The sequence below is a fragment of the Thalassophryne amazonica genome, chromosome 2, assembly GCF_902500255.1.
Source record: "Thalassophryne amazonica chromosome 2, fThaAma1.1, whole genome shotgun sequence".
Classification (NCBI taxonomy): Eukaryota; Metazoa; Chordata; class Actinopteri; order Batrachoidiformes; family Batrachoididae; genus Thalassophryne; species Thalassophryne amazonica.
This window is the reverse complement of record NC_047104.1, coordinates 61,930,349-62,002,437: the sequence shown is the minus strand read 5'-3', so window position 1 is coordinate 62,002,437 and position 72,089 is coordinate 61,930,349. Positions and strand designations below refer to the sequence as shown.

At 41.3% G+C, this 72,089-nt stretch overlaps 1 protein-coding gene across 1 annotated transcript; it reads right to left on the bottom strand.

Moving 5' to 3' along the window:
• Positions 1-19,427: 19,427 nt before the first annotated feature.
• Positions 19,428-47,265, bottom strand: loxl1 (lysyl oxidase-like 1). The gene is made up of 3 exons (XM_034162914.1): positions 45,786-47,265; positions 23,069-23,177; positions 19,428-19,569 (listed from the first exon to the last, which is right to left on the bottom strand). Exons 1-3 carry the CDS (start codon positions 46,870-46,872, stop codon positions 19,428-19,430), a joined length of 1,338 nt encoding a protein of 445 aa, XP_034018805.1. The 5' UTR covers positions 46,873-47,265.
• Between the last annotated feature and the right edge of the window lie 24,824 nt (positions 47,266-72,089).

Genomic DNA, 72,089 nt, shown 5'->3' with positions numbered 1-72,089 from the left:
GCCCAACACCCATGTCCTTAGACGATAGTCTAATTTCTCTTTTTTGAAAACATACGTTTATCTCCTTGTTGATTTTAAGTATTTCATGCTCCTGTTATAAGACAGTGATTGTAGCGCAATGGTAAAGTTTCCGTCTGTTAATCAGAGCTTTTGTAAATTGCAGGTTTGAATCCCGCGAGTGACATTTATTTTTTATTTAACCAGGGTTATTTAACTGCAGGGTTCAGTGTTGTGTCCCCTTAATTTTTTTATATCAACCCAGTGATTTTCACTAATTATACACCAATACTCATCTATCAGTGTCCGGTGATTGTATTAATTATTTATATACCTGGCAGGACATAGTAAGACATAATGAGAGCGCACTGCTTCATTCATGTCATTTCATGACTGTACGTCTGTGACCATGGGTCATATACAGAGGCACAGACGGTTCATACTTGTATTGTATGCTCGATAAGAGGGATTCATAAAATGCGGTGTTTTTTATGGTGTGTGGTTTTTATTTTTTTCCCCACAGCAGAGTTATGGTATGGTATGTTGCAACACGTTCCAGCTGGTTTTAATTTTTTTTCCACAAGAGAGGCGCGATGTGGTGCAACACATTCAAGATATTTTCCCCACAACATAGCGCGATATGATGCAACATGTTCCATCTGCTTGCACTGTTAGATGTGGGAACATCATGGTGTGGGGCTGTTTTTCAGCAGACAACACTGACAAACCACATTTAATTGAAAGAAGGAAGAATGGAAAAAATGTACAGAGACATTCTTGATAAAAATCTGCTGCCATCTACCAGGATAGTGAAAATGAAACAAGGGTGGTCATTTCAGCAATGATGATCCCAACAACTTTTTAGAGAATGAAAACAAAGCTGCTAGAATGACCCAGCCAATCACGTGACTTAAATCAAACAGAAAATCTATGAAAAGAACTAAAGATCAGAGTTTATAGAAGAGGTCCACGGAACCTTCAATATTTGAAGACTGTTTGTGTGGAAAAAATGGGCCAAAATCACACCTAAGCAATGCATGTGACTAGGAGGCATCTTGAAGATGTCATTATCAACAAAGGCTTTTGTACAAAGTATTAAATAAATTCAGTAAGTGTGTTCAATATTTTTCCCTGTGTCATTCCATTTAATTACACAACTTAATTTCTGTACTTGTTTTGATTTCTTTGTACGTGTGGATCATTTGAGTTGTTACTGACATCTGGTGAAAATTTCATGTCAATAGCACCTTTAGAAATATTTTCTGAAAGAGTGTGCAAAGAAAATTTTGAAATGTTCAAAATCTCTGTCACGCATTAATTATGTGAACTTCATGTGAACATTGCACAAACAATTAAAAAACACTGCATGTGAGTGTGAGTGATTGCTTCAGCACACCGCATCACAGCGCAGCGCATCTGATCGATTATAACGAGATGTTAAATCTATCATAAATATACTTTTACAGCTGCTTATGATGAGGAATGAACATGCAACTGTTTTACCAAGCTATTACAATATAAATATTACACTAATGACCTTTTTAGATGGTTCCAAATGTGTTCTCCACCTCATGAAGTGCACAAGAGAGAGAGAAAAAAGCTGCAGCTGTAACAGTCCTCTGTGATTCCGGACGCGATTAGAGGTGTTTTCAACTGCCAAACCCTGAGAGAAAATGATTAATCTGCTATGAAATAATTGCATTATATACGCAGCATATAGTGCACAAAGCACAGCATCCAGCTGGGAATATAGCGGGTGGCATTTTCATGACGAAGTGCGCGAGAGTACGGAGCCAAATTGCATGCAAGTGTCAAGGCAACTTTATCCTTCTAAACACAGTAGTGTGCTAAAACTAGACCAGCACTGCAAGAGGAAAGTCCCTGATTTAAAGCCACCCAGCCACCTGTTTTACATTTTGTGCTGTGGAGCACTTTCTTTTCTATAATACTTGTTGCTCAGTTGTTGTTGTTGTTCATTCGGCTACTCACGGTTTTTGTTCGGGGTCGCCACAGCGGATACAACCAGACCCATTGGTAATTGGCACAAGTTTTACACCGGATGCCCTTCCTGGCGCAACTCCAGTTGTACCTGGAGAAACACACAGCTGCTGGTGTTCCAGAGAGGTCTCCCATCCAAGTACTAACCAGATCCTGCTCTGCTTAGCTTCTGAGATCTGACGGGATCAGGCTGACACAGAGTAGAGCGGCTGCCCATAATACTTGTTGCTCAGTATGAATCCTTAAGTCAGTCGGTTGTGACATGACATGTAATGATATGTTATGATAATGATACTGTGTTGGCTGACTTGTTATAAAAGATTCTGCAACTTGTCTCCTCACGTTCAGGTCAAGTACTGGAAACACAGACTACCCAAAGCCCATGCTAGATGATGGCAGCCAGGCAGATAACCAGTCTGTTACAAGTCTTGAACTCACCAGTCTACTGCAGCCAAGAGAAGGCCAAAGCATTGAGGGTGTTCAACACAGAGACCTACATGTGGATAGCAAGCCAACTGCAGAGGGTATAAAAGATTTAAGTACACTTTTTTTTGTTGTTTGTTTTTGTCTTTTTGGACAAAGAAAATTTATGTGCTGAAGGTTAAAATGTTCACTTGTTTTACAAATAGCTTGCCGGTTACCAGTGGCGGTTCTAGACTGAATTATTTCCCCAGGCAAGACCCTCTCCGTGCTCCCCCATTTTATTTATTTATTTATTTTGCCAAAAACGGCCATTTTTAAAAATGATTTTATTATTATTTTTTCTAATAATTTACAAGTTGCCCTGAAATTTGCAATTGAAATTGACATTAAAGACTGCAGGCCTAAATATAAGTCTATATACAAAACATCCATGAATTACAAATTTGAGTACACATGTCCTTAGATGTGAATGTCTGTCATTGGACGATTTATTAATCTGTCTTTCAGGGAGGAACACTTAGCTCTTTGATTAAGGTGCATATTTGTCTCGTTTAGCTAAATATTTAGCTTGGTGCTTGTAAATATTAGGCTAAATGGTGGAAATATTTAGCATTAATTAATCTGCAAATGTTTTATGATTGACAGAATTTGATCATGTATTATTTTCCTTTTTTCTCCCTAATTTTTCATTTGTGAATCAAAAGAAAATCTAAACTGAAGTGTACTAGCTCATTTTAAATTTTGTCATTATTATTATTATTATTATTGTGTTGTTGTTATTATTTTGTCAATGTTATATCATAATAAAAGAGATTTTCCAGCTGCTGGAAAATGGATAATATACACTTTTGCAGGCACACACAAAAAGGTCAGAATTCAAGTCACTTCAGCTAGAAATGTGGACGGAGCTGAGATTCAAACCTGTTGTTCCATCCTGTCTGTCGCTTCAAATGCCTTTATTTCATAAAGTAGCTGTCTGCCTCATTCGCTGGAGTTCTGGTTCTGCTCTGCTGCATCGTAAGTGGACTTCTTCCAAAGCGGAGGTGCCATGGAGGTGGAAGCAGTGAGGAGCAGTGAGCACGATGCTCCGTCTGGAGTCGCGCAGCAGAGTGCACCGGCCGAGGAGGAGTGCGCCTGTTTCCCCGGTTATGCACAAGACAACTGCTGAACTTCTGTCACTAATTCTGTTTCTGTGCATGTCAGCATGCAGGGGCACCTGCTTTTTTGCTGATGGATATAAATTTGCCACTTCCTCACACAGTGATATGATAACTGCTTTGCGATGCAGAATTATAATTTTTTTTTCAAGTGCTTGTGCCGCCCCTATATGTGTCACGAAAAAATGTGCCCTGGCGACTGTCTGCCTCGCCTGTACCAAAACCGCATCTGCTGGCTACAAAGAGAAGGGACATTCATTTTGATTCATCTAGGTTTCCCATATGGAATTCTGTCCTTTATTTGTGTGTGCCAAAAAGATGAAAATTCCACAGTCCATGATACTCAAAAAAGTTCTTATTCTGTTCCAGTTTTCTCCAACCAAAAAGAGTATTCAACAGAAATGTAAGACGTGAAAGGCTTTTTTCTCTGTGAGAATCTGGGTTTGAGATGTTTCCTATCTTCATCGTCAAACATGCTGTCCCACTAACCCAACAGCATTCTTCCTCCTGGGGAGCGTTACCTAAATGCACAAAAAACCCACCGCAAATCTCAGTAGGAGAGGCCTTCCTCTAAGATTAGGGCGGTAAAGCAGAGCTTTGGCACCAGCAGCAGTGGGCAGCCTGGAAGAATGTCGGCTAAAAGGAGTCTTCATGGAAAATAATTCATAAAATCATGATAATATTCAGAAATCAGCTCATCTGTACTCCAAGTCAGCTTCTCAGGCAGCTGAATGCTGACTGCTAAAAACAAACAATCAAGGATGTCCTGATCAAGTTTTTTCCCAATCTGAGTCATTTAAATAATGCGGATCTGCCCGAAACTGAGTCCTGATTTGATACTTGCATTTTCCAAGATACTACAGTGCACAATGTATATGAACAGCTTTGCAGTGCATAAAGAAAAAATGACTAATGGTCTGTATGGTGCCTGAAAACACTGATTAATCAGGATGATGAGAAAAACTACCTGATTGGCCAGTCAGATGTCTACTACACAGTGCATCAGTCAAAAATTGACTTGGTGAGTATTTGAAGCAAACCAGAGCATAGACATGCTTTTGAATGCATGCTGTGATTCTGCTGGTAAGCTAGCAGCAAGAATGGAAGTGAATAGAATGGTGGCTACAGTTACAGTGGCACAGCGATTATGAAACAGATCGATGCTGGAATGTTGACTGATCGGTGTGAGACTTGTGTCTGATTTTGATTAATCAAAAATTGCCTTGATCGGGCCGGATTATTATTATTATTATTTGCAGTTGGCTCAGTACAGCTATAAAAACAAACAAACAATGGGCATCATGCTTCAACCATTCATACGAACAGATTCGTTTATAAGTGGTGTACAGAAGTGATTAAATAGAACTTATTTATTTATAAATGTTCTCATATTTTAAGGAGTTTTTTGTGGGTACAAACAAAATTTATGAATCGTCCAGACATGTAGTAGGAGACATACAGTTAGTGTAAGAAGAAAATGTAACTCCTATATAGGTTCTGAGGTCCACTGGTGCCAGTGGATTTGATAAGATAAAGCAGATAAGAGTCTAGGTGTTGGGGTTTGATTTGGCTGATGTCGTTCATGTGATCGTTTGGTTCATGGGTTATGTCTGTATTGTCTGTTTCAGGGGTGTGATGTTTGTTACCGGTTAGGTCCTGGTCCACAGCTGCGCTCGGTTGTCAGGGTTATTCCTGACAGCTGAGTGCGGTGTTTTGACAGCTTGTCACTGTGAGGGCCCCATCCCTCATGCACTTATTGTGTTTCTCTTTTATGCTTTGTGTCTTTTATTTCCTCATTGCATTTATTGTATTGCTGTTGTTCACCATGGTGTCGGTTGGGGTTAATGCCATTGTTCTGGTTTTATTTTCCACTTGGGTTGTCCGTTTATTTTTAAACTCAGGGCATTCTTTGATTTTCCCCCACGTGTCACTGCTGGTCCATTCGCCCTTGTCACACCTGTTGGTAATTAGTACAGTTTGTATTTAAGCATCTCCTTCCTCACAGTTAGTTGCCGGTCGATTACTTTGAATCCCTTTGAATCCATATGTACAAGGTCTGTTAGAAAAGTATCCGACCTTTTTATTTTTTGCAAAACCATATGGATTTGAATCACGTATGATTGCATCAGCCAAGCTTGAACCTTCGTGCGCATGCGTGAGTTTTTTCACGCCTGTCGGTTGCGTCATTCACCTGTGAGCACGCTTTGTGGGAGAGTGGTCCAGCCCCTCGGCGGATTTTTATTGTCAGGAAAATGGCCGAGCGACTGCCGCTTTGCTGCATCAAAGTTTTTCAGAAACTGTGAGAGACAACCAGGTGAAACCATTCGGAAAATTCAGATGGCTTTCGGTGAAGATCTTATGGGCATCACACAGATTAAGGAGCATTACAACCGGATTAAAGACGGCGCACAGCAGCTGAGGGCACGCCGCACTTCGAGTGGCCATCGACAGGCTGAAACGACCAGATCATTTCCAAAGTGAAGGCTGTGTTGATCCGGGACATCGTCTGACTACCAGAGAAATGGCAAGAGAGGTGGACATAGTAAGGACACAGTCAGGTAACATGAGTGGGAATCAAACCAACGTCTACTTAGTGGTAGCCCAGATCATTATCTACAGAACTACCTGTTACAGTAATACAGGAACAGACAATATTTCATTACTTTGAAGTAGTTGTAGTTTGAAAATCCCTGCACATCAAACTGCACATCATTATAAATTTGAAGTTATCTTATTATAAGTTATATTATTAGTTGTTTAACTCTATAATTTCAATTGAAATATAACACTAAAGTATTTTGCATAGCCTAATAGCATGAATTTAAGATAGGATATTAATTTATTAGTATGACAATGAGGAAATACAGTCACCTGTTTTTCAAATCCATTTACATGTCAAACAAATTTACTTCTTCCTTTCAGCGACTGAATCTGACCCTCTCAAGTGAAAACAAATAGTATTTAAGAACTCATTATTTTTGCAAGTAACAGGCTTTAGAAGGTCCCTTAATTCCACTTTTTACACTTCCAGCAATGACAGATTTTCTTCTGCAGGACGTATCCTTCCTGTCTGGTGTAGATGATCTCAGTGTCCTGACTGGACATTTCTGACATATATATCGGTGTGGCATGCTGCCTTATTTGGTCATTTCAGGGTGTGCTTTATGGCAATTCACGCTTCTCCAGAATGTGCTGATTTATATGGGGGCAGGATTCATAAGGTTTCATGCAATTTTAACAATTCTCTGGATTTCCGAGTGTTTGCTGAACACGCTTATATGATCAGATTGTACACAAAAGGGACAAGAACTTTAAGAGAAGTTTGTTCTTGCCTGAGGCCCAATGAGAGCGCTGGGCACATTGATCAAACCGAGGACGAGTCGAACTGTAATGTTGCGTGTAAAGTGATATTTACAGCTTATGGTCCTGTTGTTCCGGTGTACCCTCTGTGGGACTGATCCTTCTGTTCTCTAGAGCACAACAAAATAAAACGTACTTAGGATCATCTTTATTGTATGTGTCACATCATCCTAATGGACATTCAAAGCTCTGTGTCCTCAGCATGTGTTTGAGGGTTCGTCTTATGGAGGTAGAGCATCATTGGTGTGATAATACCAAATTCAAAATTGAATTTTACCTGTTTTCAGTAATTCATCAAACTTCCAATTACAAATCCACGTGTTTTCCTCAGAGGCAGTTACAGTTTAGTCAATAAAGGAGCCTGCAGTCTGCTGTTTTGGAGCACTTTGACTTTGAGACAATCAGTTACAAAAAGAAATATGTTGAATTAGAGCACCGTGCACGTAGAGCGCAAACCTCTGCCAACACTAGTTTCCATTTCCACAAAATTTTACCTTATTTCAAGGTCAAAGTCCTGTTAGAGGGCAGCACGGTGGCTTAGTGGTTAGCACTATTGCCTCACAGCGAGAAGGTAATGGGTTCAGTTCCCACCTGTGGCCTTTCTGTGTGGAGTTTGCATGTTCTCCCCGTGTTTGCGTGGGTTTCCTCCGGGTGCTCCGGTTTCCTCCCACATCCAAAGACATGCGGGTTAGGTGGATTGGAATCTTTAAATTGTCCATGGATGTGCGAGTGGGTGTGAATGTGTTTGTTTGTCTGTTTGTGGCCCTGCGGCAGACTGGCGTCCTGTCCTAAGTGCACTCCGCCTCGCACTCTATGACTGCCGGGACAGGGTCCAGCCCCCAGCGACCCTTGATTGGACTAAGCGGATGAAGATGAGTGTGTGTGTGTGAGTCCTGTTAGAAGTGGCTTTTCACAAGATATATTAAGATAATTAAGATATATTAGGTAATCAAATGTCAGGAGTATGTATTTAGTTCATGCACTTGAATCAAAGTTTTTTTTTTGTGGTGTCAACTAAATAGCTATGTCACATCCCACAACTGAAATGAGTGCAATATTTATTTATGTGGAATATCCAATGCCACGGAAATATCCACAGTTTTGTACATACTTTTCTCTTTTTTTGCTACTACGTTCTTGTAAGTTTTTTTTCTTTTTTTTCTTTTGCTCAGGATACACCTCTTTCATTTGGTTAAATTTATATCTATTTTTCTTTTCTTCTCCAGACCTTTCAAGTCTGCATGTGGTTTATACAGTGAAGAAAATAAGTATTTGAACACCTTGCGGTTTTGCAAGTTCTCCCACTTAGAAATCATGGAGGGGTCTGAAATTTTCATCTTAGGTGCATGTCCACTGTGAGAGACATAATCTAAAAAAAAAAATAATCCGGAAATCACATGTATGATTTTTTAAATAATTTATTTGTATGTTACTGCTGCAAATAAGTATTTGAACAACCTGTGAAAATCAATGTAATATTTGTACCGTAGCCTTGTTTGCAATTTTCCTATAGTTTTTTTCACCAGGTTTGCACTCACTGCAGCAGGGAATTTTGGTCCACTCCTCCATACAGATCTTATCTAGATCTTCAGGTTTGGAGTTTCAGCTCCCTCCAAAGATTTTCTATTGAGTTCAGGTCTGAGAGACTAGCCTTGCCACTCCAGGACCTTGAAAATGCTTCTTACGGAGCCCCCCTTAGTTGCCCTGGTTGTGTGTTTGGGGTCATTGTCATGCTGGAAGACCCAGCCATGACCCATCTTCAATGCTCTTACTGAGGGAAGGAGGTTGTTTGCCAAATCTCGCAATACATGACCCCATCCATCCTCCCTTCAATACGGTGCAGTCGTCGGTCCCCTTTGCAGAAGAGCACCCCAGAGTATGATGTTTCCACCCCCATGCTTTCATGGTTGGGATGGTTTTCTGGGGTTGTTCTCATCCTCTACACATGGTAAGTGGAGCTCTGTTCTGGTCTCAATCTGACCACATGACCTTCTCCATGCTTCCTCTGGATCATCCAGATGGTCAATGGTGAACTTCAAACGGGCCTGGACATGTGATGGCTTGAGCAGGGGGACCTTGCTGCCCTGCAGGATTTTAAACCATGACAGCATCATGTGTTACTAATGTAATCTTTGTGACTGTGGTCCCAGCTCTCTTCAGGGCATTGACCAGGTGGTCCTGTGTAGTTCTGAGCTTTCTCAGAATTATCCTTACCCCACAAAGTGAGATATTGCATGGAATCCCAGACCGAGGGAGATTGACAGTCATCTTGTGTTTCTTCTACTTTCTAATAAATAATCATAACAGTTGTTGTCTTCTACCAAGCTGCTTGATTGTTGCCTGTATTCCATCACCAGCCTTGTGCAGGTCTACAGTTTGTCCCTGGTGTCCTAAGACAGCTCTTTGGTCTTGGCTATGGTGGACAGGTTTGGAGTGTGATTGATTGATGTGTGTGAACAGGTGTCTTTTTACAGGGTAACAAGTTCAAACAGGTGCAGTTAATACAGGTAAAGAGTGCAGAATAAGAGGGCTTCTTAAAGAAAAATTAACAGGTCTGTGAGAGCCAGAATTCTTGCTGGTTGGTAGGTGTTCAAATACTTATTTGCAGTAGTAACATACAAATAAATTATTTAAAAAATCATACATTGTGATTTCCAGATTTTTTTTTTTTTTTAGATTATGTCTCTCACAGTGGACATGCACCTCAGATGAAAATTTCAGACCCCTCCATGATTTCTAAGTGGGAGAAAATTTGCAAAACCGCAGCGGTTCAAATACTTATTTCCTCACTGTATTTGCACTGAAAGGCTTACAACTTACCTTTCTCTGGACTGGTTACAATGACAATAAAGTATCTGTATCTGTTTTTGTTTTTTTCCCCCCAACTTTTTCAGTTTCTAAATTCTTTTTCAGATAATTTTCAAAGATCATTGGTTTATCACTGCTATGCACAATTTGTCATTGTTTTTTTGGCACTTGGTTTTTGACTGATAACTGGAAACAAACAGGCATAAATTTAGAACCTGCATTCAGTTTTTGTGGTGTAGGTAAATCCATAACAGGAAAATGAAAGTGATTGAGGTACTTTTGATTGAGATACAGTATACAGTAAGACTCGCATATAATCTACGAGACCTCCCGAGCACCAAAGGGCTACGTGTTTCCCTGATTAAACGCCTGATCTTGAATAGGGGCCTGCCTCATTTTATGGCGGGTCAAACTTCACCTGACAAAATAAACGCCTGCCTTAAATAAGCGCCGGGCATTATGTGCAGTGGTGGGCACAGCTAACCAAAAAGTTAGCTTCGATAACAGCTAATCAGCTAACTGAAAAGTTATCTTTTATGAAGCTAAATTGATAAACCACCCCAAAAAATTATCAGAAGGTACAGCTAACCGATAACTTCAGTATTGTCTCCGGTACACTTGCAACTACTAACAAGCTGATTTGAGTTTTAACACCACGAGCGCTTCTGGTAGCATCAAAGGCTAACACAAAGCCAAACAATGCATTGGCATTTGTGACTTTGTGCACCCTGCTTACTGCTAGAAACTCCTGTTTACGACATATCTTGTAACAGTAAAGCAGTTGAGAAGCGCTAAGCTCCAATCAACACCCAAAAAAAACACCATCATTGTTCTTTAAGAGCATATCGCAGAGTCACAGTGAGGCAGAGGTCTTGGAAAATAAAGCAGTTTTGACTTATGGTTTTGATTTATAAATTAAATTAATCAGGATAGAATAACTCCATTAATGTCAATTTAGTCATTTGTACAAAGTTAAAATATAACACATACGAGGGCTGTCCGTAAAAGTATAGGTCCTTTTTATTTTTTTCAAAAACTATATGGATTTCATTCATATGTTTTACGTCAGACATGCTTGCACCCTCGTGCGCATGCGTGAGTTTTTCCATGCCTGTCGGTGACGTCATTCGCCTGTGAGCACTCCTTGTGGGAGGAGTCGTCCAGCCCCTCGTCGGAATTCCTTTGTCTGAGAAGTTGCTGAGAGACTGGTGCTTTGTTTGATCAAAATTTTTTCTAAACCTGTGAGACACATCGAAGTGGACATGGTTCGAAAAATTAAGCTGGTTTTCAGTGAAAATTTTAACAGCTGATGAGAGATTTTGAGGTGATTCTGTCGCTTTAAGGACTTTTCACGGTGCGAGACGTCGCTCAGCGCTCTCAGGCAGCGTCATCAGCCTGTTTCAAGCTTAAAACCTCCACATTTCAGGCTCTATTGATCCAGGACGTCGTGAGGAGAGAACAGAGAAGTTTCAGAAGAAGTCGGTTTCAGCATTTTATCCGGATATTCCACTGTCCGCGCGTCGGGACGCAGCCGACGCGGTGCGGCGGCACAGGAAAACACCTCCGTGTTGATAACCATTTGTAAAATCCAGGCGGCTTTTGATGGCTTTTAGTGGAGTGAGTATATGAGAAATTGTTTATCAGCTGGAGATGTTCCAACTTGTCCTCAAGGCTTCCAACAGAGGTGTTTTTTCCTGTGGCAGAGCGTCGCGGCGGCTGCGAGCCGACGCTGCAATCCGCCCGCATGTCGTTATACAGATGGAGGACCTGAGATTTTCCAGAATGGATTCTTCCACATTCGCCGCCATCTGGGACCCTTTCCTCTCCCACCTGGGTTCGACATGATTACTCAGTGACTTTATGTGGGACACTGTGTTAATGGCACCGTATGTTATATGCAGCGATCTTGATGATACATCCTGTTCTCCTTCCTTTTGTTTTATTTAGGGCATTGACGTACATATATATATATATATATATATATATATATATATATATATATATATATTTTTTTTTTTTTTTTTTTTTTTTTTTTTTTTTTTTCTCTTTCAATTATTATTTTTGTTTCTCTGTGTGTTTCTTTCTTTTTTCTCTCTGCTGTTCAATTTAATAACTGAATAAAAATAATTTAACAAAAAACCCACACGCTAACGTGAGGTGTGTGTTGGTGTTTATATATAAATCTGCTTTTGTGAAATATGCCATTTTTTTATTTGTAAAAAATAAAACAAAAAAAAAAAAAGCCATTTGCAGAACCCAAAAGTCAAGTTGTGATTAAACAACTGTCTGATATAACCAGGGTCAAAATAAATAGAATACTGCCATCTACTGGCGCCCAGACGCTCAGACCCTAACTCATAATCCTTTGCGTGCCAGAGAGTTGCTGCGGTTTAAACAGCACAGAGAGAAAACACGACGACAATTGTAAATGAACATTATACAACCAAAATGTACATTTTTATTTCTTTTGATCAGCTGCAGCAAGAGGCTGCAACAACTCTCTGGCGTGCAAAGGATTATGAGATATCTCAATACTTAGGGCGACTATTGCCATGAACACTACTGGCCAGGAGATGGCAGTACAGACCCGGAAAACTTGCTCAAACAAATATTCCAAATAAATAATCCATGTCTGCTACGTTTAAGATGTGTGGAATTTAGTAAACGCAAACCGAATTTCAGACATGTTATATATATATATTACTCTGGAACAAAGAGGACAGACAGTGTTTGACATAAGCAAGACGTTAAAGAGCAAACAGCTCACAGTGATTCCGATTGAAAATAATGGAGAAGCAACCTGGGCTGCTTCTGGCATTTTTACATAATACAAACACAATAACAATGTCTATAAACCCAGAGAATATATTCACGAGGGTTTTAGGCACAATATACAAAGGGTTTAATGCTGTTGTCCGTGTGGAGCCTGATCAGAGTGTCTCAAATGCATTTCTGCTGTTGTGAATGTACTGAAATTACTCATAATGCACTGGACACAGCATGTCCACACTAAAACCTTCAAAATGAATGCATTACTTTAAAACTAAAACATATATATGATATTTTTCACTTTATAAAACTTCAGAAGTGACATTAATTTAAATAACACTTGTCCGAAATTAGTTTGGTTAAAATATTATCCATAAGTTAAAACTGTATGCCTCTGGATGACTTGGGTGATATTGCCAGTGAGCCAGTACGGGGTCAAAAGAAATCAACTTTTCTTTTTCTGTGACCAGTTCTTCTTTGCTTGCAGAGGATAGAACTAGCTCTCCTCTGTTTACATTCACTGGCCTTGAATGACGTCCTGCCTCATTTAGGCGCTGGGTCTGTGCATGGTTTGAAAAAGTAAATGCCCAAGCTTATAATCAGGGAGATACAGTACCCACTTTCTTTGAAATGACTAGTGTCAGTGCTGAACTTATCACTCTTCTGTTCAGTGGTGGCACACTTCTGATGTTTTCATTATCGGATTATCTTTTTAGATAACTTTAAAAACCATTATCGGACCAATTATCTTCCGATTAATTTTTGTCCGATAACTTTTAAACTGATAAAGTAAACAAAGCTGAACAGCGACAAGCATTTTTAACATCAGTTCAGCACCCACCTGCTAAACGTTTTCTAACAGACACACAGTTATAACCTCTGAAAACAGAATAGAACTGCTTGTATAAAATGCGTCTCAATTCTCTACAGACAAAGAAGAAACAGCCAAAAAATAAACCAACAACAACAACAAAAAAACATTTCCTTTAACACCATACGGATATGCTGGCAATATCACCTAAGTCATCCAGAGGCATACATTTTTAACTTATGGTTCAAATTTTAACCAAACTAATTTTGGACAAGTTATTTAAAATTACTGTCATGTCTGAAGTTTTATAAAGTGAAAATATCAGATATATGTTTTAGTTTTAAAGTAATGTGCTAATTTTTAAGGTTTTGTGAGCACATGCTGTGCCCCGCAGTGCATTATGGGTACGATGATGTAATCTCAGTACGTCACGACAGGAGAAATGCATTTCAGACACTCTGTTCAGGCTCCACGGACAACAGCATTAAACTCTAGTGCCTAAAACTCTCTTGAATATAGTCTGGACGTTTATAGACGTTGGTTTTGTATTTGCGTTTGTTAAATTCCACGCATTTTAAATGTAGTAGACAGGGATTATCTGGAATTTTGTTTTCAAGGCCTCTACTGCCATCTACCGGCCAGTAATGTTCATGGCAGTATTCGCCCTAAGTACTAAGCATCTGGGAACCAGTAGATGGTAGTGTTCTATTTATTTTGACCACGGTTATATCAGATGATTGTCAAATCAACTTTTTAGCTTTGCAAATGGCAAATGCAATTTTTTTTTTTTTTTTGCAAATGAAGTTTAAAAACAAAACAACAGCAAAAATAATAATAATAATAATAATAATAATAATAACATTAACAAGCCAGCTCTGCAGTGTTTGCCAGGCACAGTGCAAGCATTTGGACGCCTGTAGCTTTTCAGCAGCAGGAAACCTTCCGACCACAATAATATATCAAACAGGTTTGATTCTCATTCGACCATACGATCGGCGATCAGGAGGTGGTCGTCAGATGTTGACCGCAGCTTGATACTCCATGTACACTACACGATGCAGGATGCACAATTAACCTGAAACTCGGTCCAAAACATTCCTGCATGAAAAATCATCTCGCACAGTGTAAAGCACATTTTACAACATCATAAAACGTGTGCACATTCTCCCCACATGCAAAACATTTTGCGATGACACTTCCAGGGCTCCGTAAAAATGCCTGTTTTTACAAATAAAATTTTTTACAAAGCACATTTATCTTTAAGCACCAACACACAACAGACGTCACATTAACATGTTGGTTTACATAATGAATGACTGAACCAATCAGTGTTTAGCAGAGGCACTTTTACCCAGAATCCTTTGCGATCTGTCTGTTACAAAACCTCAGAATTAGTGCATTATTCAACATTAAAAGATATATGTTATATTTTAACTTTGTACAAATGACAGAATTGACATTAATGGAGTTATTCTATCGGTATTAATGTTATTTACAACCCCTGGCAAAAATTATGGAATCACCGGCCTCAGAGGATGTTCATTCTGTCGTTTAATTTTGTAGAAAAAAAGCAGATCACAGACATGACACAAAACTAAAGTCATTTCAAATGGCAACTTTCTGGCTTTAAGAAACACTATAAGAAATCAAGAAAAAAAGACCAAGCAGAGGAAAAAAATATGGATTCACTCAATTCTGAGGAATAAATTATGGAATCACCCTGTAAATTTCCATCCCCAAAACTAACACCTGCATCAAATCACATCTGCTCGTTGACATTGACCCTATGTCATGAAATTGACCCTATGTGTCTTTTTGCAAGGAATGTTTTCACAGTTTTTGCTCTATGGCAAGATGCATTATCTTCTTGAAAAATGATTTCATCATCCTCAAACATCAGAAAAGTGTCCAAAATATCAACGTAAACTTGTGCATTTATTGATGATGTAATGACAGCCATCTCCCCAGTGCCTTTCTTTACCTGACATGCAGCCCCATATCATCAATGACTCTCGAAATTTACATGTTTTCTTCAGGCAGTCATCTTTATAAATCTCATTGGAACGGCACCAAACAAAAGTTCCAGCATCATCACCTTGCCCAATGCAGATTCGAGCTTCATCACTGAATATGACTTTCATCCAGTCATCCACAGTCCACGATTGCTTTTCCTTAGCCCATTGTAACCTTGTTTTTTTCTGTTTAGGTGTTAATGATGGCTTTCGTTTAGCTTTTCTGTATGTAAATCCCATTTCCTTTAGGCGGTTTCTTACAGTTCGGTCACAGAAGTTGACTCCAGTTTCCTCCCATTCGTTCCTCATTTGTTTTGTTGTGCATTTTCGATTTTTGAGACATATTGCTTTAAGTTTTCTGTCTTGACGCTTTGATGTCTTCCTTGGTCTACCAGTATGTTTTCCTTTAACAACCTTCCCATGTTGTTTGTATTTGGTCCAGAGTTTAGACACAGCTGACTGTGAACAACCAACATCTTTTGCAACATTGCGTGATGATTTACCCTCTTTTAAGAGTTTGATAATCCTCTCCTTTGTTTCAATTTGCATCTCTCGTGTTGGAGCCATGATTCATGTCAGTCCACTTGGTGCAACAGCTCTCCAAGGTGTGATCACTCCTTTTTAGATGCAGACTAACAAGCAGATGTGATTTGATGCAGGTGTTAGTTTTGGGGATGAAAATTTACAGGGTGATTCCATAATTTATTCCTCAGAATTGAGTGAGTCCATATTTTTTTCCTCTGCTTGGTCTAAAAAAGTAACCGTTACTGACTGCTACAATCTTTTTTTCTTGATTTCTTATAGTGTTTCTTAAAGCCAGAAAGTTGCCATTTGAAATTACTTTAGTTTTGTGTCATGTCTGTGATCTGCTTTTTTTCTACAAAATTAAACAACTGAATGAACATCCTCCGAGGCCGGTGATTCCATAATTTTTGCCAGGGGTTGTATAAATCAAAACCATAACTCAGCATGACTTTATTTTTCAAGACCTTCGACTGACCGAGCGTTGTAATTGATAGAGAGCTGGCTTTATGGCTGCTCTTGGGGTGTCTCTGTGCTGGGAGCACTGTAGTAAACAAGAGTTTCCAACAGGAGCAGAATGTTGAAAGAAAGAAGTGTGGTCTCATTGTTTGGGTCTGTTGTTATTTTTAATATTACTAGAAGCTATTAAATTTGTTTTACTAGTAGTTGTAAATGTGCCAGAGATAATATCGGAATTTATCGGTTATCTGTAACTTCTGATACATTTTTGGGTGGTTTATTGTTTTATCTTTATTGAAGATAACTTTTCAGTTATCTCATTATCTGTCATCGAAGTTAATTTTTTGGTTATCTGTGCCCACCACTGCCTCTGTTGCGAGTGGGCACGCCCAGTCTGCTCTGTCCGGTACATGTGAGGGGTTTTTAATGAAAATGCATTGCGATGGGATGTTACATGAGAGCTAAAATCTGTTACACATGATCTGGTGAATATGGTGTTTATTACATGGAAAACCATACAAAAACATTCAGACTTTTGCTTTGTCAAGTGAGTGCAATTACCCGGTTTATACGATGATGGTTTAGGTGTTTTATTGTAATGCAAAATGTTCACCAAATGGGCTTTTCTATATTAAATTCAGATAGTGAGTGTCAGTCGGCACCTTACTTTGAAATATGAGAGCGATAGGGGCATGTTTGATTAAGATATAATGTAAAATATACATTAAATGGGGTTAAATTTAAATGGCCACAAAATCTGTAATCTGGATCAAATCCAGATCAAACTTTGTCAGTTGATAAAGGATACCATTCTACATAACAATCTCAAATATGAAAGAAATTTTATGTTTTATGACAGAGTTATGAAATTCAATCAATGTTAAAGACAGGGATTTTTCAAATTTTCCAAGATTTTTCCTGACTTTAACCTTTGACCTATGACCTTGAAAATGTAATCAGTTCTTTATTATCAGGATTTGAATCATTACTAAAAAATTTCATAATGATATATGAAACACTGTGTGCTCCAGGCTCCTCACAAACAAACAAATAAACAAAGAGGGGTGAAAACATAACCCCCTCCAACTTTATTGGTGGAGGTAATAAATGCTCTGGAACATGAAACACAACAAACCTTTTCCTCCACTTTATACCACAAATATATAGTATAAAGAAATGTTCTAGCAAGTGTAGTTTTTACAGCTGGAGCCGCTTTGATGATATGATGCTTGACTCATACAGTGTCATTTAGGTTCGGTTATAAAGCCTGGGCAGGAAGCCCCAGCACCAGCCAGTCAATTGCTTTTGCTTTTTCCTTATAGGCCAAATTGTCATTGTAGGAAAAAAGAGTGACATTTAATTCAAAATAAATAAATGAAAAATAGAAATTTTAAAAATTTTATGGAAATAAATTCAATAAATATTTAAATATTATTAAATATATTAAATATTTATATTTATATATTTTTTCAAATATAAAAATACATTTATATAGCCAAACAGAAATATATTAAAGAAAGTGAAAATAAACATGCCTAATAAACAACAGACAATAATTGGTTTGTGTTTTTAATCTATCTTTATATTTCCACATTTATTTCTTTTTTCTTTTACTGATTTATTTATATTTTTGACATAATGAACACTCCATATTTGCATGGCCAAAAACATCAATGTCTGATTTATTTATTTAACCTTTGAACTGGAAGATGTGCTGTTAACCATTAATGTCACCAAGGCAAAGCGACTGAGAGAATAAAGAGATTTTCATAGAGAGAAAAAGCTGTGTATCGTCTACATAGCAATGACAAAAAGAAATGTTACCAAACTGGATTATTTGAAGGGTCTGACATGGACTGTTTTGTGTCGGTGTTTATATCCCATATATACTATGTACTCTTACAAAAGTTATTGAGGTCTGTCTGTAGATATTTGGTCCAATGATAGATAGTCCTAGACAAAAAAAAAAAAAAAAATATTGCTGCAACTGCAACATGTCAACACATTCACACACTGCTGTCATGTGGCTTGAACATTCTCAGTATGTAATCCCCCCAAAAATGTGAAAAATGTTCCAACTGCTCCATATGACCTGGAAAGGACAGGATAACAAATGACAACTTTCCCATATAAGATAATGCCCACATCTAGGTTATCACAGGACAAAGCCCAAGGTGTTTCTGTTAGTTCATACACTATATATATATAGTTTTAATTCTTAGAATCAGAATCACCTTTACTGTCATTGCACAGCATATCAGCACAACGAAATTTGTTTGTGCATCCTCAAAAACAATGCTCACCCTCACACATATCTTACCCACACACACACATACGTCAATAAATATTAAGAACATCAGGAGATTGGGGGGTGGGGTGGGGGTGAGGCGAGCTCAGAGACCTCTAAATTACACCATTCCAGTTCGACATTTGTCTCATATTGCACTGTCCCCAATAAACATAACTCATATTGCACTATTTCCACATTGTCTTTGTCCCATATTTGCTAAAATATTTGCATATTTTCTATTTGCTAAATGATACTTTGCATCACCTTTTATCCACAGTTGTAATAACTTTATTTTTTGATCACTGTACAAACTGAAACTGGACTTTATCATCGTTTGTACCCCATAACTCCATAATGTTCAGTCATACCTACTGTAAACTATACCTTCTGAGATGTTATGCGGTATGCTTTTCAACATGATTGGAGCATTTCTCCACCTGACTGGAAAATCACTAAGGGCGCTTGGGCAAGGCCTTTAATCCCCTATTGCTCCTGGTGTGTAGTGAGCACCTTGTATGGCAGCACCCTGACTTCGGGGTGAATGTGAGGCATAATTGTAAAGTGCTTTGAACGTCTGATGCAGATGGAAAAGCGCTATATAAATGCAGTCCATTTACCATTTTATTTCTAAATTCTGACCCATGTGAAATCCTTCATTGCCCCAAGCCTTGCTACAGATATTACTCTAAATGGTTATCATGCATCCGTTTATTCACCTTTGGTGATCCCAATTATGGGCAAAATTGGCTGCGGGCTCATGGACGAATTGCTGATAAATTAAAATGATGATTGCATAAGTGAAATCTGTTTTGTACAAGTACTTACTGATGACAGCTATGCCACTCCCAGGTATGGCGTGCCCTGTTAGGCATAAAGTCTGCTGTTCCCTTGTTCTTCACCCTCTGTGGGAAACGAAGCAGGACCCTCACATCGTATTCAGTAGTCTCGGGGCTGTAGGCAGAGCTGAATGACGTGCACACATATCAAGACAAAAAATGGTCAGGGAATCTGCACAAACAACCTCAAAACTACAGTATGCCAGTATCTCTGTTTTTTTAAGACAAGTGAAAAAAAAAAGAGAAGTGTTGGAAAGGCTTGGAGGCATGAGAAGATCCACTAAATAATTCATTCAACAGGTTACAATAATCTGTGATTCAGAAGTGGAAATGGGCACCTGGTGAGGTATATTGTTTGTGTGAAAGAGAAGGCACAATGTCAAGTTAACACTGCCACTGAAGATCTAAGCCATTTGTCTTGTGGCTGTTTTTGACATTGGAGTGCGTAGCAAATTACAACAGCCCATCTGTCGGTGATCGCTGCAAACTCACACAGGATATGAAACTGCTTCAAGGGATGCCTGTTTTTCTGATGGGAAAGAGGGCAAACAGACCAGCCGTGGGTACAGCATACTTAAATCATTTCAACAGTGTCCTTAGCAGAGTCTCAATCAAGTGGCCAAGCCTGAGGCTGAAGGCATTCTGCCTGACTACACAGATGCCATTTACGTAATTTATGTTGTGCTGGTGAATAAAATTTTCATGTTTTCCTTTAGGTATGTTGCAGTTTGTGCAGAATCCTGAATGGCAAGAATTGTGGATCAGTCACATCCTAGTTAATGTTGCATAGAGATGAGGCATCATGCATGTAAATAATGCATGCTAGCAGCCACTTTGCCAGTTGGGGCTGAAAAAGGATGGTTATAATATGCACCTTCTCTTTTTGGCATCTGCTCGAGCACAAATTAAAATTCCTAGGAAAATGTAGATGTCATTTGGTGCATTGTGCATGCTGTATTAATGCATTAACTACCAATAAATTGGTTTTCTACTTCATTATACACAAGACACCTGTCGAAACATAGAAAAACAACCCAAAATAGCTGCCAAAGAGTGTGTCGAGTCATATTCCTACTTAATCAACTTTACAAGCAAGTGTGAGATGTCTTCAGTATGAGGAAGGTTTGCCACTGGAGGCACTTCAGTGATGTGTACCAGCATGTGGCAGCATCTGTGGTGTGAAGTGGTTTCTTGACAAAAACAAACAAACAATAACAAAGAAAAAAAATCTGATTTTTTTCATGTATATTTCTGATTTTAATTAATCCACTTTAATCCCTGCAGATTTCTCAGTTTTTCTGCAATTTAGGATTTTAGAATCTCAGAAAATGGTATTTTTCCTTGTAACCACAAAGGTTTTTTTTAATATAAATTTGATAAATTTACTGTTTTAATCAAAGAAAATATGTGACGTTTTTTCTGTCATAAATCATCTTTCATCTTATTGTTTTCAAAGAATATTAAGCCCCCAGTTCCATTTGTTAAAACCTAACCTAAGCCTAATGCAAATCCAAACATGTTGCAAAAACCCTCTAGCAAGACATACAGGATTATCACTGTTTATTAGATTAGATAGAATTTTATTGATTCCTTGGGAAGACTACCTCAGGGAAACTGGAGTTACATCAGCACACAGGGTAAGAAGCACACAGAATATCACAGTGTGAGATATATATATATATATATATATATATATATATATATATATATATTTTTTTTTTAAACCATGGTCAGTGAGAATTCCATATCTAACTGGCGTGCATTATTTTTGGCGAGTTAAGTCACTGTGATATCACTCCGCTCTGGTCATCACCATAGCAATGCGCAAATCAGTTGTGTTTTGACAGGTGAATGACAGAAAATAAAACATGGATTTCCAAGTGAATTTTAATATTTTTGGCCAAAATAAAATGTTTGAGGAATGGGAAGAGGAGGAGAGCAAATGAGAAGAACAGCAAAAGCAACAGCATAAAGATTTAACATAGGACGAACTGGGCAAGATTGAAGATGGGAAAGAAGAAGAAAAGAACATGAAAAAACTTAAATAAATATTTGTGTGTTAGCTCACTGTGTGGGTGTGGGACCATGGTATAAGCGGATTAAACAACTCGAAGATGTGCATTATACGGTTTGAATGCACTTCGCGCAGTAACACCACTCCGCTTCATGTCGTGGTGTTTTAGACTCCGCGTCATGTATTCAAACCGTATAATGCACGGCTTGTCATTGTTTAATCCTTATATATATATGTATATATTAGAGGTGGGTGGATCGATCGTAATATCGATAATATCGATACCAACACTGGTATTGATATTGAACGATCCTCGTGTAAAAAGAATATTGAAAAGTTATATATATATATATATATATATATATATATATATATATATATATATATATATATATATATATATTAGAAGTGGGTGGATCGATCCTAATATCGATAATATTGATACCAAAGCTAGTATTGATATTGAACGATCCTCGTGTAAAAAGATCGTCCATTTTCTAAAACCTGTAACAACATGCTTTCCACAGACTTGTGGGGTTCAGATTTGGATCCCAGATTAACACATACTGTTTTTTACACATGCACGTACACAGTGGTACCTCACTGACTTTGGCTCAGTGGCTGGCAACAGCACAACCAAGAACACAGCACAGTCTCAGCATGTTTAGTTACTCTTGTCAGGTGGAAAATATTTCACTTTACTAACAGCCGACACAATCCATTTAATGACTGCTGTTGCTGCTCTCAGGCACACTGTTGCTATGCATAAATAATATTCTAACTTTGGCACTGTACTCTATTAAACATATGTTCTTCTTTATTTGAGAAAATTCATTCAGCAAAATAATGGCAAATCTGTTTAATAATTGCATACTTGGTAAATTTGCAAACTGCCTGGTAATTCTGCATAATGACCACCCCTCCCCAACATGTCCCCCAAATTTTTTCCCACAATCAAATCTGATGACCCAGCAGCTAATTGCATTTTAATAACTTATCCTGTTATGATCGCATTACTTGAAGACATGTACAGTCCAGTGTAGTATTAAAAATTATTTAAATTGGTGTAATTACAGCCATGTCCTTGCTGGCAGTACTGACATTATGTTCATTACTGAGTTTGTATTATTGTGAACAAAAGGCTTGCTACTTTACCTGTGTTTTTTCACAAGCTTGTATGTGTGTGTGTGTGGGTGTGTGTTTTCCAATTGTTATTGATAGAATATTCATGATAGCTTGTGATTCAAACTCCCACAGCGGGCGCAATTTTGTATAACGTGCTGCCCCGATGGGAGAGTCACGTAACATGATAACATCGAGATTTAACAGTGGATCACATCAATTTACATATTACCCAGCAGTCACCACTAAAACTCTACATATGATTAAAAACACCAAAGAAAGTAAGGCAAAATTCAGTATTTTGCATTTTGGGCCCAAACTGACAGTAAAAGGTAAAACAGTAAGAATGGTTTAATCATTTAATCCAGAAAGACAAATATCATATCAATATCACGTGTCCAAATGGCCATTTTCATGATTATTACTTATTTCCAAAGGTTACTATTAGATGATTTTTGTAAGAGATGTGGTCATGTGGTACTGAGTTTACCTTGACAAGCATTTTTCCTCAGCGGCACAGCGGAGTGAGTACATGTGGGCTCTCTGGATGTATGTAGCAGCCTGGACGTAGTTGGGATCCGGAATCAGATCAGGTAACCCTTAAACAACACAGATTATCCAATAAGCTACGTACAACCTTGATCTAAAAACACGAATGTGGGATGGACATTTCTAAACATGTCACGCCGTTGTCAGTTTGATGGATAAGTGGTGCATGTGGAGATTGTTTTTGTGTGTTTTATGTACCCATCAATAAAGAGCGGCTCTGCCATGATGCAAAAAGTTTACTACCTGTTTCAGTGTTGAAATACGTCAAGTAACATCTAAATAAGTGAAAACTCAATTAAAAAATGCCCAGATGGCATAGTGAGGCCACACCCACATTTCAAAAAGTCAGGCATGCAAAAAAAAAAAAAAAATGTGATGTGCTTTCAGACAATCATGTTTGTGAACATTGAAATATGTTTTACTCATGTACGCAAAATTAGTTGCTTTCCGATGTGTGATCAAAGGGCCAGAAACCTTGACCTTTGACCTCGACTGATCCTGATGAAAGTTAGGGGAAGGATACATACAGTAAGCATGTCTAACTGACTGAAAATATGACTTCATGGTGGAGTGGAACAGAGAAGGATTTTCTTCTCATTTGAGCTGCAGTTTGCCAGAAGGCACAGGGGAGACTCAAGCTGAGATTTGATTTAATTTGTTAAAAGAAAACCCTTCTCTGTTCCACTCCAACATGTTGCTGTCACTGCTAGTGCAACAGATAAAAGCTGTACTGTGCACAAGTTCCACAGTCATCTTGGTGGCTTCCCTCACTTGTCTCCTTACTGCATGTTTACTCAGTTTTTGAGAACTGCCTCCTCCAGACAGATTTACCTTACTGTTTATATTTCATCATGACTGATGTAAATTAAATCAAAGACATATTCACTGACTTGGAAAAGTCGACACTTCAAGGGCATCTTGATTGTTTCATTTGAACTTCATTGTGTCAGTAGAATCCTTTCCTCTCCCCATTTTATTTATGTGAAGTTCAACATTAGAGAACAGGCGCCTGTGGCCATGAATCCTGTGACATTCCTGATTACTGCACTTTTGCTCCATTGGAAACCAAAGAAAGGGGAAGAGCTGAGGATTGGAGTGCAATGTGTATCTGATGTACACAAAGTGGGAGGAGTTATATATTTTATCATCCCATATGCATCCCATTAACAAACATTCCCATGTTGACTTCATTTGGTTGCTCAGCACATGTATATTCTTTGAAGAAGAAGACAAAGAAAAAGAGCAAGAAGACAAACAAGAGCAAAAACAAAAACAACATAACAAATGTTCTCAGAAACATGGACACAGTCCAATGACTTGGAGTAGTGGGTAGGACTTGGTCCATGGCAGTCAGACTCTGTATCCTAATGTGTATATTTTGATGGTAGCAGGAAAGCCAATTAACCCTCTGGAGTCCAGGGTATAACTGGACGTTTTTGACTACTTTTGGTTTTGCCTTTATAATTTACCTTTTAAAAAGTGTTTACCTGACCTTGTTCGGTGTCATTTTTTCAGTACATCCTCACCTGTGTGACTTTACAGTTTTTCATTCATTCTGACCTACTGTATTAACACAGTGAACCCAAAATCACACAAAAAACATAAAATCCGAGTCAAAAATTTTTTTTTTTTTTACGCAAACTTGTTTAACGAACCATTTTCATAACTTCAAATGTAAATATAAATTGTAAATTTCAAAAACATATGTCCAAATGAAGCAAAACAAACAAACAAAAAAAAAAACAAAGTTAAATAAAACTATTTACATAAATACAGGAAATGCTTCAGACATTTTTTGTATAATTATTTACAAAACAGTCAGATTTCACAATAAGATTTAAAAACATATGTACAAATATAGTGCAGGAAATGCTAATGCTAAACTATTTAGAAAAAAAAATCAGATGTCAAAATAAGACTTAGAATGTAAATATAAATGGAAAATTTCAAAAACATATGTACAATGTAGTGCAGGACATCCTAAACTATTTGTGTCACTCAAAAAAACAATTCCAGTCCAACACAACACAGAGGGGCACATCGCAGGCCTGACATTTCTACAGTGTGTCACTCCTCTTGTTGCCCACATGAAGGCACCAGTGGCACCTCAATCTGTCTTTTGTGGTCTTTTGGCCAGGATCTGTGCCTGTCACAATTGGCACAGGAACGTGGTTTTTGCTCCTGTTCTGTGGGACACCTGTTTTGCCTGTGCCACACAGCTGACACACCAGCTCCACCATAAAGTCCTTGTGTGTCATGGGCTGCACTTGCTTGACACTGCTGATCTCACAAGGCAAGATGAATGCATTTGTGGTTCCAATGTCAAGGAAGTGCAGCAACACTGTCCTGTACCAGCGTGCAATTTTCTGATGGGTGGAGTAGTACTGGATGAGCTGGTCAGATAGGTTGACTCCACCCATGTTTTTATTATAAGCCAACACTGGGGTAGGACAGGGAAGGTCTTTCACCATTCAGCATCCATTCTTCGCATCCTTCACCCTTCTCCGCACTGTCTCACCCAAAAACGCATGATGGATGGTGGAGCACACCAGACACCTCCTGTGTGTCCATCCACTTTACAAACACCAGAGGCCCCTCTCTTATCCATCTTATAGATCCTCTTTCAGATTTTTTTGTGATAGCATTTGCCCTCCCTCTGGGGCATCCTCGTCTGTTCTCCTTGTATGTGCCTCATGCCCCAAACTTCATGTTAGCCAGGTCCATGAACAGTTTGGGACTTGTGTAAAAACTGTCCATGTAAATGTTGTACCCAGTACCAAGAGAGGATGGCTGGATCAGGTTCATGACCACATCGTACGACAGCCCATGCTCACTTGTGGTCACAGTCTTGCCAGTGTAAATGGTGAACTTGAGTGTGTAGCTATTACTTGAAACAGCCAACACAAAAAGTTTCATGCCCCATTTTGTTGGCTTGTCCTTAAAATATTGAGTCACTCCAGTTTTTGCCTTCGTCACCACCATCCTTTCATCCACTGCCAGCTCCCTCCTCGGGTGGTAATAAGCCTGGCAGGCACTGAGGATGTGATCATAAAGAGGCCTGACTCGAAACAATTTGTCATGTCCTGCTGTTCCCTTTTTCCTATAATTTTACATCCTCATCTGGATCACTTAGGTGGATGTTCCAGAATATCGATCTAAATTTGTCTCTGGACATTACTTTCGCTGGAAAGGGCACAGACAAAATATGACTTTGTTTCCAGTCATCCTGGAGACTTGCTAGTGACACCAACAACATGTAGTATATCAGAAGTCCAAAAACCTTGTACAGATCTTCCATTTCAATGTCTGTCCAGTTGTATTTTTTCCATAATGCCTTGTTTTTTGCAGCAATTTTATTGGCGTTGGTGCAGATTGTTCTAATTGTGTCAGTTGCAAAAAACTAAAGTAAATGGTCTTTTGGACTTTGGGTGGAAAGTGTTTTGTGGGCCGCCATAAGAGGAGGTACTGCTGGCCCACCACCAGAGGGCGCCCTGCCTGAAGTGCGGGCTTCAGGCACGAAAGGGCACTGCCGCCACGGTGTGCCTTATCTGCGGGATTGGCATTTGGTGTGAACAGCGACGGCTTCACTTCACACCCAAACCAGATAAGTGGTTTAACAGGAGCTGCACGAGTGTGTGATTAGAGGTGGAGGTGACTTTCCACCTTCTGACTGTTTTTGTTACTAGGTGTGCACACACCCACATCTCACTGTTTGTGCTCCTCGCCAGCAGTACCAGATCCGACAGTCAGGGACGGTGATCACTTGGGAATTCGGGACTTGGCGGCTCCAGTATTCACCAGGTTCTGTGGCGGTGGAAATCGTGTGGTCCCGGCTCTTCTCAGGACAGACGTCTTCTATCCTCGAGCCTGCCCACACGTCACCTTGGTGTATTGTCTGCTATTAGATTCTGTGATTGTCTGTATAATCGTTGTGCACATTCACAACATTAAATTGTTACCTTTTGGCTCATCTATTGACCGTTCATTTGCGGCCCCTGTTGTGGGTCCGTGTCACTACACTTTCTCCAACAGAAAGTGTATCAACCTGGACTCCTGGTGTTCTCTGAGGCTGAAATCTGTTTACTGCTGGAGCAGTGTCTGCATCCTCCTCCATGTTCCAACAGTCAGCGCTGGGGCGTGCCTCTGCTGCACATCCGAGCAGAGATCTGGATCTGGAAATAGAAGTGCGCACTCCGACCCTCTGTTCAGATCTCCATGTGCGCTTTGGTGGATCCACCTGCTTTGGTTGCTCCTCCGGATGTTCAATGTTCCTACTGAGAGAAGGAGGTTGTTTGCCAAAATCGCATGATACATGACCCCATTCATCCTCCTATCAATACGGTGCAGTCATCCAGTCCTCTTTGCAGATAAACACCTCAAAAAATTATGTTTCCACCCCCATGCTTCACAGATGGGACGGTGTTCTTGGGGTTGTTCTCATCCAAACACAGTGAGTGGAGATGATACCAAAAAGCTCTATTTTGGTCTCATCTGACCACATGACCTTCTCCCATGCTTCATTTGGATCGCCCAGATGGTCACTGGTGAACTTCAAACAGGCCTGGACATGTGCTGGCATGAGTAGGGGGACCTTGCGTGCCCTGCAGCATTTTAAACCACGACTGCATAGTGTGTTACAAATCTAATCTTTGCGACTGTGGTCCCAGCTCTCTTCAGGTCATTGACCAGGTCCTCCCGTGTAGTTCTGGACTTGCTCAAAATCATCCTTCCCCCACAAGACGAGATCTTGCATGGAGCCCCAGACCAGGAAACAGTGACAGTCATCTTGTGTTTCTTCCATTTTCTAATAATTACGCCAACAGTTGTTGCCTTCTCATCAAGCTGCTTGCCTATTGGACAGGTGTCTTTTATACAGGTAGCAAGTTCAAACAGGTGCAATTAATACAGGGAAAGAGTGCGGAATAGGAGGGCTTCTTAAAGAAAAACTAACAGGTCTGTGAGAGCCAGAATTCTTACTGGTTGATAGGTTATCAAATACTTAGTCATGCAATAAAATAGAAATTAATTATTTAAAAACCATAAAATGCAAATTAATTATTTAAAAATCATACAATGTGATTTTCTGGATTTTTTTTTTAGATTCTGTCTCTCACAGTTGAAGTTTGCCCACAATAAAAAAATCACAGACCTCTCCATTCTTAGTAGGTGGGAAAACTTGCAAAATCGACGGTGGATCAAATACTTATTTGCCTCACTATACATTAGATCCTAATGTTAACTAGAATAAATTATTGATCAGTTAATATTAAGGGCCCCTTCACACAAAACACGATTGAAGCCAACTAGCACACGAAGGGGGAATTGCATGCCATTAGTGAAAAATCGGAGCTGCCTATAACGCCTATAACCAGCGGCGAAAGACAGAGAGCGCCCTGTGACAGCCCATTCGATCCCATTCGATCCCTCTTCTGGCAGGTGTTGGCCAAATTCCAGATGACACACATGAACATCCAACACTACTCGCTGGACACTTAGAAAATGTGTGGCCATTTGCGCTGTTAGCACGAAAATAGTGAGCAGACAATCACTTTCGAGCTGCATGTGAAATTTATCTAAATGCTCCGCCCACGAGTGTGGAGTTGCAAAAAGCAACACCACCTTCGTGGCACAATGTGTGTGTATTGCACGTGTGTCTGCTCCCCTGCAGCACGTGGTGTACGTGTGTTTCACACACCCCAGCTCCCCCCCATGCATGTGGCATGAGGGGGGAGCACACTTGCATAAAATGCTGATATGTATGTACAGGCATGATCACATAATTACAACAATACCTACATATACAGTTACATAACAAATAACTAAAATGAATGACCACATAACACAGAAACAGAGAGTGACATGACATGTTGGTCTGGGTGCTGAACAGACAAGGGGGCATGGCTGCCAATAGCAGCTGCTGTTGAAATCCCTGCTTCTGGATGTCCCAGCTGAGGAACACATACTGTGTTTTCAAGGACATGAACTTATAACTTTCCTCTGTGAGGCATGTGTCTCTGCCTGCTGTCCTCATGTGGAAATACATAAAAAAAATTGTTGCCTTTGCGCCGGGATTGCAGCAGCCTCACACAGTGCACCACGGCAGGCTGCAGACCAGCCCAACACCCATGTCCTTAGACGATAGTCTAATTTCTCTTTTTTGAAAACATACGTTTATCTCCTTGTTGATTTTAAGTATTTCATGCTCCTGTTATAAGACAGTGATTGTAGCGCAATGGTAAAGTTTCCGTCTGTTAATCAGAGCTTTTGTAAATTGCAGGTTTGAATCCCGCGAGTGACATTTATTTTTTATTTAACCAGGGTTATTTAACTGCAGGGTTCAGTGTTGTGTCCCCTTTAATTTTTTTTTATATCAACCCAGTGATTTTCACTAATTATACACCAATATCTCATCTATCAGTGTCCGGTGATTGTATTAATTATTTATATACCTGGCAGGACATAGTAAGACATAATGAGAGCGCACTGCTTCATTCATGTCATTTCATGACTGTACGTCTGTGACCATGGGTCATATACAGAGGCACAGACGGTTCATACTTGTATTGTATGCTCGATAAGAGGGATTCAATAAAATGCGGTGTTTTTTATGGTGTGTGGTTTTTATTTTTTTCCCCACAGCAGAGTTATGGTATGGTATGTTGCAACACGTTCCAGCTGGTTTTAATTTTTTTTCCACAAGAGAGGCGCGATGTGGTGCAACACATTCAAGATATTTTCCCCACAACATAGGCGCGATATGATGCAACATGTTCCATCTGCTTGCACTGTGTTCGTGCATGCACACAAGCATGCACAAAATAGTCGCTGGTGTGTCATGCACACCTGTGCAACCGTGCGTCCCTCACGACAGCAACTGGAATGTTTTGTGGTTCCCCATTTCATGTTTGATTTTTCTTCCCTTTTCTGCATCTTTTGTGTTATGTGTGAAGGGGCCCTAAACATAGACATTATATACAGTAGTGTTCAGAATAATAGTAGTGCTATGTGACTAAAAAGATTAATCCAGGTTTTGAGTATATTTCTTATTGTTACATGGGAAACAAGGTACCAGTAGATTCAGTAGATTCTCACAAATCCAACAAGACCAAGCATTTATGATATGCACACTCTTAAGGCTATGAAATTGGGCTATTAGTAAAAAAAAAAAAGTAGAAAAGGGGGTGTTCACAATAATAGTAGCATCTGCTGTTGACGCTACAAACTCAAAACTATTATGTTCAAACTGCTTTTTAAGCAATCCTCTGAATCACTAAACTAGTATTTAGTTGTATAACGAGTTTTTCATGATTTCTTCACATCTGCGAGGCATTAATTTTGTTGGTTCGGAACCAAGATTTTGCTCATTTACTAGTGTGCTTGGGGTCATTGTCTTGTTGAAACACCCATTTCAAGGGCATGTCCTCTTCAGCATAAGGCGACATGACCTCTTCAAGTATTTTGACATATCCAAACTGATCCATGATACCTGGTATGCGATATATAGGCTCAACACCATAGTAGGAGAAACATGCCCATATCATGATGCTTGCACCACCATGCTTCACTGTCTTCACTGTGAACTGTGGCTTGAATTCAGAGTTTGGGGGTCGTCTCACAAAGTGTCTGCGGCCCTTCGACACAAAAAGAACAATTTTACTCTCATCAGTCCACAAAATATTCCTCATTTCATTTTAGGCCAGTTGATGTGTTCTTTGGCAAATTGTAATCTCTTCTGCACATGTCTTTTATTTAACAAAGGGACTTTGCGGGGGATTCTTGCAAATAAATTAGGTTCACACAGGCGTCTTCTAACTATCACAGCACTTACAGGTAACTCCAGACAGACAGACAGACAGACAGACAGACAGACAGACAGACAGACAGACAGACAGACAGACAGACAGACAGACAGACAGACAGACAGACAGACAGACAGACAGACAGACAGACAGACAGACAGACAGACAGACAGACAGACAGACAGACAGACAGATAGACAGATAGATAGATAGATAGATAGATAGATAGATAGATAGATAGATAGATAGATAGATAGATAGATAGATAGATAGATAGATAGATAGATAGATAGATAGATAGATAGATAGATAGATAGATAGATAGATAGATAGATAGATAGATAGATAGATAGATAGATAGATAGATAGATAGATAGATAGATAGATAGATAGATAGATAGATAGATAGATAGATAGATAGATAGATAGATACTTTATTGATCCCAGAGGGAAATCCAAGGCATCCAGCAGTATCCAGACTGCATCCAGACAAGACTGTTTTTGATCATCCTGGGGCTGATCAATTGGTGAGCCTTTGCCATTCTGGTTATTCTTCTATCCATTTTGATGGTTGTTTTCCATTTTCTTCCACGCGTCTTCTGTTTTTTTTGTCCATTTTAAAGCATTGTAGATGAACAGCCTTTTGCACCTGTGTATAACTTTTTAATCAAACTACGCTGTTCTTCTGAACAATGTCTTGAACGTCCCATTTTGCTCAGGCTTTCAAAGAGAAAAGCATGTTCAACAGGTGCTGGCTTCATCCTTAAATAGGGGACACCTGACTCACACCTTTTTGTTCCACAAAATTGACAAACTCACTGACTGAATGCCACACTACTATTATTGTGAACACCCCCTTTTCTACTTTTTTTGACTAATAGCCCAATTTCATGGCCTTAAGAGTGTGCATATCACGAATGCTTGGACTTGTTGGATTTGTGAGAATCTACTGAATCTACTGGTACCTTGTTTCCCATGTAACAATAACAAATATACTCAAAACCTGGATTAATCTTTTTAGTCACATAGCACTACTATTATTCTGAACACTACTGTACGCCTCATGACTTGCTGCAACGTAATCCACCTGCGCTGTCATGTTGGATGGGTCTCTTCACAATAGGCTAGCACCAGAGTCAACTGGAGTCAATGGAAAGTGAGCAAATATGTCGGTATTTTGTGCTGCTTACGGTTCCAATAACCGGTGCAGTATAGAAACCAGATTGTGTGTCATTACCTTTCACAAGATTGAACAATAATTTTGGTTATTTTACCATTTGTAATATTATGTCATCGTAACAAATGGTACTTACGTGTAACGTTATTACAGCAGGAACTGGTACTCTCTCTCATTAGCTGTGTTTCCATCTATCAAGTATCGCAAGTCTTATGCTAATTTTCGTTAATGTGGCAAAAGGAAGAGTGCATTTATGTGCATTGCCATCCACTTGTTCTGCGCTTTTGTTTCACGGGATAAGCCAATACACCTGCAGAAGAAGACAGTCCTCATTGGTGCACGCAGAGACGTTAATAAGTGTGACAAATGAGAACCATCATTTCATGCTTTAGTCATTTGTGGTGTCTGTATTTCACAAAGTAAGGCTGCACCACATCATAAAATTAATGACACTGGAGTGACAGAGTGCCAGCACATGCAAGAAGCTGTGCAAAACAGTTCTTTTTCAAGGGTTTTAGCTCCCCAGCCCCAGTTGCAAGCCTAACAAGATAGTTTAAGACCCTGGAATGACCTCGAATTAGATTGCTTTCTTTTCCTGGCCTTGAAAAAAATGTTCATCTTCGTAACAAAACCTGGTGAGCGAAGCAGAGGAAATTAAACTGATGTCTGCTTTGTGCGTATGTGTGTGTGTGAGAGGAATAAATTCAAATGAACAATCCAAAGTTGTTTCTTTACTAAATTATAAAATGAATTAATTTATACATTTATCTATATACCATACCGTATGTCTTTGTTAAAGACCATAAGACAACGTCTTTCAGCATGAAAGTACGTATTTTTAATGTGTGACAGCATCCTGTATCGTAACTGAATATCTGCTGCTTCTAACAAACCAAACTGTGGGAAATCGGGTAAAAATTCAGGAAGTTACGGATTATTGTAGCTGGGAATACACCTTCCGCAGTACAAATAAATGCACTGGGGGCGCAATAGGGACTCATCCAAGATGGCGGCTACGTTGATACGTCAGCTCCAATAGGCAGCGGCAGTCCATGAGGCGTCTATGTATATAATGTCTATGGCCCTAAAGACAGTAAGAAAGAATTTTTACTGATAAGGTCAGCAACAGGTCAATCATTTGGGTGAAGATCTATGTCACTGGGGTCAAATGTCGCAATATCATAGTCCTTACTGGCTTCATATCCACCGATAAAATAACCCTGCTGGTTAAAAGTCAAGGTCACCGACCAAGGTCAAAATCTTGGCACAGTGCTTACCTACAGTCAAAAATATAACGCAATGACCCTTTCTGGAATACTTTGGACACCACTATTCTAGACCATTATTGTCGAGATGGGTGCATTATGGGTGTGTGTTATATATATGTACGTGTAAAGATATACACGAGGCCACGAGTCATCACAAAACAATGATCTTACTCCACTGAAGCTTTTAAATTGGTTTAGTAACTAAGTGTCATAAAATCCGATGGGCAAATAAAAAATGAAAGCCTGCCTTGTCACAGCACATATTTATCCCCTTCACAATAAAATCCATGCCAACAATGATCTATGGTGCAGCTTATCATCCCGTCTCCACAAAGACCAAATGTGTTAATGTGAACTGGCTTATGCAACTTGACCTCAGTCTGCTGACACTAAGCCACAGGAATGACACAGGGCCCATAATTTGATGAACAGGATAAGACCAGCAATGAAACACAGTGGTACACAGTATTCTTTAGGCGCTGATCAGATACAGTCATAAAAAAACAAACAAACAAACAAAAAAAACATGTCACCATACTCCAACAAAGGAAGAAATGTTGCAGAAATTAAATGTTTCCTTGCCTTCAGGGAAAAAACAAAACAGGATTTGTTTCTAAAGAAGAAACCTAATTTAAGTTTAAACTTTGAGACAAGATTTTCAATATGGAAATGGAAGGACAAATTCTGATCGAGTATGATTTCGAAATAAATTTAAATTTCATCCCCTGAGCAGTTAAGATCTTAAGAGGATTGGGAAAAAATTGTGAGAAAAGCAGAAATTTTGACTTATTTGCATTTGACACCGGTTTATGCTTTGTTAAGTTAGACTGTGCAACATTAAAGGCTGACTGCAAGAAGTGTAGAGTTTGAGCAAAGGAAAGGGAAGAACAATAGATTACTGTATTATCTTCATAAAAATGCAAAGCAGCATTTGATAAGTTGTCACAAAGGCAATTTATATATATATATATATATATACGCTATATGTATAAAATGCACAAAATCCACTATACATATAAAAGGGACAAAATCCATTATATGTACAGTTGTGTTCAAAAGTTTACATAATGTGGCAGAATGTTGTTCTTTTCCATCTGTATCAAACGCTCAAAGCACTTTACAATGATGCCTTGCATTCACCCATTCACACAGACACTCTCACACACTGATGTCAGGATGCTGTCATGCAAGGCGCTCACTACACACCGGGAACAACTTGGGGCCCTTAGTGATTTTCTGGTCAGGCTGGGGTTTGAACTGAGGATCCTCTGGTCTCAAGCCCAACGCTTAACCACTACACCATCACCTCCCCTACAAAAAAACTTTTTTCACTCATGGTTAGTGGTTCGATGAAGCCATTTATTGTCAAACAACTGTGTTTACTATTTTTAAATCATAATGACAACAGAAACTACCCAAATGACCCTGATCAAAAGTTTACATACCCCTGTTCTTAATACTGTTATTGCCCCCTTTAAAATCAGTGACAGCTTGGAGTTTTTTGTGGTAGTTGTCAACTTGGCTCTCTGATGGTGAAGCTGCCACTGAATATGTCTTGGACTTTATTTACATCAGTTATGAAGAAATACAAACAGTATGGCAATCTATGGTAAATCTGTGTGGAGTAGACAGTTCTCAAAAACTGAGTGACTGTGCAAGAAGGAGAAGAGTGAGGAAAGCCACGAAGACACCCAGACAACCCAGAAGTTACAGACTTATGTGGCTGTGATTGGAGAAATTGAGCACAGTGCATGGTAGCATCCTAACATCGGTGTGCGTGGGTGAAGGTGAGGCATCATTGTAAAGCACTTTGAGCTTCCGATTCAGATGAAAACGCGCTATATAAATGCAGTCTATTTATAGTTTTAATACTCACACCCAAGCTGCCCATTATGAAAACCTTCGCCCAGCAACCCCCCCCAAAATGCATTAATCAAACATCAAAATCACTTTTAGCCTGTTAGCCTTGGCTTGTTTGACACAATGACAGCATGTTCAGGTTTCATTCACCCCAACCAGGTTACACAGGTTACTCCACTTCTTTGCCTATTTATGGGTTGGCTGGGAGTGAGGCAGAGTGCAGGATGGCGGCTTTCAGAGCCACCCCATTTGAGCTTCAAACCCGCCCTGAAGAAAACCTATGGGTAACCACACATAGGGTTTGTCCACTCTATGTACAGTGTGTGGTTTAAATTAGATTTTTGATCAGTATTCCAGGTGAGTTTTCTCTCTCGAATATAAATTTAAATAACAGCTTTTGTTTAAACATCCGATGAGACAGCTCGTATAGGCCACAGGGAATGTTCTCGGCACAGACCATGTAAACACTGTAACACCAGGGTGAAATACAGAGGTTTTCCAGCAGTGTTCTCAACAGATTTTTTTTCTCCCCCTCTTCATCCTGGGAAGGCTTTGTTCTCTGCTCCCTAATCTTTTGAAATGTGAAATTGGGTCTCTTTCAGAGGGATAAAGTGTGCTGAGAAGCCAAAGCTGATCAGCCTTTGACAGCATGCGACAAAGCCACACATTACACTCTAAGTGGGACAGGGGGTAAAGATACTGAATCTCACCGGGCTTTTTACACCCACCATCTAATAGATCATAATAAAATAAGTACAACCCCCTTTTTTTCTGTTTTCAGATGCTCATTCTTTGGGCTACCTAGTGGTAGATTAGGATATTTCGCGTTTTGTCAAGGTCAATATAATCAATGTACTGCACCTGTATTTGGCAAAATGTACTTTCACAGTGTACCTCATCTTGCAATCAATATTCTTGTCACTCATCTGATTTCATGTTTACAATCAACCCTTCTACTTTTTAACATCACATTACATAAATATTGTCTGTTGTTTTGTTGTGTTCACTTGCAGCTGCTTTAATCAATTAAAGTGCATGCATTATGAACAAGAGCAATCAGAGATTTCTGACATCTCCAGAATTTATTGGAGTCTTCCCTGGTGTAAATATGTGTCAGTATTGAAAATTTGGTGACAATCCGTGAAGTAGTTTTGATGTAATCCTTCAAACCCTTGATCCTGAATCCGGATTTGGATCCAGATCACCTCCAAAATTTAATGGAGTCTTCCATGGCCTAATACGTATCTGTGGTGAAAATTTGGTGAGAATCTGAAGTAGTTTTGACGTAATCCTTCAAAGCCTATATGAAGTGAAACTTGATCCAGAATCCGGATCCGGATCCAGAGGACCCTCAAAATTTATTGGACTCTTCCATGCCCTAATATGTGTCTGTGTTGACAATTTTGTCAAAATCTGTGCAGTAGTGTTGACATAATCCTGCTAACAGTAATCCTTCAAAGCCTATATAAAGTGAAACTTGATCCAGAATCCGGATCCGGCTCACCTCCAAAATTTAACGGATTCTTCCATGATCTAATATCTATTTATGGTGAAAATTTCGTCAAAATCTGTGCAGTAGTTTTGATGTAATCCTGCTGACAGACAGACAGACAGACAGACAAATAAGTAAACGCTGACGATTTTATTCCGTACTTGGTGTTGTGTGGGCCGCTGAAGAGGAGGTACTGCTGGCCCACCACCACCAGAGGGCGCCGCCGCCCCACAGGAGCAGCCTGGGTGACAGCTGTCACCCATCACCTGAGACAGCTGACGACAATTATCACTGGGGTATATCAGCAGGACGGCATCTCCACCTCATCGCCGAGATATCGTTCTACCTGGAAGGTAATAATCTCAGCTGACTGCTTGACAGTAACCTTTGTGATTTTTGTGAGTGATTGCAGACTTTTTTCTCCAACGAGAGGTGGAGGTAGCTTCCCTGCCGTACAGGTTGCTGGGTGCAAACGCGCCCACGTTAATTGTGTTCTTGTTCCTCGCCAGCAGTACCAGGTCCGACACGCGGAGGCAGTGGCCACCTGGGAGTTCGGAACTTGGCGGCTCCAGTATTCCCGGGGTCCTGTGGCGGAGGAAACCGTGTGGTTCCGGTTCTACTTTGGAGAGGCGTCTCCTATCTTCGAGCCTGCCCACACGACACCTTTGTGAATTGAACTTTGTCCATTGTTGTAATTTGTTGTGTTTGTTGTGCACGTTCGCAACAGTAAAGTGTTGTTATTTGACCTATTCCATTGTCCGTTCATTTGCGCCCCCTGTTGTGGGTCCGTGTTCCTACACTTTCCCAACAGGATATCTCGGCCAGCGTCATGGATCCCGAGGGGCGTCAACCGGCTGTTGAACGGCCAATGGAAGAACAAGGCGCACAGGCGTCCGCAGGAGGGGTAATCGGTGAGTTGCAGCGGATCCTCACCGCTTTCACGACTCGGTTAGACTTGATGGCCGAGCAGAACGCCCTCCTGAACCGCAGGGTGGAGGCTCTCGCCGCGCAGGTGGACAGCGACGTTCCACTGGTTGTCCAACGACCCCCCCCACCATCCCCTGAAGCATACATAAGCCCCCCAGAGCCGTACGGAGGCTGTGTGGAGACGTGCGCGGATTTCCTTATGCTGTGTTCGCTCGTCTTCGCACAGCGTCCCGTCATGTACGCGACGGACGCTAGCAAAGTAGCTTATGTGATAAATCTGCTTCGTGGTGAGGCACGCGCTTGGGCTACAGCGCTCTGGGAGCAAAGTTCACGGCTCCTTCTGACATATGATGGGTTTGTGAGGGAGCTCAGAACAGTGTTCGATCACCCTAATAGAGGAGAGACCGCTTCAGCCGTGCTGCTGTCAATGAGACAGGGGCGCCGGAGCGCAGCTGCCTATGCAGTCGACTTCCGCATCGCGGCTGCGAGGTCCGGCTGGAATAGCACTGCCCTCCGCGCCGCCTTCGTAAACGGACTGTCATTGGTCCTCAAGGAGCACCTGGTGGCTAAGGACGAACCGCGGGATTTGGATGGGCTTATCGATCTTGTCATACGATTAGACAATCGGTTAAATGAGCGCCGTCGGGAACGAGACGAAGGGCGTGGCCAGGCACGCGTCGTCCCTCTCCCTTCCGGTTCCGACCGCGTTCCGCCCTCCCCACGCTCCACGGCCCCTGCGCTCCGTGCGATCACAGCTCCCCCTGCTGACGAAGCTATGGACACGAGTAGGGCAACATTTAGGGCACCGGTCACACAAAGGAGGCTGGCCCGCGGAGCGTGTTTTGTTTGTGGCTCGATTGAGCATCAGGTACGAGACTGCCCCGAACGGTTAAACACCAACGCCCGCCCCTAGACACTGGGCTAGGGGGGGGCCGAGACGTTCACGTGGGACACACCCACATCGCCACACGACTCCCAAATAAGTCCCACCCTTCCCCCGCACCGCCCGTATGATTGTGCCATTGATTTGGTTCCAGGCGTTGAGTTCCCGTCCAGCAGGCTGTACAACCTCTCACGACCTGAACGCGAATCAATGGAGACCTACATCCGGGACTCTTTGGCTGCCGGGTTGATCCGGAATTCCACCTCCCCGATGGGTGCGGGTTTCTTTTTTGTGGGGAAAAAGGATGGCGGATTACGTCCATGCATTGATTACAGGGGGCTGAACGAAATCACGGTTCGTAACCGATACCCCTTACCCTTGTTGGATTCGGTGTTCACGCCCCTGCATGGAGCCAAGATATTCACCAAGCTTGATCTTAGGAATGCGTATCACCTGGTTCGGATCCGGAAGGGAGACGAGTGGAAGACGGCATTTAACACCCCGTTAGGTCATTTTGAGTACCTGGTCATGCCGTTCGGTCTTACAAATGCTCCCGCGACGTTCCAAGCATTGGTTAATGATGTCTTGCGGGACTTCCTGCACCGATTCGTCTTCGTATATTTAGACGACATACTCATCTTTTCTCCGGATCCTGAGACCCATGTCCGACATGTACGTCAGGTCCTGCAGCGGTTATTGGAGAACCGGCTGTTTGTTAAGGGCGAGAAGTGTGAGTTTCACCGCACTTCTTTGTCCTTCCTGGGGTTCATCATCTCCCCCAACTCCGTTGCTCCTGATCCGGCCAAGGTTGCAGCGGTGAGAGACTGGCCCCAACCCACAAGCCGTAGGAAGCTGCAACAGTTCCTCGGCTTTGCGAATTTCTACAGGAGGTTCATTAAGGGCTACAGCCAGGTTGCTAGCCCCCTGACAGCCCTGACCTCACCAAAAGTCCCCTTCACCTGGTCGGATCGTTGCGATGCCGCGTTCAAGGAGTTGAAACGGCGCTTCTCGTCTGCACCCGTTCTGGTGCAGCCCGATCCTAGTCGCCAGTTAGTGGTTGAAGTGGATGCCTCGGACTCAGGGATAGGAGCTGTGCTGTCCCAGAGTGGGAAGACCGATAAGGTCCTTCATCCGTGTGCCTATTTTTCCCGCAGGTTGACCCCAGCTGAACGGAACTATGACGTTGGCAACCGAGAACTCCTTGCGGTGAAAGAGGCTCTTGAAGAGTGGAGACACCTGTTGGAGGGAACGTCCGTGCCATTCATGGTTTTCACTGACCACCGGAACCTGGAATATATCAGGACCGCCAAGCGGCTGAATCCCAGGCAAGCCCGCTGGTCACTGTTCTTCGGCCGTTTTGACTTCCGCATCACCTACCGACCCGGGACCAAGAACCAGAAGTCGGATGCCTTGTCCCGGGTACACGAAGACGAGGTCAAAGCGGAGTTGTCGGATCCACCGGAACCCATCATCCCGGAGTCCACTATCGTGGCCACCCTCACCTGGGACGTAGAGAGAACCGTCCGGGAGGCCCTGGCACGAAGCCCGGACCCCGGGACTGGACCAAAGAACAGATTTTACGTCCCACCAGAGGCAAGGGCTGCAGTCCTGGACTTCTGTCACGGCTCTAAGCTCTCCTGTCACCCAGGGGTGCGAAGAACCGTGGCGGTTGTCCGGCAGCGCTTCTGGTGGGCGTCCCTGGAGGCCGACGTCCGGGACTATATCCAGGCCTGTACCACCTGTGCCAGGGGCAAGGCCGACCATCGCAAGGCTCCGGGACTGCTACAGCCGCTGCCCGTGCCTCATCGCCCCTGGTCCCACATCGGCCTGGATTTTGTCACGGGCCTCCCGCCGTCCCAGGGAAACACCGTGATCCTCACGATAGTGGACCGATTCTCCAAGGCGGCCCACTTCGTGGCCCTCCCGAAGCTCCCTACGGCCCAGGAGACGGCGGACCTCCTGGTCCACCACGTCGTCCGCCTGCATGGGATACCATCAGACATCATCTCCGATCGCGGTCCCCAGTTCTCCTCGCATGTCTGGAGGAGCTTTGCCGGGAACTGGGGGCCACGGTCAGTCTCTCGTCCGGGTATCACCCCCAGACCAACGGGCAAGCAGAGCGGGCCAATCAAGAAATGGAGCAAACACTGCGTTGTGTGACAGCCGCGCACCCGGCGGCCTGGAGTACTCATCTGGCCTGGATCGAGTACGCCCACAACAGTCAAGTGTCATCAGCCACCGGCCTCTCCCCCTTTGAGGTGTGTTTGGGGTATCAGCCCCCGTTGTTCCCGGTGTTTGAGGGGGAGGTCGGTGTGCCCTCGGTCCAGGCCCACCTGCGGAAGTGCCGTCGGGTGTGGCGCGCCGCCCGTTCTGCTTTGTTGAAGGCCCGGATGAGGGCGAAGACCCATGCAGACCGGCGGCGGACCCCGGCCCCTACGTATCGCCCCGGGCAGGAAGTGTGGTTGTCCACAACGGACATCCCACTACAAGTGGCCTCCCCTAAACTACAGGACAGGTACATAGGACCGTTTAAAGTCCTCAAGGTCATCAATCCCGCCGCAGTGAGGCTTCAGCTTCCAGCCTCACTGCGGATCCATCCTGTGTTTCATGTGTCGAAGCTCAAGCCCCATCACACCCTCGCCCCTCTGTACACCCGGTCCGGCACCACCTCCTGCCCGGATCATCGATGGCGAGCCGGCTTGGACAGTGCGCCGGTTGTTGGACGTCCGTCGGATGGGCCGGGGCTTTCAATATCTGGTGGACTGGGAGGGGTATGGTCCCGAAGAACGCTCCTGGGTGAAGAAGAGCTTCATCCTGGACCCGGCCCTCCTGGCCGACTTCTACCGTCGCCACCCGGACAAGCCCGGTCGGGCGCCAGGAGGCGCCCGTTGAGGGGGGGGTCCTGTTGTGTGGGCCGCTGAAGAGGAGGTACTGCTGGCCCACCACCACCAGAGGGCGCCGCCGCCCCACAGGAGCAGCCTGGGTGACAGCTGTCACCCATCACCTGAGACAGCTGACGACAATTATCACTGGGGTATATCAGCAGGACGGCATCTCCACCTCATCGCCGAGATATCGTTCTACCTGGAAGGTAATAATCTCAGCTGACTGCTTGACAGTAACCTTTGTGATTTTGTGAGTGATTGCAGACTTTTTTCTCCAACGAGAGGTGGAGGTAGCTTCCCTGCCGTACAGGTTGCTGGGTGCAAACGCGCCCACGTTAATTGTGTTCTTGTTCCTCGCCAGCAGTACCAGGTCCGACACGCGGAGGCAGTGGCCACCTGGGAGTTCGGAACTTGGCGGCTCCAGTATTCCCGGGGTCCTGTGGCGGAGGAAACCGTGTGGTTCCGGTTCTACTTTGGAGAGGCGTCTCCTATCTTCGAGCCTGCCCACACGACACCTTTGTGAATTGAACTTTGTCCATTGTTGTAATTTGTTGTGTTTGTTGTGCACGTTCGCAACAGTAAAGTGTTGTTATTTGACCTATTCCATTGTCCGTTCATTTGCGCCCCCTGTTGTGGGTCCGTGTTCCTACACTTTCCCAACACTTGGCAGACGTAAATATCTGTTCATGCTCCAGAAGGTGCAGTGAGTACAACGGATGTGGTCAGGTCCATAGGTATATGGATAGTGGCACAGTTTTTGTAATTTGTGCCTGTACACCACCACAATAAAATAATTCTAATGTGCTTGTTTTAACATGAAGGTAATTAGAGAAACTATATATAATGTCTATTGTGAAAACAAATAATCATTTTTACAATGTTTTCTTTTGACAAGTCAGGGGATGAATACGTGAACACTCCCAAGTCGCAGAATATGTCTTGGACTTCATCTACAGCAATCATTCAGAAATGCAAGCAGTATGGTACTATGTGGTAAATCTGTGTGGAGAAGATCTCAAAAATGGAGTAACCATGCAAGAAGGTACCTAAGAACATTTCAGAAAGGGCCAAGAGGGTGCAGGTTTTCTTTGCAACCACTGACTCCAGCAGGTGATTTCACAGTGATGAACTCATCACATCTGCTCAAAGTGATGTTAATCAATGAAATCACCACTGACTTAGACCATAAAAGCATGGTATAAATGCAGTCCATTTAGCATCCATAGACTATCATCCTGTCCAGGATGTACACCTCCTCTCACCCTGTGACTGTTGGGATAGGCTCCAAGCCTATGGAGCTAAAACAAGGCCAAAAGTTTTGTAATCTGAAAATAAAAAAATATTGAAAAAATAAATTTTGAAACTGAAAATTAAAGTTTTGTAATCTGAAAATAAAAAAAGATTGAAAAAATAAATTTTGAAACTGAAAAGTCAATGTTTGTTCTTGAAATTTATAATAATTTAAAAAGTATTATCAAAATAAAAATAAGTGTAAGATATATATTTTTCAGTTTAAATTTTTGATTCAGCTCTGTAATTTTATGGATCAAATAATTTATTTTCATTCATATTTCTTTTTTTCACCTTCATATCTTTTTTTCACTTTCAGATCTTATTTTTTCAGTTTCAAACTTTAGGCCCCGTTCTGGCGTGGGAGGGGGTGGCTTTGATTGAGAGGGGCGTAGAATTGTGAGTGACAGGAAATCAGTCCTCACATGATGTTGCTTTCAGGAAACGTGTGTAATGGTGTAATTTAGAGGTCTCTGAACTCGCCTCACCCCCCCCAATCTCCTGATGTTCTTAATATTTATTGAAGTTTATATGTGTGTGGGTAAGTTATGTGTGAGGGTGAGCATTGTTTTTGAGGATGCACAAGCAAATTTCGTTGTGCTGATTTGCTGTGCAATGACAGTAAAGGTGATTCTGATTCTAAGAATTAAAACAAATTTATATCTATATATATATCTATATATATATATATATATAGATATATATATATATACAGTAGTGTTCAGAATAATAGTAGTGCTATGTGATTAAAAAGATTAATCCAGGTTTTGAGTATATTTCTTATTGTTACATGGGAAACAAGGTACCAGTAGATTCTCACAAATCCAACAAGACCAAGCATTCATGATATGCACACTCTTAAGGCTATGAAAATTGGCTATTAGTAAAAAAAAAAAAAAAGTAGAAAAGGGGGTGTTCACAATAATAGTAGTGTGGCATTCAGTCAGTGAGTTCGTGAATTTTGTGGAACAAACAGGTGTGAATCAGGTGTCCCCTATTTAAGGATGAAGCCAGCGCCTGTTGAACATGCTTTTCTCTTTGAAAGCCTGAGGAAAATGGGACGTTCAAGACATTGTTCAGAAGAACAGCGTAGTTTGATTAAAAGGTTGATTGGAGAGGGGAAAACTTATACGCAGGTGCAAAAAATTATAGGCTGTTCATCTACAATGATCTCCAATGCTTTAAAATGGACAAAAAAACAGAGACGCGTGGAAGAAAATGGAAAACAACCATCAAAATGGATAGAAGAATAAACCAGAATGGCAAATGCTCACCCATTGATCAGCTCCAGGATGATCAAAGACAGTCTGGAGTTACCTGTAACTGCTGTGACAGTTAGAAGACGCCAGTGAAGACAGTGAAGCATGGTGGTGCAAGCCTCATGATATGGGCATGTTTCTCCTACTATGGTGTTGGGCCTATATATCGCATACCAGGTATCATGGATCAGTTTGGATATGTCAAAATACTTGAAGATGTCATGTTGCATTATGCTGAAGAGGACATGCCCTTGAAATGGGTGTTTCAACAAGACAATGACCCCAAGCACACTAGTAAATGAGCAAAATCTTGGTTCCAGACCAACAAAATTAATGCCTCGCAGATGTGAAGAAATCATGAAAAACTGTGGTTATACAACTAAATACTAGTTTAGTGATTCACAGGATTGCTAAAAAAACGATTAGCTATTACTATTATTAGCGATTTACGATTAGCCCAATTTCATAGCCTTAAGACCTCTTTGGAACACCAGCGGCTGTGTGCGTTTCTCCAGGTTACACTGGAGTTGCGTCAGGAAGGACATCCAGCGTAAATCTTGTGCCAAATACTAATGCGGATCTGGCTGTATCTGTTGTGGCAACCCCGAACAAACGGGAGCAGCTGAATGGACAACAACAACATACAGCAAGGCAGATCATTGAAGGCACCAAAAGTCTGCAAATCCCTGCAGAATACCTCATCTCCTCTCACATCAGACCAGAAACCGTCTCTATCCATTTGACAACTCCAAGTTGTTTGCAGTTACTAAAGTATTTTATGGTCTTTAGCATTAAATTCCAGAGAAATGGTTTACAAAAATAAAGATTCCTACTAGTTTCAAACAGACCAAGCATTTACTTTCAGCCAGAGTACTTGCAGGTTTCAAAACACCTCATTCTCTCACTGAGAACTCTCACTAAACATTTCTTTGATTTCCTGTGGCTGAAGCAATGGACCCCATGTGTTACAGGGACTTTCCAGCATTCCCCCTCTCTGTCAGGGAGCGGTAAAGTTGTGCACCCTCCTCCCTTGTTTCCCCTCTCCTGTCCCTGAGCCACCAGCACCCGCTGTCATCATTACCACCAAATCTCCACACTTATGGATCACTTTGGGCGGCAGAGAACTCCTTACATAAAAACACGGTGGTTCTTGTGTTTGCTCTATCTACATTGGCATGGCATTCTCCACACCTGGTTTTAATAACTACTAGGCAAGTGGGAAAAGATGAACTTTGTGTAAACTTTACTTTGTTTGTAAATTGAAAGAGACTCTGGATTTTATTTTCATGACTTCAGATATCTCACGGATTTGAAACATGAACGTTGGAAAAACACGATTGTGTACTTTAAGGGTGGAGAACTTTCTACTCCCAAGAGTTTTGTATATTTCAAATTCACATGTTGAGCATTAATAGAAATTGCCTGGCAATCTTTTTTTCTGTTGCACAAAAACACTTTATGAAACAGTAGAAGTGTAGAATTTGTTTTGACCATTTGAAATGATTATCTCTTTGAAACCAGCCATATCTTTATCCAAAATCTGTATCCACTACCTATAATCCACCCATAAATCACATCTTTTTCCAAGATTATCAAGATTTGTGAAATGTAATGTAATGTAAAATAAAAACACCTTTGTGTTACACAGTAAATTCACCAGTGTAAAACTAACACTGACAGTGTTAAATTAACACTGCCAGTGAAAATATGGTCCTATTCTGATCAGAGTGGGATCATATGTTCACTGGCAGTGTTAATTTAACACTGGGAATTTTACTGTGCACTGCACAGAAGCCCAAACTAAAGAACTCACTGTACCTCTCTGTTGTGGTCGGTACACACTTCCTACATTGACACTGGGGTTCTCAAGGGCAGAGTTTGGAGAATTTCTGCTTGAAGGAATGGGCTGTAGGAATGGCGGCTGGGGTCTTCCAAATGGAGGAAACTGCTCATACTGAGGGCTTCTGATCAGGGGTTGACCAAGTGGTCCCGTTCTGTCCACTACAATGGGGCTTGCCTGGTTGGTGTCGGGAACAGAGACAGCAGGAGCGGGTTCCTCATTATAGAGACTGTGGGTGTATCTATGGTCCAGACCATCTGAAAAGGGTGGCTGGGCAGCTCGAGCAGGTGCCACGGGATTAGGCCCATAGCTGAAAGATTGGTAGTACCGATAGCCATCATCAGTATATTCCGAAGGAGAGTCGGGGACCACAGAGACCATACCACCTAATCCAGTATAACCCCGTCCGGCTCCATATGATCCACCACCATATGCTCCTCCTGGGACGACAGGCTGAAAGGGAGGCTCATAGCTCCTCACAGGTACCTCTGTCAGACTTGGGTCATAAGGCATAACTGGATATGGGGCCTGTTGTGGAAATGGGTACTGAGGGTAGGATGGTACATTATAGGAGGATGAAGAAAAAGATGATGATGCTGATGAAGATGAGCCTGCAGACGGCCTGAATCGAGAGCCAGAGGATGCCTGGAAACTGCCACCCCCTGCATTTCCTGTTGTCTGTCTCCAGTTATCAGGCACCTGGCCAAAGCCGAAAGGATGCCTGGCCTGCCCACGAACAGTCTCAGAGGATCCTCTTGGCGGAGCTTGTCGGCGGACATTGCCTCCTTGAGGTCTGCGTGGTGAGCGTGGATTAGCATCTGCCACAACCACCCTGGGACCTCTATCCTGGGCTGCTGCCCTGGCAGGGACGTACTCAGCTCCAGTGTTAAGCAGGCTAAACATTCGGCCATTGTTCTCCCACTGAATCACCTGCCTCCATGGGGTGGCTGAATTCTCCTGGCCTTGGCCCCGACTCTGGCTCTGTTCCTGGAACTGTGTGCTAATCTGAGCCTGTCCCAAACCCAGCAGGATGAATACCAAACACACCACAACAATGGACATCATAGTGGACACAAAAACCAGGAAAAACCCTCACGATCCACCAAAGGCTCAAACACAAACCACCTGTAGTTTTGTCAATAAATCAAGTGCATCTTCTTCCTGCTGGTACAGCGCTGGTGCAAATGTGGAAACAGATTCAGAGTTGTTAAGTAAACCTGTGGTTGAAAGCATCTGCAGGTCTTCAGTGGTAGCAGCGGAGGAAGGAGAGTGTGCATTCCCACCCACGAGAGTGGGCTTCAAAAGACCCAGCGGTGGTGTTCCCGCCTGTAAGTGCTCTGTGAATATATCCTGACTTCTCGTCCTTCTGTTAGGTTGCTTGTCAGACAAAGCATTGCTGCCTGCCTTTTGGAAAGAATTGCCTGTTCACTGCAGGACTGCAAGCTTCTATTTGCCTGATTACTCACAATGGGTCGTGAAAAAAATCTGAAACTTTTTTTCTGAAAGAAGTCCTACATGGCCCTAGTGCTAGCGATGTTTCCTGGCCTGTAGATTGCCAGGAGTCTGTGAGGCTTCCAGAGTCAACATTACCATCTGCAAAGGCATTCAGACTAATAACACCTCTCACTTTCAATGGCTCGACTTCAGTTCTCATCTTGTACAAGCACAGAGCAGAAAACATGGTTTGTCGTACATGTTAGAGAGCTTTTTCTGCTGCCTGCAGAGCGTAAACTTTAAAAATGAAATAATCATGCACAGATGGAAGATGTCTTAAGCGCTAACAAGGGTGCAGCCTGCTGTAGAAAGCCACAATACTGAAACAATTCACAGAATTAACAACATCTTACAGCTGTAGTATTCTATAGAGCAGCCGTGCCCAAATTTAAGAACATTGGTGCCCACTTTGAAATCTGAAAATCATCTAGGGCACACTCAAACATCTGAAAGTCTGTCCAAATGTATATTCAGTGATAACTGAAACCACACACAGACACACCCACACACACACTTAGAGCTCTCAAGCAGGATGTGATGCCTAAGTGAAAACATACAAACTGATTTGGAACAGTTTCGATGCTACACACTTTTTGGACCCTACATCAGATTTCACTCCCTCCCATTATCAAAGTAGTTTACAGTGCATCTGGAAATTTTTCACAGTGGTTCCATTTCTCCACGTTTTATGTTGCAGCCTTATTCCAAAATGGAGTAAATTCATTTTTCCCCTCAAAATGCTACTCACAACACCCCATAATGACAACATAATTTTTTTTTTTGAAATTTTTGCAAAATTATAAAAAAAAAATTCAAGCGGGGTGGTGGCGAAGTGGTTAATACACTTGGATTCAGTGTGGAAGGGTCCCGGTTTGAATCCCACCCCTGTCACATTTCTCCATGTAATGGAGTTGGATCAGGAAGGACTTCCAGTGTAAAACTTGTGCCAATTCAATGTGCAGAACCACCTTGGATTTGCTGTGGTGACCCAGAGTGCAAACAAGGGAGCAGCTGAAGGGACTTACTATTAAAAAAAGTTAAGAAATCGCACGTCCATAAGTATTCACATCCTTTGTTCAGTACTTTTTTGATGCGCCTTTAGCAGCAATTACAGCCTCAAGTCTTATTGAATATAATGCCACAAGCTTGGTGCACCTATCTTTGGCAGTTTTGCCCATTCCTCTTTGCCTCGTTTCTGCTTAAAATGACCTCATTTCTACTTAAAACTGATTTTAGAATGATTTAAGAGGTTTTACCTTTATCATCTGATGGTTAATAATCCCATTAATCCATTTTATTGCTTTGGAAATGATGCATGCACAAATGCAAAAGGCGGACCGATTTTTAGGGGCGGACCGTTCGGTCTGCGACACCAGCATAAAACTTGTGCCAAATCCCAATGCAGATCTGGACTTGCTCCGCTGTGGTGTGCCTGACCAAAATTGCGGGCAGCCAATTAGAATGGGAATTCATACAGTCCAATCAGCTTGGACAGCAAAACTGCAGATGAGTAAGTGAGTGGGCTTTCTCCATTCCAGTCATACATATACTGTAAAACATTAAATGCTGTCAACTTGTAACTTACCAAATCAGAAAAATTAAATAATGAGGATGGATTAATTAGTCTGTGGCAAACTTCGTACGAGATCATTTGAAAAAACAACTTTGTAGGGTTCGTATAGTATGGTTAGTAGAGTCTGTATTGTTCAGGGTCACCACACAGGATTGCGTACAGATCCAAATTAGGATTTAATTTCAATTAAATTTATTGTCATTTATATAGCATCAAATCACAACAAAGCTGCCTTAAGGTGCTTCACACAAGTAAGGTCTAACCTTACCAACCCCTGGAGCAAGCACACGGGCGACAGTGGTGAGGAAAAACTCTCTCTGGTGATATTGAGGAAGAAACCTCAAGCAGACCAGACTCAAAGATGTGACCTTCTGCTTTGGCCAGTCTACCAAAAAGGGTTACAATACAGAACACAACACAACAGCAATTGATGAGAGTCCATGCTGGTGTCCCGTCCACCGTTGGGGTTGGGGAAGGTGGTCATTGAGTCTGTTCCGCGTCCGATAGAGAAATAATTTAATCCAGCATGTGGATTCAGCCACATCTTGGACAGAGAGAAAAAGAACACAGACATTTAGCACAAGCTATACACCAGACGCCCATCCTGACGCAACTCCAGATCTAATTGGCTTAACACAGACAGCCCCTGGTATTCTTATGCAGTCTCTACTAATCAAGATCTACTGTACTTCTGAGATCTGATGGGATCACGCATACACAGAGCAGAGTGGCTGTCCAGCAGGTTCTGGAGGAATTATGGAAAATTACAAGCAGCTGTAGGTCAATTAACACAAAGTTTGTTTGAATCACTGGGCATGCTATCATCGGTGCGCTACGCCTTTCACGTCAGCGTCAGTTAACACATTAAGCTAGCAACTGAGGTGAGAAACCTGATGTTCACTATGTGGACAAACATGCGAAGAAATATGGAACAGTAGCAAAATAAAACCATAACTAAAGAATGTATAGAATGCATGACTACATGTATCAAATCTTCAAATTAATTGAAATTCAAATTAATCTTAACAACATCCAAGTCAGGTTTTTCAGTGTTTTTAACAAATTAATATTCCATGACAAAGCTATGCATAATGCATTTAGTTTCTCTCTCTCCATGTGCTGAATGAAAATTATGAAGACGTCTGCACAAATAATGACAGAAACTGATGCATTCAAGTTAATTCTGAAAAAAAATAAGCTGGTTTGTTCTTTCATGTATGCTGTTAAAAAAGCCCCCCCACCATAAAAAATAAGGGGAGGGGAATCTACAGTCAGACATAAACACAAATTAACCAAATTTATATGATCAGAATTATGAATAAAATGTCCAACATTAGGCAGCACAGTGGCTTAGTGATTAGCACTGTTGCCTCACAGCAAGAAGGTTGTGGGATTGCTTCCCACCCGGTCCTTTATATGTGGAGTTTGCGTGTTCTCTCTGTGTTCACGTGGATTGCTTGCGTGGGCTCCGGCTTCCTCCCACTTCCAACAACACACAGGCAAGGGGAACTGGAAACTTTAAATTGTCCATAGGTGTGTATGTATTTGTAAATACTGTTATTGTAGGGTTAAACTACTCTATTGTACTTTATACGCTAGTTACCAGCTTTGTTTAACCTTGTTGGCTAGCAAGGTACGGTTGGCTTATTAATGGCTAATGGTAGTTCATCTAGCTATAGTTGTTTTCGTGATTTACATTTTTATTTTACATGGTGTAGATTTTTAACGATTCTTTAGTTTATGGGTTCTTTAATAGATATCAACATATAATATCTAAGTTTGGGGTTTCCATTAGATAGCATATATAATATGTATTTTGTCTTCCTATAGTAAGCTAGTAGGGTGAACTTTAGATAAATACCTAAAACATATTACATTACAGGTTCTGTTTCTATAATAAAATAACCATATTTATAACTTAGCCTACTAGCTATAATTTAATTTTACTACTAGTCTACAGACTAGGTATACGTACACTACAATCTTCTCCTGTATCAATATTTAGCTTTTAGAGGCTAACTCCTATATTATGTAGTAACTATATTTTTCTTGTTGTTGTTCATTCGGCTGCTCCCAGTTTTTGTTCGGGCTCACCACAGTAACTGTATTTCTTGTATATGTTGTTTATTACCCATATTATGTAAATATCACTTATATACATGCTGTCCATATTCTTGAGCCGCTTGGGTGGGTAGGGAGAGTTCCCATGGGATAAAAAAGCTTTTCAACCTACCATCCCTGGTAGAAAAGCTAAACGAAAGGCATCATTAACACCTAAACAGAAATAAACAAGGTTACAATGGGCTAAGGAAAAGCAATTGTGGACTGTGGATGACTGGATGAAAGTCATATTCAGTGATGAATCTCGAATCTGCATTGGGCAAGGTGATGATGCTGGAACTTTTGTTTGGTGCCGTTCCAATGAGATTTATAAAGATGACTGCCTGAAGAGAACATGTAAATTTCCACAGTCATTGATGATATGGGGCTGCATGTCAGGTAAAGGCACTGGGGAGATGGCTGTCATTACATCATCAATAAATGCACAAGTTTATGTTGATATTTTGGACAATTGAAAGGATGTTTGGGGATGATGAAATCATTTTTCAAGATGATAATGCATCTTGCCATAGAGCAAAAACTGCAAAAACATTCCTTGCAAAAAGACACATAGGGTCAATGTCATGGCATAGGGTCAATGTCAATGAGCAGATCTGATTTGATGCAGGTGTTAATTTGGGGGATGAAAATTTACAGGGTGATTCCATAATTTTTTCCTCAGAATTGAGTGATTCCATATTTTTTTCCTCTGCTTGGTCTAAAAAAGTAACCGTTACTGACTGCCACAATCTTTTGTCTTGATTTCTTATAGTGTTTCTTAAAGCCAGGAAGTTGCCATTTGAAATGACTTTAGTTTTGTGTCATGTCTGTGATCTGCTTTTTTTCTACAAAATTAAACAACTGAATGAACATCCTCCGAGGCCGGTGATTCCATAATTTTTGCCAGGGGTTGTATGTGTCACTTTTCCATTACTGTGCATTCAAGCTCATTTACGTTTGCAAGAGTCATTGTTGCAATGTCAGATTTCAGGTTTCTCTAAAGATTTTCAATCAGATTTAGGTCAGGGCTTACTGCTGGCCAGTTTTAAACAGTCCATTCTTTCCTTTTCATACGATCTTTTGTGCTGTTGAATGTGTGCTTTGGGTAACTGTTGAAAGATCCATTACCTTCATTTTGGTGTTCTGACACTGGATAATACATTTCACTCTAAAATGCTTTGGTAATCTTTTGATTTAATCATTCCTTTAATATATCCAGTACCAGTGGCAGCAAAGTAGCCCCGCACCATGACAGTATCCATTGTGTGTTACTACAACCCCTGGCAAAAATTATGGAATCACTGGCCTCGGACGATGTTCATTCAGTTGTTTAATTTTGTAGAAAAAAGCAGATCACAGACATGACACAAAACTAAAGTCATTTCAAATGGCAACTTTCTGGCTTTATGAAACACTATAAGAAATCAGGAAAAAAAAAAATTGTGGCAGTCAGTAACAGTTACTTTTTAGACCAAGCAGAGGGAAAAAAATATGGAATCACTCAATTCTGAGGAAAAAATTATGGAATCATGAAAAACAAAAGAACGCTCCAACACATCACTAGTATTTTGTTGCACCACCTCTGGCTTTTATAACAGCTTGTAGTCTCTGAGGCATGGACTTAATGAGTGACAAACAGTACTCTTCATCAATCTGGCTCCAACTTTCTCTGATTGCTGTTGCCAGATCAGCTTTGCAGGTTGGAACCTTGTCATGGACCATTTTCCTTAACTTCCACCAAAGATTTTCAATTGGATTAAGATCTGGACTGTTTGCAGGCCATGACATTGACCCTATGTGTCTTTTTGCAAGGAATGTTTTCACAGTTTTTGCTCTATGGCAAGATGCATTATCATCTTGAAAAACGATTTCATCATCCCCAAACATCCTTTCAATTGATGGGATAAGAAAAGTGTCCAAAATATCAACGTAAACTTGTGCATTTATTGATGATGTAATGACAGCCATCTCCCCAGTGCCTTTACCTGACATGCAGCCCCATATCATCAATGACTGTGGAAATTTACATGTTCTCTTCAGGCAGTCATCTTTATAAATCTCATTGGAACGGCACCAAACAAAAGTTCCAGCATCATCACCTTGCCCAATGCAGATTCGAGATTCATCACTGAATATGACTTTCATCCAGTCATCCACAGTCCACGATTGCTTTTCCTTAGCCCATTTTAACCTTGTTTTTTTCTGTTTAGGTGTTAATGATGGCTTTGGTTTAGCTTTTCTGTATGTAAATCCCATTTCCTTTAAGCGGTTTCTTACAGTTCGGTCACAGACGTTGACTCCAGTTTCCTCCCATTCATTCCTCATTTGTTTTGTTGTGTATTTTCGATTTTTGAGACATATTGCTTTAAGTTTTCTGTCTTGACACTTTGATGTCTTCCTTGGTCTACCAGTATGTTTGTCTTTAACAACCTTCCCATGTTGTTTGTATTTGGTCCAGAGTTTAGACACAGCTGACTGTGAACAACCAACATCTTTTGCAACATTGCGTGATGATTTACCCTCTTTTAAGAGTTTGATAATCCTCTCCTTTGTTTCAACTGACATCTCTTGTGTTGGAGCCATGATTCATGTCAGTCCACTTGGTGCAACAGCTCTCCAAGGTGTGATCACTCCTTTTTAGATGCAGACTAATGAGCAGATCTGATTTGATGCAGGTGTTAGTTTTGGGGATGAAAATTTACAGGGTGATTCCATAATTTATTCCTCAGAATTGAGTGATTCCATATATTTTCCCTCTGCTTGGTCTAAAAAAGTAACTGTTACTGACTGCCACAATTATTTTTCCTGATTTCTTATAGTGTTTCTTAAAGCCAGAAAGTTGTCATTTGAAATGACTTTAGTTTTGTGTCATGTCTGTGATCTGCTTTTTTTCTACAAAATTAAACAACTGAATGAACATCGTCCGAGGCCGGTGATTCCATAATTTTTGCCAGGGGTTGTATAGTTAGGGTGTTTTTTTCCCCTTATGGGCTTCAATTCATTACCAGTAAACAAACTGATGTACATCATTTCCAAAAAGTTCTGCTTTGGTTTCAGTTGTCCATAGACCATCATCCCAGAAGACTGAAACTTTGTTGAAGTTGCTGCATGCTTTACTTTTGCTTTTTGTACCTTTCTTTCAGAAGTAGTTTCCTCCTTTCCCTTCACCTATCCGCCCTTTTCAGGTTTCATATCCCGCAAAACCTCGGAGAGGTCGCCACGCTGCGAGATCTCAGTAACAATGAGAACTGCATTGAGATGCTCTGATCGGGCTGCACTTTAACCGCTGCACACGGACAACAGCATTAACATTGCAACATAAAACTATTTTTATATTGTGCCTAAATCTCTCATGAATACGAGGTCTGTCCCTAAAGTATCGTACCTTTTAATTTTTTTCAAAAACTATATGGATTTCATTCATATGTTTTTACGTCAGACATGCTTGAACCCTCGTGCGCATGCGTGAGTTTTTCCACGCCTGTCGGTGACGTCATTCGCCTGTGAGCACGCCTTGTGGAAGGAGTGGTCCCGCCCCCTCGTCGGATTTTCATTGTCTGGAAATGGCGGAATGAAAAGGACTTTTTTCCATCAGAATTTTTTCAGAAGCTGTTAGAGACTGGCACCTGGAAACCATTCGAAAAATTTATCTGGCTTTCAGTGAAAATTTTACAGGCTTCACAGAGAATAAGGACTTTAACTACAGGTTTAAGGACCCCTTTAAAGGACGGTCGGTGCGCCGCGCTGCGAGCTGCGACGATGCGGCACCAACCACTGGATCATTTCTAAGCTGATGGCTCTGTGGATACGAGACCATCGTGTGCTCTTTCTCTGGTTATCACAAGACCTGGACATCAGCCATTTTCCGGCAGATTTCACTTTTAACAAGAGATTTTGTCATGGAAAGCCGCGCGGAGGCTTCGCGCGTCGCGACCGATTCGCTGATGAAGCGAGACAAAGGAACACCTCCGTTTCGGAGGGTTAGAGGACAAGTTTGGACATGTCCAGCTCTCCACAAGTTCTTTTATACTCACTCGACTGGTAAGCACTGAAAGCCGAGATAGACATGTCCCAACTTGTCCTCTAACACGCCGAAACGGAGGTGTTCCTTTGTCTCGCTTCATCAGTGTCAACCCGCGTCGACACATAACAGTAGTTCCCGGCCATTCCATAATGGACCCAGCGGCAGAGGCGGTTCCTTTCGCCGAAAGAGTACAAGAACACTTGGAGAAAATATGGGAGCAATTACAGCATCTCGCAAACCAAATTAAACAAACAGACGCCCGTGTTATGGAGCTTGCAGCGCAAGCCATTCCGCTTCCTGCTGCTCCAGCTGCGGCACCATCGATACCGGTGCAGATAACTCCGTCACCCAGAGATTCGGCGTCCGAACCGATTATTTGTCATCCGGAGCCTTATGCGGGAGACGTTGAAGCTTGTGCTTCGTTTTTGATGCAATGTTCTCTGGTTTTTGCTCAGCGACCGGCTTCCTTCTCTTCTGATGGGAGCCGTGTTTCATATGTGACAAATTTGCTTCGAGGTGACGCCTTAGCTTGGGTCACAGTGTTGTGGAGTAACAATTCGCCATTGTTAGGATCCTTTAAGGATTTCTCCCGGGAGTTCTGACTGGTTTTTGACCATCCGGTGAAAACGAATACCGTTGCCCAATGGTAGCTGAATCTCAGGCAGGGGAGGCGGAGTGCGGCGGAGTATTCCGTGGACTTCCGGATTTTTTCTGCTCAGTCAGGTTGGAACGCCGCAGCTTTACGAGGAGTGTTTGTAGATGGGTTAAATGAGTCATTAAAAGAAGAGCTGGCAGTCCGTGACGAGCCAAACGATTTAGATGAGCTAATATCGTTGGTGATTCGTCTAGATGATCGGATGAAGGAGCGTGGACGCGAAAGAGGGCGGCCATCAGAACAGGTTTTTTGTCTCGGGGCTTTCCCCGACACAGATCTGGGCCGCCTCTTCTTCGCCCCACTGAGGCTCCTCCGACGGGACCTCTGGCTCCTTTTGCAGACGAGCCCATGCAGCTCGGACGAGCTGAGACCGCTGTATTACCCCGACATATAAGCGTCAAGAAAAATAATGGTGACGTATCTCCAGGTGTTCTGGGACAGGCGAAATAATACACACACACACACACACACACACACAAAAAAAACTTGTATCGGCTAATGTTTTGTTTCTTTGAATAGGGGTTATAATTTGTTTGGGGAGTCAGAGGCGTGTCTGGTGGAGTGAAGGCTGGCATGCTCTCCAGCGCCTAAAAGGATCGAAGCCCGGCGCTTCTGGACTCACTTTACCGCCAAACACCCCCCAGGTGGACACGACAAACCGACTCTCTGCGAAGGATAGAAAAGGTGAGGTAAGTCAGCAGCTACAACCAATATCCTTCAAAAGGCACACACTATCAGCAACACATTCAGGTCTGTATTAAAGCTTTATGTAAATGAGCAGCTTCTCACAACAGGTGGAGGATTACCACTCCGCACACCACGGCAGTGAGAAGCGAGCTGTACAATTCTCATCACAATTCAAATCTACTGCGTAACAAAATGCCAAGTTACTATCAACAATTAGTCAAACAATTAATCACCTCAGATGTGTGCTGACAGCATGTGTCCCTCACCCTTCTTCCTTCACAGGCACGATGTGTCAAACCCAGGCGCGGTCCTCAGCGTCTCACAAACGAACATCACAAGGTCCCGGCAATTCTGCTTGAATCACGCATGGCTTAAATGCAGAACGCCATCTAATTATCTGCTTCAGCTGAAAGTCTTTAAGGTTGCTCTTGAGCACCATCCACAGGTGCTGCACATAACGCTGATGAGGGTGAAGGACTCTTCAGCCAGCACCTTCTCCACAGACAAATCAGTTTTCATACCACCTGGAGAGCAAAGAAAAGAAAAGAACACCAAAATGTCCAGCCACACCCCCCAACACACAACAATTGCCCATCTCATTCGATTGCTATAAGGTGCCAATAGGCTGCATTTGCATGTGCATTTATGTACCTGTAGTTTTACATGTTCTAATCTCACGTTGTCTTTTTCTCGCAAACATCTGCATGTTTAAATCTCGCAAATTTGCGTGTTATTTCTTGTAAATTTGCATGTTTATTCTTGTATATTTGTGACTTTAAACTCAAAAATATAATCTCCATTTTTTTCCCCCGTCTTTGAATGGCCCTAATACGCCATCGTACAATAACAACATTTAAGCTAAAAAAAAAAAACAGTTTAAGATTGGAAAGATTTTCATTCTCACTTTCTTAAAAGAAACCAGGCTTCACCCTTAATTTGGAGCTCAAGTGTTTAAGCGTGAACTTTAGAAGAAAGGTCTGTATCAAAAATTTATTTGAAATACTGGTGATTAGCTCAACAGTTTTACCTTGGGCAATTTTAATTAATGGTATGTTCTCTGAAACAGGTGAATTTGAAAAAAAAAAAAAAAAAAAACAACCCCAAAACAAAAGAAAAAAATATTATTTTGGTTGTAATGTATGTTTTTCCAAAATCTCCACCAACTTTCAGACTTCTCATGTTGAGCTTCCTCTTCGCGCCATGTACTGGAAGCATCTAATTTTTTTTTAAACTTATTGATCATATTATAAACTATTGAAACAGAGATTTTAAGAACTTTGTCTGTTGTTCTGCAGCCTTTGGAATAAAGGTCTTTTGATAACAGCTGTACACAGCAAACGTGTTTATCTTGTAGAGACATTCACTTATGTCAGCAGTGACATTCATGTGTCTGGGAAGAGGTGTAAAACTCCAGCTTCAGAAAGTAAAAACCCTCCCATGTGTTGCTTCTACCTGTGCACCTAAAACAGGTAGCGCATCAGACAGCTCATCCACGTGCCTGAAGAGCTGAACGAATTACAATCAGCGGGTTTATTAGGTAGATGGAACAAATATGTGGCTGGACTTTTACTTTCTGAAGCCATAGTTTTACACCTATGTGTCTGGGTTACTGCTGTTCTTTGAGATTGCCACTGAGATGCCTGGGAAAAGCTCATGGGGTCACAAGGTCACCAGACAGAGATGGTTGGCAATGCTGTTATCATCGGGTCCTGGTGCTTCCAGTCTTACTGTATGGTTGTGTGAACTGGACGCCAACTAGCGACAGAAGGTGACAACTGGATGCCATTGGTTCTAGGTCTCCTTGAAGGATCCTTGGGAATGGGTTTGCTCTCAGATGGGCTTGATGAGGGAGCACCAACTATCGCGTCCAAGGGGATGTCCAGGTTTCACCTGGCTGTGGCAGATAGACGGTTACTTTCAAGCAGGGGGGAAGGACTTGTCTGCCTGGGTGGTTGCCATCCAGGACCCAAGGTTTTTCCAATGTGTGGTGGATGTACCAATGAAACACACAAATGCATGCTCCTAAACCTGACCTGATCTATATGCTCATATAGTTTGGATAAATGAATAATAAAACATGATTTAAATCTCATTGCTTTTTTGTACAGGTTTATTTTTTATATGGGTAATTTTAAACTGTATTACACAATTGAAAATCAAATACTTTTTAAGATTTTTTTATGCCTTTTCATGGCCCACCTTCACGACCTTCAGGGCCCACACTTTGGGAATCTCTGCATGATATATGGTATTGTGTTGTTGTAGTTCTTCCTCAGTAAATTGGACATTTTATTTATTAGCTAAGGTTGTTCGAAAAATTTAACATTTCCTTCAAGTAGCCAACCATAATTGCGGAAATCGTACTATAATGATTGTTGTGTATCTATGTTATGTATACATGTGTGCATCAGTTTTTGCTACTGTTGTAAATCGGTAAACACATTGCAAATATATATAAAAACCCTGTTGCTTCACAGCAAGGAGGTCATGGGTTTGAGTCACACCTGTGGTCTTTCTGTGTGGAGTTTGCGTGGGTTCTCTCCAGGTGCTCCGCCTTCCTCCCACATCCAAAGACATGCAGGTTAGGTGGATTGGAAACTTTAAATTGTCCGTAGGTGTGTGTGCAGATGTGAATGTGTTTGTTTGTCTATATGTGGCCCTGCGACAGACCGGCATCCTGTCCAGGGTGAACCCTGCCTCACACCAAGCAGGCATGACTGGTGGGATAGGTTGCACCCCCCCATGTCTCTTAATTGGAGTAAGCGTGTATAGAAAATGAATGGACAAAAAAACCCTGTTAAATGAGTTAATATATGAGTAATGTTGAATGTAAAGTTTTAGCCCAATACAATGCAGATTTATTTTTGTATATAATCATTTCACAACACATGTTCATTTAACTATTGGAAGAAACAAAATGCTAAAAATGCACTGTGGAAGAAATTTCTGTGTCTACAACTTTTTCCATAATTAATAATTTCTCTATGGAGATCAACCCTCTAGTTCACTCACTCACTCACTCATCTTCTATCGCTTAGTCCAATCAAGGGTTGCGGGGGACTGGAGCCCATCCCAGCAGTCACAGGGCACGAGGCGGGGTACACCCAGGACAGGACGCCAGTCTGTCGCAGGACCCTCTAGTTGTCGCCGTAGAACAATGTGCCGATTTGTCAAGACAACCAGAGAAACATTGAAATCCTGTCGCTACAATATCCCACAAAGCTTAAAGTTGTGAGGCGAGGCTGGTTGTTTTTGTGTGTCTGCTGCGTTTCCTGTCTGTTGAAAACACAGCATGCTCTATGAAGCATGTTCAAAGAACATTGATCTGAGTGATTATGCAACACAGGAATAAATCCCAGAGAAAAAGGCGACTGCTGAGAGCAACCTTTAACTGTACAGCATCCAGAAATGCTTTGACAAAAGAGCTCCTCTGAGTAAATAAACAGTAGGTGTCAGCGCTGATATGGCCTTGTACAATAAATATATCGATCTTTTCTGTCTGCACTTTAATATGTACTGTAAGCAAGCATTCTGAGAAAAGAATAATTGCTCACATCCCTTTTGCACACTTTGAGATAAAACTGTTTCAGATGAACTGGCCAGTGTTTGTCCTAAACATAAATGTGTACCATTGTGACGTAGGCTCATCTTAACTTTGTTATGCATTGCCCAACTTTTTGACTGTTGTATTACCAGTCATGGAGCTTCATGTTGGAGTGGCAGAGAGGAGGATAATCTACTCCAATCCATCCATGATGAAACTATACAACTGGTGCTGCAACAGGCAAAAATCATGCTATCTCCACTTTTTTCAATCACAGCCATCAAAGCCAACGAAAAGTTAAACGTTGTCATGGTGGCTTATCTCACTCGTCTCAGTGCACGGTCACTCAGTGGTACTACAGTAACATAACATTTGTAATTTTTAATGATTAATGTCAAAGATATATTCTATAACTTGGAAATGTTCATGTATCCATCCTCTTATGTCTAAAAATGGCTGTAAAAGTGATCATTTGTTTTTGCAATAATCTATGCATTTAATTTGCCTAATTACTTATGAGCTCTGAAAATGTCAGGATTGTGTGTAGAAATGGCGCAATATTTTAGTAAACCCTATGCAATGAGCACATCTTGGTTGTTTCATTTTGCCACATTGTGGTGGTGTGCAGAGGGAAAAAATGCAAAATTTGTCATTGTCCAAATACTTAAGAACCTGAAGGTAATTCCCAGAATTTATAGAATCTCCCATGCTGTTTAAACAGACTTTCTGTTATGTGTCGACGCGGGTTGAGGAGCGGACCTGCGTCTGACGGAACCCAGCGCTAAAATAACCAGAAAGCGGTTCCAATAACAGAAACAGTTTATTTTTTCACCTTCTGGTGCATAATAAAGTGTAAAAACTAAAACAGCGTCATTCTGGTGGAGTGAAGGCTGGCACGCTCTCCAGCGCCCAAAAGGATCGAAGCCCGGCGCTTCTGGACTCACTGTTACCGCCAAACACCCCCCAGGTGGACACGACAAACCGAGTCTCTGCGAAGGATAGAAGAGGTGAGGTAAGTCAGCAGTTACAACCAATATCCTTCAAAAGACACACACCATCAGCAACACATTCAGGTCTGTATTTTAAGCTTTATGCAAATGAGCAGCTTCTCACAACAGGTGGAGGATCACTTGTCCGCACGCCACAGCAGTGAGAAGCGAGCTGCACAATTCTCATCACAATTCAAATCTACTGCGTAACAAAATACCAAGTTACTATCAACAAGTAGTCAAACAATTAATCACCTCTGATGTGTGCTGACAGCATGTGTCCCTCACCCTTCCTGCTTCACAGGCACGATGTGTCAAACCCAGGCGCGGTCCTCAGCGTCTCACAAATGAACATCACAAGGTCGAGTTCCCGGCAATTCTGCTTGAATCACACATGGCTTAAATGCAGAACGCCATCCAATTATCTGCTTCAGCTGAAAGTCTTTAAGGTTGCATGTGAGCACCATCCACAGGTGCTACACATAATGTCGATGAGGGTGAAGGCCTCTTCAGCCAGCACCTTCTCCACAGACAAATCAGTTTTCATATCACCTGGAGAGCAAAGAAAAGAAAAGAACACCAAAATGTCCAGCCACCCCCCCCCCAACACACAACAGTACCCCCCCCTTTAACGGGAAGCCTCCCGGCGACCGAACAGACCAGGCCCAAGAACAGCACCTCCCTCCAGGGTCCTCGTCAGGAAGCAGACAGCAGGACAGGGCACCGTAGCTGGAAGGTCGGCTGGCATCAACAAAAACCCCAAAACAGTCCCTAGTATAATCCAACACACAAGAAAAACATAAAACCCACCCAAAACCTCCCCAGGGGGCCGTCCCATCCAACCCCGGGAAGAAAAGAAAAACTCCCAAACGCAAAAACCCAACACAGCCCCACAAACACAATACAAACATAAATGCATAAAAGAAAAATAACAAACAACCCTCCCAGAATGACCTGCAGAGCCCAACCCCCCCCCAGAAGGCCTTCACCGCTGGTTCCAGAGGAACAGCCAGAACCGGAATCCCACAAAGGTCCCCAGGTGTACATGGAGCAAACGGCGCCCCCCAGAGGACCGTACCATCAAACCCCAGGAGGCACCTTCCCCACAACCCCGGAACCCCAGACCCGGCCACACCTGGCCAGTCGGCCCCACAAGCCAATTCCCCCCCCAGAGGACCGTCCCATCAACCCTGGAGGTGGAACCCGGAAGGAAACAAAACAAAATCAAAGTCCAACCCCCGGAGGACTACCTAAAACAACCCCGGGGGCAAATAAAACAACCGTAAACCCTGTTACCTTCCCCGGCACCCCGAAAGACCCCAGGTCCCTCCCAGAGCCCCTCGGCGGCTCAATTTTGGCGAACGGCTCAAAACATCAAGCCGGGGAAGGGAACAGGAAAAACTAACCCAGCCCCAACCCCAAGGCACAGCGGAAAACCGGAAATACGTCCGGTGCCCCAACTCGACCATACCCCAGCCTCTCGGGAGGGGTGGAACTACCGAAATGGCGAACGGCAACAGATCGGCCCACCCCTCCGACTGAGGTATGTTCCCGCTGCACCACACGCTGGCAACACCAATGACGAACGGTACAAAGGCTCACCGAGGCTGGAGTGGAACCGGGCCCTAACCAAACCAAGAAAAATGCCCCTAACAACCCCCCCCCCTAGGTGCAGAGGTCTTCTGAGAACGCTCAGCGTGACCAACCTGCACCACCCCACAACCCACAAGACGAATGGTCTTGGGGCAAGTGAGGTTGGGGTTAGGGATGTAGGGAAATAAAAAACAACAAAATAAAACAACCCCAAAACCCAAACAGAAAATACCTAAATACACATAAAAAATAACGATCAAGTGAGCCCAGACGGGCTTCTAACCGCCTAACGTTCACTCCACCAGACACGCCTCTGACTCCCCAAACAAATTATAACCCCTATTCAAAGAAAACAAAACATTAACCCATACAAGTTTTTTGTTGTTGTTTTTTTGTGTGTGTGTGTGTGTGTGTGTGTGTGTTATTTTGCCTGTCCCAGAACACCTGGAGATACGTCACCATTATTTTTCTTGACGCTTATATGTCGGGGCAATACAGTGGTCTCTGCTCGTCCGAGCTGCATGGGCTCGTCAGCAAGAGGAGCCAGAGGTCCCGTCGGAGGAGCCTCAGTGGGGCGAAGAAGAGGCGGCCCAGATCTGTGTCGGGGAAAGCCCCGAGACGAAAAAACCCGCTCTGTTGGCCGCCCTCTCTCGCGTCCACGCTCCTTCATCCGAAGACGAATCACCAACGATATTAGCTCATCTAAATCTTTTGGCTCGTCATGGACTACCAGCTCGTCTTTTAATGACTCATTTAACCCATCTACAAACACTCCTCGTAAAGCTGCGGCATACCAACCTGACTGAGCAGAAAAAATCCGGAAATCCACGGAATACTCCGCCGCACTCCGCCTCCCCTGCCTGAGATTCAGCAACCATTGGGCAACGGTATTCGTTTTCACCGGATGGTCAAAAACCAGTCGGAACTCCCGGGAGAAATCCTTAAAGGATCCTAACAATGGCGAGTTGTTACTCCACAACGCTGTGACCCAAGCTAAGGCGTCACCTCGGAGCAAATTTGTCACATATGAAACACGGCTCCCATCAGAAGAGAAGGAAGCCGGTCGCTGAGCAAAAACCAGAGAACATTGCATCAAAAACGAAGCACAGGCTTCAACGTCTCCCGCATAACGCTCCGGATGACAAATACTCGGTTCGGACGCCGAATCTCTGGGTGACGGAGTTATCTGCACCGGTATCGATGGTGCCGCAGCTGGAGCAGCAGGAAGCGGAATGGCTTGCACTGCAAGCTCCGTAACACGGGCGTCTGTTTGTTTAATTTGGTTTGCGAGAAGCTGTAATTGCTCCCATATTTTCTCCAAGTGTTCTAGAACTTTTTCGGCAAAAGGAACCGCCTCTGCCGCTGGGTCCATTATGGAATGGCCGGGAACTACTGTTATGTGTCGACGCGGGTTGAGGAGCGGACCTGCGTCTGACGGAACCCAGTGCTAAAATAACCAGAAAGCGGTTCCAATAACAGAAACAATTTATTTTTTCACCTTCTGGTGCATAATAAAGTGTAAAAACTAAAACAGCGTCATTCTGGTGGAGTGAAGGCTGGCACGCTCTCCAGCGTCCAAAAGGATCGAAGCCCGGCGCTTCTGGACTCACTGTTACCGCCAAACACCCCCCAGGTGGACACGACAAACCGAGTCTCTGCGAAGGATAGAAGAGGTGAGGTAAGACAGCAGTTACAACCAATATCCTTCAAAAGACACACACCATCAGCAACACATTCAGGTCTGTATTTTAAGCTTTATGCAAATGAGCAGCTTCTCACAACAGGTGGAGGATCACTTGTCCGCACGCCACAGCAGTGAGAAGCGAGCTGCACAATTCTCATCACAATTCAAATCTACTGCGTAACAAAATACCAAGTTACTATCAACAAGTAGTCAAACAATTAATCACCTCTGATGTGTGCTGACAGCATGTGTCCCTCACCCTTCCTGCTTCACAGGCACGATGTGTCAAACCCAGGCGCGGTCCTCAGCGTCTCACAAATGAACATCACAAGGTCGAGTTCCCGGCAATTCTGCTTGAATCACACATGGCTTAAATGCAGAACGCCATCCAATTATCTGCTTCAGCTGAAAGTCTTTAAGGTTGCATGTGAGCACCATCCACAGGTGCTACACATAATGTCGATGAGGGTGAAGGACTCTTCAGCCAGCACCTTCTCCACAGACAAATCAGTTTTCATACCACCTGGAGAGCAAAGAAAAGAACACCAAAATGTCCAGCCACACCCCCCCAACACACAACACTTTCATCTTGATGTATGAAAACTGTTTGCCCATTGAAAAGTTGAAACGTGAAATAAATATAGTTTAACACGCCCATGTTCACTGCCCATCAAGCAGTCCAACAGATCCTTCCTTCTCTCCTTGTGGGTGGTGGGTCCACATGGAAGCAACACCATGTAATTTCTTCAGGCTGAGCACAACTGAGCCCTTGTATCAGGTGGGTGTTGGACTCCACCAGAGCTGTCCCTTGTCACCAATCCTGTTCCTGATGTTCATGGGGCGGATTTCAAGGCACAGACAGGGACTGGAGGGTGTCCAGTTTGTCGACCTCAGAATTACACCTCTTCATTTTGCACCTGATGTGGTTCTGTTGACTTCAGTCATTGACCTCCAGTGGTGGGCGCAGCTAACCAAAAAGTTAGCTTTGATAACCATTAATCTGACAACTGAAAAGTTATTATTTATGACGCTAAACAGATAAGCTGCTAAAAAATGTATCTTTATTACAGATAACCGATAACCGGTAACGTTTACTATTTATTCGGATGCAGCCACATTAGATTAGACTGTCGGCTTCTGATAAACCAGTTTCACTTTCCACTGCTGGGTAAATTCACGGATCACAAACACATAAGAATGCACGAAAAATGAATGAATAAAAAAGTAAAACCCGAACACTGTCATCATCTTTCAAAAGCAGTACAACACAGTATTAGAAGTCACAGTTTATCTCAGTATTAGATACCAGGGCTGAATCCAGAGTGAAAATCTGACAGATGCATTTTTGCCCAATGATAAAATAAAAATCGTACGCGTCTTATTATTCAATAATCTTCATTCTTTTATTTGTGTGTAACATACACTGTCACACTTCTTTTAATATATTTATTATACTTCATGGACCATAGAGAACACTTCTTATTTATTGATACCAATCAAAATTAGAAACAGTCCAGCAGGTAACAATATTTATCATGTACATGACTAAATATACTAAAACAAACATCACAAATGTACACATATCACAATTGGTTATCTAATACTGCATGTTAATGTATTGTAAATTTTTATGTACATGTATTTATAACTTCACATTATCACAATTGCTTGATATATATCACGTCTAACAAAATAGCACTTTTCTGTACTTTAAGTTCATACAGTGTAACTTTTTGTTATCCAAACTTTCCAAATTGTTTGACATTTTATATGTTCAATAACACAATTGTACTGGTATGCATCATAATTGCTTCTTCAGTACTCTATACATAGCACATTTTAAAAGAGTTTTCAGTTTTAAAATGATGTACAGTATTGGTATCAGTGTATAAGTCAAATGAACCATTAAACATATTTCAAAAGACCACACATGACAAGTAAAATAAAAGTATACAAAGTATTCACTTTGTAATAACAATGCATCAAAATATTTAACAAAAATACTAACAGTAACTGTTGTGTGTTGGGGGGTGTGGCTGGATGTTTTGGTGTTCTTTTCTTTTCTTTGCTCCTCAGGTGGCATGGAAACTGATTTGTCTGTGGAGAAGGTGCTGGCTGAAGAATCCTCACCCTCATCAACATCATGTGTAGCACCTGTGACTGGTGCTCACATGCAACCTTAAAGACTTTCAGCTGAAGCAGATAATTGGATGGCGTTCTGCTTTTAAGGCATGTGTGATTCAAGCAGAACTGCCGGGAACTCGACCTTGTGATGTTCGTTTGTGAGACGCTGAGGACCGCGCCTGGGTTTGACACATCGAGCCCGTGAAGCAAGGAAGGGTGAGGACACATGCTGTCAGCACACATTAAAGGTAATTAAGTATTTGACTAATTGTTGATAGAATTGTGCAGCTTGCTTCTCACTGCTGTGGCGTGCAGGATAAGTGATCCTCCACTTGTTGTGAGAAGCTGCTCATTTGCATAAAGATAAAAAGTACAGACCTGAATGTGTTGCTGGTAGCGTGTGTCTTTTGAAAGATAATGTTGTAACTGCTGACTTACCTCACATCTTTGCTTCACAGAGAGTCAGTTTGTCGTGTCCACCTGGGGGGTGTTTGTCTGGTGGTAGTGGGTCCAGGAACGCCGGACTTCTCTCCTTGCGGGCGCTGGAGAGCGTGCCAGCAGTCACTCCTCCAGAAGGACGTTGGTTTTGGTTTTGTACATTTTATTTAGGCACAGGTGAAAAATAAATTGTTTTTGTTGTTGGAACCGCTTTCTGGTTATTTTTAGCGCTGGGTTCTGTCTGACGCAGGTTCGCTCCTCAATCCACGTCGACACATAACAAGTAACCATCTCACAAAATGGAAGACTTAAGCCCATATAGTAACAACACATCTGAGAATTCACATCAATACTTAACAAATCACACAAATAGACCTACAACATATCCACCAAATAAATTCAAGGAACACATGTATTGTACTGCTATGGAGTACCAGCTGTATCTGTTACTAGTATATTAAGTTTGTAAAGAACAAATCAAACAATTAGACCTACAACATATCCACCAAATAAATTCAAGGAACACATGTATTGTACTGCTATGGAGTACCCGCTGTATTAGTTACTAGTATATTAAATTTGTAAAGAACAAATCACACAAATAGACCTACAACATATCCACCAAATAAATTCAAGGAACACATGTATTGTACTGCTATGGAGTACCCACTGTATCAGTTACTAGTATATTACATTTGGAACAAACAAATCACACAAACAGACCTACAACATATCCACCAAATAAATTCAAGGATCACATGTATTTTACTGCTATGGAGTACCCACTGTATCAGTTACTAGTATATTAAATATGTAAAGAACAAATCACACAAACAGACCTACAACATATCCACCAAATAAATTCAAGGAACACATGTATTGTACTGCTATGGAGTACCCACTGTATCAGTTACTAGTATATTACATTTGGAACAAACAAATCACACAAACAGACCTACAACATATCCACCAAATAAATTCAAGGATCACATGTATTTTACTGCTATGGAGTACCCACTGTATCAGTTACTAGTATATTAAATTTGTAAAGAACAAATCACACAAATAGACCTACAACATATCCACCAAATAAATTCAAGGAACACATGTATTGTACTGCCATGGAGTACCTGCTGTATCAGTTACTAGTATATTACATTTGTAAAGAACAAATCACACAAATAGACCTACAACATATCCACCAAATAAATTCAAGGAACACATGTATTGTACTGCTATGGAGTACCAGCTGTATCAGTTACTAGTATATTAAATTTGTAAAGAACAAATCACACAAATACACCTACAACATATCCATCAAATAAATTCAAGGAACACATGTATTGTACTGCTATGGAGTACCAGCTGTATCAGTTACTAGTATATGAAATTTGTAAAGAACAAATCACACAAATAGACCTACAACATATCCACCAAATAAATTCAAGGAACACATGTATTGTACTGCTATGGAGTACATGCTGTATCAGTTACTAGTATATTACATTTGTAAAGAACAAATCACACGAGACCTACAACATATCCACCAAATAAATTCAAGGAACACATGTATTGCTATGGAGTACCAGCTGTACCAGTTACTATTATATTAAATTTGTAAAGAACAAATCACACAAAGACACCTACAACAGATCCACCAAATAAATTCAAGGAACACATGTATTGTACTGCTACAGAGTACCAGCTGTATCTGTTACTAGTATATTAAGTTTGTAAAGAACAAATCAAACAATTAGACCTACAACATATCCACCAAATAAATTCAAGGAACACATGTATTGTACTGCTATGGAGTACCCGCTGTATTAGTTACTAGTATATTCAAATTGTAAAGAACAAATCACACAAATAGACCTACAACATATCCACCAAATAAATTCAAGGAACACATGTATTGTACTGCTATGGAGTACCAGCTGTACCAGTTACTATTATATTAAATTTGTAAAGAAGAAATCACACAAAGACACCTACAACATATCCACCAAATAAATTCAAGGAACACATGTATTGTACTGCTACAGAGTACCAGCTGTATCTGTTACTAGCATATTAAGTTTGTAAAGAACAAATCAAACAATTAGACCTACAACATATCCACCAAATAAATTCAAGGAACACATGTATTGTACTGCTATGGAGTACCCGCTGTATTAGTTACTAGTATATTCAATTTGTAAAGAACAAATCACACAAACAGACCTACAACATATCCACCAAATAAATTCAAGGAACACATGTATTGTACTGCTATGGAGTACCCGCTGTATCATTTACTAGTATATTAAATATGTAAAGAACAAATCACACAAACAGACCTACAACATATCCACCAAATAAAGTCAAGGAACACATGTATTGTACTGCCATGGAGTACCTGCTGTATCAGTTACTAGTATATTACATTTGTAAAGAACAAATCACACAACGAGACCTACAACATATCCATCAAATAAATTCAAGGAACACATGTATTGTATTGCTATGGAGTACCAGCTGTATCAGTTACTAGTATATTAAATTTGTAAAGAACAAATCACACAAACAGACCTACAACATATCCACCAAATAAATTCAAGGAACACATGTATTGTACTACTATGGAGTACCAGCTGTATCAGTTACTAGTATATTACATTTGTAAAGAACAAATCACACAAACAGACCTACAACATATCCACCAAATAAATTCAAGGAACACATGTGTTGTACTGCTATGGAGTACCCGCTGTATCAGTTACTAGTATATTACATTTGTAAAGAACAAATCACACAAATAGACCTACAACATATTCACCAAATAAATTCAAGGAACACATGTATCGTATTGCTATGGAGTACCCGCTGTATCATTTACTAGTATATTAAAATTGTAAAGAACAAATCACACAAATAGACCTACAACATATCCACCAAATAAATTCAAGGAACACATGTATTGTACTGCTATGGAGTACCCGCTGTATCAGTTACTAGTATATTAAATTTGTAAAGAACAAATCACACAAATAGACCTACAACATATCCACCAAATAAATTCAAGGAACACATGTATTGTACTGCTATGGACTACCTGATGTATCAGTTACTAGTATATTAAATTTGGAACGAACAAATCACACAAATAGACCTACAACATATCCACCAAATAAAGTCAAGGAACACATGTATTGTACTGCCATGGAGTACCTGCTGTATCAGTTACTAGTATATTACATTTGTAAAGAACAAATCACACAAATACACCTACAACATATCCACCAAATAAATTCAAGGAACACATGTATTGTACTGCTACAGAGTACCAGCTGTATCTGTTACTAGTATATTAAGTTTGTAAAGAACAAATCAAACAATTAGACCTACAACATATCCACCAAATAAATTCAAGGAACACATGTATTGTACTGCTATGGAGTACCCGCTGTATTAGTTACTAGTATATTCAAATTGTAAAGAACAAATCACACAAATAGACCTACAACATATCCACCAAATAAATTCAAGGAACACATGTATTGTACTGCTATGGAGTACCCACTGTATCAGTTACTAGTATATTAAATTTATAAAGAACAAATCAAACAATTAGACCTACAACATATCCACCAAATAAATTCAAGGAACACATGTATTGTACTGCTATGGAGTACCAGCTGTATCAGTTACTAGTATATTAAATTTGTAAAGAACAAATCACACAAATACACCTACAACATATCCATCAAATAAATTCAAGGAACACATGTATTGTACTGCTATGGAGTACCAGCTATATCTGTTATTAGTACATTAAATTTGTAAAGAACAAATCACACAAATAGACCTACAACATATCCACCAAATAAATTCAAGGAACACATGTACTGTACTGCTATGGAGTACCCGCTGTATCAGTTACTAGTATATTAAATTTGTAAAGAACAAATCACACAAATAGACCTACAACATATCCACCAAATAAATTCAAGGAACACATGTATTGTACTGCTACGGACTACCTGCTGTATCAGTTACTAGTATATTAAATTTGGAACGAACAAATCACACAAATAGACCTACAACATATCCACCAAATAAAGTCAAGGAACACATGTATTGTACTGCCATGGAGTACCTGCTGTATCAGTTACTAGTATATTACATTTGTAAAGAACAAATCACACAAATACACCTACAACATATCCACCAAATAAATTCAAGGAACACATGTATTGTACTGCTACAGAGTACCAGCTGTATCTGTTACTAGTATATTAAGTTTGTAAAGAACAAATCAAACAATTAGACCTACAACATATCCACCAAATAAATTCAAGGAACACATGTATTGTACTGCTATGGAGTACCCGCTGTATTAGTTACTAGTATATTCAAATTGTAAAGAACAAATCACACAAATAGACCTACAACATATCCACCAAATAAATTCAAGGAACACATGTATTGTACTGCTATGGAGTACCCACTGTATCAGTTACTAGTATATTAAATTTATAAAGAACAAATCAAACAATTAGACCTACAACATATCCACCAAATAAATTCAAGGAACACATGTACTGTACTGCTATGGAGTACCCGCTGTATCAGTTACTAGTATATTAAATTTGTAAAGAACAAATCACACAAATAGACCTACAACATATCCACCAAATAAATTCAAGTAACACATGTATTGTACTGCTATGGACTACCTGCTGTATCAGTTACTAGTATATTAAATTTGGAACGAACAAATCACACAAATAGACCTACAACATATCCACCAAATAAAGTCAAAGAACACATGTATTGTACTGCCATGGAGTACCTGCTGTATCAGTTACTAGCATATTACATTTGTAAAGAACAAATCACACAACGAGACCTACAACATATCCACCAAATAAATTCAAGGAACACATGTATTGTATTGCTATGGAGTACCAGCTGTATCAGTTACTAGTATATTAAATTTGTAAAGAACAAATCACACAAATACACCTACAACATATCCACCAAATAAATTCAAGGAACACATGTATTGTACTGCTACAGAGTACCAGCTGTATCTGTTAATAGTATATTAAGTTTGTAAAGAACAAATCAAACAATTAGACCTACAACATATCCACCAAATAAATTCAAGGAACACATGTATTGTACTGCTATGGAGTACCCGCTGTATCATTTACTAGTATATTAAATTTGTAAAGAACAAATCACACAAACAGACCTACAACATATCCACCAAATAAATTCAAGGAACACATGTATTGTACTGCTATGGAGTACCCGTTGTATCATTTACTAGTATATTAAATATGTAAAGAACAAATCACACAAACAGACCTACAACATATCCACCAAATAA

Coding starts and splice junctions, on each gene's coding strand:
- loxl1 (XM_034162914.1), bottom strand. CDS start 46,872: ATGATGTCCATTGTTGTGGTGTGTTTGGTATTCATCCTGCTGGGTTTG. Junction 23,178..45,785: donor GTACCGACCACAACAGAGAG/GTACAGTGAGTT, acceptor GTGTTGTTTAAG/GGTTACCTGATCTGATTCCG. Junction 19,570..23,068: donor GAGGAAAAATGCTTGTCAAG/GTAAACTCAGTA, acceptor CACGTCATTCAG/CTCTGCCTACAGCCCCGAGA.